General features: G+C 39.7%; 1 long non-coding RNA gene across 1 annotated transcript; it reads right to left on the bottom strand.

Annotated features, from left to right (window-relative positions):
- Positions 1–54,607: 54,607 nt before the first annotated feature.
- On the bottom strand, positions 54,608–56,079 carry LOC133881708 (uncharacterized). Its single transcript, XR_009902580.1, has 3 exons — positions 56,043–56,079; positions 55,381–55,422; positions 54,608–54,722 (listed from the first exon to the last, which is right to left on the bottom strand). It is a non-coding gene; the product is annotated as an uncharacterized LOC133881708 (long non-coding RNA).
- Between the last annotated feature and the right edge of the window lie 16,010 nt (positions 56,080–72,089).

Genomic DNA, 72,089 nt, shown 5'->3' with positions numbered 1-72,089 from the left:
GTGTGCACTCGAGCGTATGACTTGCAGAATGCTGGATTTTGACTTTTGATGGATTTTTGAGTTATTTTCTTCTAAAACATGCGAAATGCAAGCAAACACAAAATCAATACAAAATATTAAACTATAACAAAACTAAGAGATTAACATATGTGAATTAAGGGGCTTGAATGTGTAACATTTAGCACTTATCACCAATCCTACAGTTGTGATGCTGACAGGACTCTAACCGTCTATCTTACGTTCAAAGTTCATGATTTCGTTACATGCTCATGCTTTCATGCCATATATCCATCATGCCCATGCTTTCTTACACTTATGCTAATCATTCTCTTTTCAAACATATCACGAAAACATTGACCCATCATAAAATTCATACATCAAATGTAACATACTTGAAACTCATGAAAAATCATCAAATCATATGTAAACATAATTCAAGATATTGAAATTGAGCCACCCCCTATGAAACAATTGAAAACTCAAGTATTAAATTTAAAAAAGATGAAAACTCAGGTACCAATAAGGTATTTAATCTTAAATACTGTTACAAAATATTATCGCTGTGACAACCCTTCTTTTTTTTAAAAAAAAAAAAAAAAAGCATGCGTCACAAACGGATCATCACAGTGACACGACTATATGTTGCTCAGCCAACATATGGCACATGCCCCATAACATGTACCAAATAATCAGAGTTATATCTATGCAGTGTGAAAATTAAAGGACTTCTAATTTTAACAAGTGTGTGCAAAAAAGTGTGCAACAAAATATCACAATGCAGAAAAATAAAGAGACAGATATTTTGTTGACGAAGTGGAAACTCAATTAAGAGAAAAACCACTCCGAGTCAGCCAAACCCAAGATGTCCACTATTCAGAAGACAAAGCTAGTTACAAAGCAGTAGCACTCACACACCCTTATGCAGTGGTCGTGCCTTGAACTTTGACGTGTAACCCAACACGAACGCCTCCCAGCCAAGTCACCTACTTGAAGGGATTTTCAATGGAATCCTTTACCTTAGGGCCAATCGCTAAGATAGACTTCAGTTCAGCACAGCAACAACACTTGGCAACGGCTTCAGAGAGGACGCTTCAGTATAACAACCCTTACAATAAACTCTGTAAGCTTCTACGGAATTCACTACTGAATTCTTACAATTTTCAAGCCTAGGGGCCTCTATTTATAGGCTACAAGAGTTCAAATACACATCTGACTCGAAATACCTAGGCGGCGTCCAGACGGTAGACATAAGGCGTTCGGACGGACAACTGTACGATTGGCTTTCCAAATTCGCTGAAATTCTTTCCTGAATTGAGCCGCGTCCGGACGGTTGCACTTTAGCTGCACACAATTTCCATATCAAGGCTTGGCGCATCCGGACCATAACAACTGTCGTCCGGACGGTTGATTTGATGCACGCAATTCCCATATATGAAACTTAATCGCCCAGACCATGAATACGAGTCCGGACGGTTGAACTTTGAATGCATGACATGCCTTATGAATGAGCACGTCCGAACAGGAATACACATCGTCCAGAAAATTGTAGCTATCTTCCCATATCTGTGTTTTTGGAAAGAAATCCCATAGCTGATTTTACACTGAACGGCGTCCAAACGTGCTGTTGAGACGTCTGGACTGATGCAACTTGGAACAGTTCGAAGCTTCTCGACACAGAGGAAGGCCCGGACGGAAAGTTCTTGTCGTCCAGACAGATAATGCTTGGACAGTTGATCGTTTAGACAGAATATCACGTCGTCCGGACGGATGCAAGGGATCCAATTTCTCTTACTTGGAATATGAGCAAAATCTTTTAGAACCATAACTTTGAATAAGAAGACTTCTAATTAACTCTGTGTGTGAATAGTGTGCAACAATATATTAAAGGCGGAATTGAAGGAGACAAATATTTTGTTGACGAAGTGGAAACTCAATTAAGAGAAAAACCATTCCGGGGCAGCCAAACCCAGGATATCCACTATTCAGAAGACAAAGCTAGTTACAAAGTAGTAGCATTCACATACCCCTGATGCAGTGGTCGTACCTTGCACTCTAACGTGTAGCCTAACACGAAAGCCTCCCAACCAGGTCTCCTACCGGAGGGGGTCTTTAATGGAATCCTTTACCTTAGGGCCAACCCCTAAGATAGACTTCAGATCAGCGCAACAACAGCACACACAGCAACGGCTTCAGAGAGACTAACTCAGCTCAATAATCTCACAATATAACTCTCTAAGCACTAATGGAATTCAATACCAAATTCTTACTGTTCTCAAGCCTAGGGACCTCTATTTATAGGCTGAGGGTTCAAATGAACGCCTAGCTTGATAAAACCTAGGCGTCGTCCGGACGGTAGTCATAGGGCGTCCAGACAGACAATTGTGCCATCGGCTTTTCAAAAATTTCGCTAAATTTTTTTCCTGATTTGAGCCGCGTCCGAACGGTGCCGGATGGTCGCACTTCCGCTACAAGAAATTTCCATATAAAGGCTTCGCGCTTTCGGACCAGGGGAATGGTCGCCTGGACGATTGATCTAATGCACGCAATTTCCATATTTGATGCACACGCGTCAGGACCAAGAGGATTGACTTTCGGACGTCTGGATTTGAAGACGATACTTGCCTTATGGATGAGCACGTCCGGATGGGATTCCATATCGTCTGGACGGTTGCATCGAACTTCCCATATCTAGGTTTTTGAAAGAAATCTAGTAGCTGGTCGAACACCGAGTGGTATCCGGAAATGCTGCTGAAACATCCGGATGGATGCAAGCTGGAGTAGTTCGAAGCTTCTTGACACAGAGGAAGGTCCGAACGGAAGATGCTTTGGACAGTTGGGCGTTCGGATGGTATATCATGTCGTCCGGACGGATGTTGCTAACTAATGAGTGTCCGGACAGAATACCACGTCGTCCGGACGGATGCAAGGGAACTGAACTGACTGATTTGAATTCTGCATAGAGTCTTCTTGAAGCTCATAACTGAAGTGTAGACTCTAAATAAAACAGCATCCCTGTGAAAGCAGCAATATTACATAAAAGTGATTTTGTCAACAGAATGCAGCTAACACAAAAACTAACAAACTCCCCCTTTGGCCATTCTGGGACAAAAATCACTTGACCGGTTAAAAATACAATCCCAGTCCAAATCAAAAATTACTCTCTTTTTTGTCACAAAAGGACAAAGGGTAAAACAGAGTAAGAAGAAAAACCATAAAAAAATTACTCCCCCTAAGTGTCTCAAAAGGACAAGAGTAAACAGAGTAATAATATCCACTGACAAAAACGTTCTAAATCCAAAACAATAGGAAAATAGAGAAGAGTCTGCAAGTGGCCCAAAAGAGGAACAAAAATCCTCCAAGTACCAAATCCTGCTGATCCACTGAAATCAAGTAACGGAGAGAAATCCGTATAAAAACTGGATTTGTACTATTTCGGCTTCTAGCTCAGGAAGCTGGGAACCATGGACTGAAAACCTTCAATCTCTTGATTTTTCAAAGCCTGAACATGGTTATCCGCAGATTGACATCCTCTAAGCAACTGGTCTGCAAGATAAATGAGGAGATTCACCACCAAACCTCAAACTGATGCAGATCAGAGGGAATGCACGGAAGGCTCTGCATGAGCTAGGGAAAAAGCTCATCCTAATCCTGAGACCTTTGGAATTTAAACATCCGACTTCAACAACAGTCAATTTTCCAAAGGATCCATCTGTCAGATATTGTGCTGGGAGTTGCTGGACGACATATTCTTGAAAAGATTTAAACAGAAATATTTCCAAAAATAACACCACAAAGAAGTATTAGATCCTTTTAGTCCTAAAAAGAAAGTGGTATTATGACAGCTGTCAATTGGATGCCTAAGTATTACAAAAGCAAAGATCGCAATCCAAATGACCCAGATATATCAATATCAACCCAACACATAGACATAATAGGATTTTCATGCACACTATCTCAAGAAAATATCCCAACAAATATTCCAATATTCTAAAAGCACAAAAACTTAAAAGAATAACGGAAGACACAATGAAGATCATGGGATGAGAAGAGATGTGCAAAGAATACTAAAATTTTAGGAGAAATCCACGAGAAAAACACACAACATGACATAAAAAAAGCAAAGATGTGTGTACGGCAGAGAAAGAGACGTAAGTCTTAAACCTGTAGAGATCCTGTCCGGACATGTCACTAAACTGTCCGAACGGCTACTGCTAGGACAGCGTACGGCAAGGCTGCGCTCATCCAGACGTAAGAGTAGGTCCGTCTGAATGCTTCACACTGAAAATCTAAAACTAGATAAACATTTGCAGAAAAATATTTTTCCCTAAAGTTAGCTTCAGAACACGCATGTATAATCAACTGATAAAACAGTCAAATAGCATTGCAAAAATATGCAAAGATATAAATGAGAGTTAAGTATTCAATAAGAACAAATTTCCCTGCAGATAGAAATTTTAAATAGATTACTCAACTCATGCAATGCGTGTGTGTGTGAAGACTTTTCCCAAAAGGTATGAATTTAACTGATATGACACAAAGCAACAAGATTTTCTAGACAAGAGAGAAAATCAATGAAAGAACAGTCAAAAGTCAAACCTTATTAATTACTAGGGCCTAGCCACCCTCATCTGACACACTCCTCCTAAGATACAACACCTAATTGTTTTACTTGTACCATGAAGGACAAGGTAAAATTTTACTTGCACCATGAAGGACAAGGCTTATTTCAGCACAGAAGCAGTGAATTTATTGCATATAGCACAGAAAACTGAAGAGTTAATACTTGATTCTAGTTGCTGCTGCAACCTAGAGAGAATGCTAGAATTTTTAGGATCTAGGTTTAACTAGCATGTTGGTCAATTTGACCATCTAATCGAAAACATCTCTCTTATTTAGAATATCCAGAAGCAAAAAGTCGGAGAGGAAAGGATGTACCTTAGGGGAGTCTTGGATAGTGCACATTTTCATCGCATGAGGAAAGTAACTATCTATCATTAAGATGCAACATGAAAACTTAGCATATATCATGCATAAACTCTCGATCATATATAAGCATATTTAATCAATGCACAATGAACTGAGATATCAAGCAAAAACACATGCAATATCTGAAAAGATCTCAAAAGAAAAAAGAAAATAAAAATGCCGCACCTTCTCCCCCAATTTTTTTTTTTTTTTTTGGTTGAAAAATGAGACAGAAAAAAACAAAGACATGCTTATGGAAAAGGAAATGACATCTATTCCTAGCATGTATGGTAAAGCGAAACCTGTCCTCATGGAGAGAGGTTTAGAAATACCAAGATAGAAAAGCAGCCGCCCGACGTGCTTTAACTGTCATCTAAAAAAAAAAAAAATCTGCAGATGTTTCTCAAGACAAAAAGAGAAAATATGGGGGATAAAATAACTGGTTCCTCAAGCAGAATGCAAGGCATGAATAAGATATGACATGATAAACAATGCAAAATCCTAGGAATTAGGAACCAAAATCCTAGGCATGGTGAGACTTCACCTTTACTAGGTAAGTCCACTCCCCCTCAAAGGGTGAATGGTCTCATCATTCTTGACGCATTCCTGCTTGACCCGTGGAGATGGTTTGCGGGTCATGTCCATGTTGGCCATACTCCTTAGCATACCTTGTATTAGGCTCATTAATCCTTCATAGCCATGGTTGCCATTGGGCTTCTGCGGCTTTCTCTTGTAGCGCCTTGATTTGTTCTTCTTTGGTTTGCACTCTAATTGGCAGGAACAAACTTCTGCTGATGTTGTGGAGCCTGAAGAGCCGTAGGAGGTAGAGTGTCTGATGTAGCTCTTGTTGGCAGCTTCTTCTGAACCTTCGACTTCTGAGCTTGGAGCTGTGGACATTTGGGTCAGATGTGACCGGTGATGCCACAGTGATGATAGGTGGGCAAGCTTCTTTTGTTTGAATGCTTATTGACATTCTTTGCAAAATTATGATTAGCATTCTTACAAATAAAATCGCCCTTACCTTTTATATGTCTCCTATGAGGAGGGACATATTTAGATGAGGAAGAATCTTCAATTTCACTTTTCCTCAGAGCATCCTGCTTAATCCAAGGCCTGTGGGATTTCAACAAATAACAATTTGGCCTAATATGACCAATCTTTCCACAATTATGACAGGTAGGAACAAACTTACCATGAGCTTGTGTACCTGTATCTTTGGATTTTGGCTTCACACAATTATTCAAGCAAGAATTTTCAGAATTATCCAAACAAGCAGTGTCTACTATCACAGGCTTAACAACAATAGAATCTAATTCAGGATCAGAAGCATGTGAAGTAGAAGCACTCAAATTATCAACAATTAAATCAGGCTTGTTAGAAACATCTGAGTGAATACAAAGCATGCTTTTCAAATTTGTTAGTATTTTGGCCTCATTCTGTGTTTTGGACAAAATCACTTGTATGTGAAAAGATGCTATAAACAGGGATTTCACTATTCAGAGCTCTCTCAGAAGACTTTGCACTGCAAAGATTTTGGTTCCCTGTCAGCCGTCCGGACGATTAAGCCATCCCGTCCGAACGCCCATCTGACCACTGTTCCATCCGCCTGGACGACATGCCATACTGTCTGAATGCCAGTCAGACCAAGCATCATCTGTCCAGATGACGTGCACTTCCGTCCGGACCCTCCACTGTGTCGAGAAGGTTCTATCCAGCTTGAATCCGTCCAGACGTCTCAGCAGCACGTCCCGACGCCTCTCTATACTCGATCAATCTCAGATTCTTTCCAAGTTTCGATAAAGGAAAGTTCGATCAACCGTCCGGATGATGTGGTATCCCGTCCGAACGCGCGTCTCCTTAAGGCAAGAATCACAATTCAAATATCACCGTCAGGACGTCTGTTAGCCTTGGTCCGGATGCGCGTGCAACTAATATGGAAATTGCCGATTCGACTTCAACTGTCCAAACGACTATCTCACATGGTCCAGACACGCGCATAGCAGATATGGAAATTGCGTGTTGAAGTTCAGCCGTCCGGACGCTCATCCCCCATGGTCCGGATGCACGAAACCATATAAGGAAATTACTTGCAGTGGACGTACGACCGTCTGGACGATGTGACATCCCGTCCGGACGCGGCTCTTAAATAGGAAAGATTTCTCGGACGCGGCTCTTAAACAGGAAAGATTTCTCAGCGAAATTTTCAGAAAATCCTGTTGCACAGTTTTTCTGTCCGGACGGCCCATGTCCATCGTCCGGACGGCACCCAGCTATCTTTTGCCTGACGCTCATTTGAGCCCCCAGCCTATAAATAGAGGCCCCTGGGCATTGAGAACTGCAAGAATTCAGTATTGAATTCCACAACTGCTCAGAGACGTGATATTTCCTCTGAAGCCAGTGCAAGTGTACTGTTGCTGTGCTACATCTGAAGTCTATCTTAGGGGTTGGCCCTAAGGTAAAGGATTCCATTGAAGACTCCTTCAGGTAGAAGACCTGGTTGGGAAGCGTTCGTGTTGGGTTACACGTTAGAGAGCAAGGTACGACCACTACATCAGGTATATGTGAGTGTTACTATCTTGTATCTAGCTTTGTCTTCTGAATAAAGGAAATCCTGGGTTTGGCTGCCCCGGAGTGGTTTTTCTCTTAATTGAGTTTCCACTTTGTCAACAAAAATCTCTATGTCTTTTACTTTCCGCTATGCTTAATTTTTGTTGACACTTTGCGCACACGCTTGTCTTTTAATTTAGAAGTCAATTTCAATTTTCAAAATTATCACTTGAGAATTTTTTCAAGAGATCTTCAGATTCTTTTAATTTATTTTCAAGTGTACCAATGATGTCAAATAGCATGGTATTTTCAGATCTTAAAGAGTCAATCAAAACATGTGATTCAGATAACTGAACAATCAAAAACTCATTTTCTTACTTCACCTTTTTGAGCTCTTTTGGAGAAACAATTTTATCCAATTTAGTAAAAACTTTAGAGAGCTCAATATCATAATTTTCTTCAGATAACTGAGAGAAATCCATGATAAAAGGTGTAATAAAAAAATAGAAGTCACAAGAGATAAGGATCACACTCAGGAAATAAATCCTTAACAGAGTGTACCTGCTCTGATACCAATTGAAAATTATTGGACTTTTAATTAACTGTGTGTGTGAACAGTGTGCAACAAAATATTAAATGCGGAATTAAAAGAGACAAATATTTTGTTGACGAAGTGGAAACTCAATTAAGAGAAAAACCACTCCGGGGCAACCAAACCCAAGATATCCACTATTCAGAAGACAAAGCTAGTTACAAAGTAGTAGCACTCACATACCCCTGATGCAGTGGTCGTACCTTACACTTTAACGTGTAGCCTAACACGAACGCCTCCCAACCAGGTCTCTTACCTAAAGGGGTCTTCAATGGAATTCTTTACCTTAGGGCCAACCCCTAAGATAGACTTCAGATCAGCGCAGCAACAGCACACATAGCAACGGCTTCAGAGAGACTAACTCAGCTCAATAATCTCACAATATAACTCTCTAAGTACTAATGGAATTCAATACCGAATTCTTGCTATTCTCAAGCCTAGGGATCTCTATTTATAGGCTGAGGGTTCAAATGAATATCTGGCTTGATAAAACCTAGGCCCCGTCCGGACGGTAGTCATAGGGCGTCTGGACGGACAACTATGCGATCGGCTTTCCAAAAATTTTGCTGAAATTCTTTCCTGATTTGAGCCGCGTCCGGATGGTGGTGCCCTGTCATCCTGACGGTCGCACTTCCGCTGCAAGCAATTTCCATATAAAGGCTTTGCACGTTCGGACTAGGGGAATGGTCGTGCGGACTGTTGATCTAATGCACGCAATTTCCATATCTGATGCACGCGCGTCCAGACCAAGAGGATTGACGTCCGGACGTCTGGATTTGAATGCGATACTTGCCTTATGGATGAGTGCGTCCAGACGGGATTCCACATCGTCCGGACGGTTGCAGTGAACTTCCCATATTTGTGTTTTGGAAAGAAATCCCGTAGCTGGTAGAAGACCGAGTGGCGTTCAGATGTGCTGCTGAAACGTCCGGACGGATGCAAGCTGAGCAGTTCGAAGCTTCTCGTCATCCAGATGGAAGATGCTTTGGACAGTTGGGCATCCGGACGGTATATCACGTCGTCCGGATGGATGTTGCTGACTGATGAGCATCCGGACAGAATAACACGCCGTCTGGACGGATGCACAGGAACTGAACAGACTGATTTGAATTCTGCACAGAGTCTTCTTGAAGCTCATAACTGAAGTGTAGACTCTGAATAAAACAACATTACATAGAAGTGATTTTGTCCAACAGAATGAAGCCAACACAAAAACTAACACTTCTGAAAATGACTGAACCCCTGTATAAAAGCATCATTACATAGAAGTAATTTTGTCCAATAGAATGCAGCCAATTACAAACGAACAAACTCCCCCTTTAGCCATTCTGGGACAAAAACACTTGATCGATTAAAAAATACATTCTCGGTCCAACTAAAAATTAGTCCCCCTTTTTATCACAAAATGACAAAGGGAAAAACAGAGTGATAAGAAAAACTACAAAACAATTACTCCCCCTAAATGTCTCAGCAGGACAAGGGTAAACAGAGTAATAATTATCCAAGAGTTAAAATGTTTAACAAATTATCCAAAGACAGAATGATAAAATGGCTCAAAATAAATAAAAACCAGTACACAAAAAAAATCAAGCCGCCTCAGCCATAGGCACATCATCCTCGTTATCACTGCTAGACGGATGGTGGTGCTTGAGACACTCCTGGATGTCTAACTGACTCTACTCCACATGGAGGTTAATAGAGTGAACCTCTTGCTGCATGGTAGAAATGGACTGCTGCATAGACGACATAGCCAGCTGCATGGAACTCATGCCCCCTGGAGTGCAGCTAAGGCCTTTAGGATCTGAGCATATCATGTATCCTACTAAGGAGGCGGCGGAGTAGTCTGAGAGAAGAATTGCATATCAGGTACTACTATATGAAAAGGAGGGGGCTGTGGATCATCATCTTGATCGTCTTGCCTCAGCTGGGCATTAGACTTCATCAGCATCTGCTTGCTAATGGGATTCTAGACCTTCATCTTAGGCTCTCCAGCTACACTGATGTCTGGCTGCAAAATGATCTGAGTTAGTAAGCAGCCAAAGGGGAGACTGGAATTATTCTCATCACGAGCCTCCAGCATCACTCCCAAAATATGCTTGCATAAGTAGAAGGGCAAGCGTAGGCAAATGGCATAGACAAATTGTGCCTTCTTCAAAATGACTGATGATCTGAGGATCAACAGTGATAACATGCCCTTCCACAGAGGACTAAAGAACCATCTCGCGGTCATCATCCTGAACAACCTCAAGATTAGCATAAAATAGTCTGACTAGTCTAGTGAGCACAACACAAGCACAGTTGTGAAGATATCCCCAGTGGTAGGTCTGGATAATCTCGTGGATACTGTCCATAGGAGCCACCATGATGTCCGCACGAACAACATTCCACTCGGCAATGACGGGCCTATCCATAATTTTGGCTCTGAGGGTTGCCAAATCTTCTTCTATCCTCTATCGAGCTCTACACGGAGGACTGCCATCAGACATAATTCTGTAAAAATAACCAACAAGGTATACAAAAAAATATTCTCCAAAATTTTAGACTCTTGTTAGTTAAAAAAAATTTGGCATTATAACAGCAGTAAAATGGACTTTTCCAAAAAAAATACAACCAGTGAATATCACAACATAGTCCAAAATAATACTGAAACATATGATCCCAACACAACAAATATCACAAATATGAAATATATAATCTCAAAACATATTCCCAAAAGATTCAATATTCTAATAGTTTGCTACACATTGAAAAGAATAAAGAGAACTGAAAACGTACCTGGAATGGAGAGAAATATGCACAAAAGGACAAAATAAGCCGAGATAATGAAAAAACCCAGAGAAAAACGCACTAGAAGACAAAAAGTATGAAAAAAAAAATCCAGTGAAAGAAAATGGGATGTGGCGGCTAGGGTTTGAGCATTGAAATAAAAGCTGTGGGGTCCCCGTCCGGATGTATCACTAACTTGTCCAGGCGCGTGTTATTTTTTAAAGCATACGACAGGCCGCGCGCGTTCGGACGTGTATCCTTACTGTCCGGACACCTGATACGCATCCGTTCGGACGCAAGGAGAGATCGTCCGGACACTTCACACTGAAAAACAGAAACTGAAGGAAAATTTGCAGAATTTTTTTTCCCTAATGTTAGCTTCAGAACATGCATGTATAATCAACTAATAAAGCAGTCAAAAGCATCTCAAAATATGCAGAGATATAAAGGAAAGTTTTAGAGTTCAATCAGCACAAAAACTTCCTGTAGACAGAAATTTCAAATAGATAAATGTGTGTGTGTGTGAAGACTTTCTCAATAAGGTATGAAGTTCACTGATATGACAAAAAGCAACCGGATTTTCTAAAACGTGAGAGAAAATCAAAGAAAGAACAGTCAAAAGTCAAACCTTTTTATTTACTAAGGCCCAACAACTCTCATCTGATACACTCTCCCCAAGATGCAACACCTAATTGTTTTTACTTGTACTATGAAAGACAAGGTAAAATTTTACTTGCACCATGAATGAAAAGATATAAAGCTAATTCAACACATAAGCAATGAATATAAGAATAGAATTCAGAAGAATAACTGCTTGGTTCTTGTTGGTGCTGCAACCTAGAGAGAATGCTAGAATTTTTAGGCTTTAGGTTCAACTAGCATGTTGGTCAATTTGACCATCTTATCAAAAACATCTCTCTTATTTAGAATTTTCAAAAGCAAGAAGTCAGAGAGGAAAAGATGTACCTTAGGGGAGCCTTGGATAGTGCACATTTTCATAGCATGAGGAAAGTAACTATTCAGCTTTTACATACACAGGAAAAACTTGGTAGATATATAGTCATAAACTCTAGGTTCAACTAGCAGGTTGGTCAATTTGACCATCTTATCAAAAAGATCTCTTTTATTTAGAATTTCTAGAAGCAAGAAGTCAGAGAGGAAAAGATGTACCTTAGGGAAGCCTTGGATAGTACACGTTTTTATCGCATGAGGAAAGTAACTATCCAGCTTTTACATACACAGGAAAAACTTGGCAGATATATAGTCATAAACTCTCAATCATATCTAAGCAAAGTCAATTAATGCACAATGAACTGAGATATCAGGCAAAAATACAAGCAATATCTGACATGCCAAGAAAAGAAAATAAAAATAAAATTCCCTGCATTTTCTCCCCCAATTTTTTATTTTATTTTATTTTATTTTTAAAAAATAACAACATGCTATATGGAAACAACATTATAGAATGAGCATGCAAGGCAAGATCAAACCTGTAAATGATCAAAATTGCCAATACAGAAAAATAGTTGCCTGACATTTTTTTTTTTTTTTTTCTGTCTTCCCCAAATAGTACCTGCTAAATTCTCTCAAGAAAAATAGGGGGCAAATAATAGTGGTTCATAATTGCAAAGCAAACACAAGATATAACAGTAGAAGAACATGCAATGCAATCAAACCTAATGCTCTAGGATTAGGAACTAAATCCTAGGCATGAATACCTTCACCAACTAGGTCCATTCCCCTTTAAGGGGTGAATGTCTTCCTTCTTCTTGACCCATGCCTGCCTTCCTTTAGGTGGTTGTTGGCAGGATTTCATCTGATGATCTATCCACTACATCCAAATAGGTAGCTCCTTGCAGCATTGATCATCTTCCTTCTTCTGTGGGTTTTTAAAGAGCCTGGATTTGTTAGTCTTGGGTTTACCACTTTGATTGGCAGGAACAAATCTCTGCTGAGGCCGCTGATGCTGGGGAGTCTGGTGCCGTGGGGCATGATGCCATGGGGCTTGATTCCATGGAGCCTGATGGGTAAACTGATGTCTCAGAGCTTGATTCCATGGAGTCTGATACTGGGCCAGAGGTCTTGTGCCAAAATTTGCTTGTCTGGACACTTCTTTCTTGACCTTTGCTCTTTGAGCCTTGAGAAGGGAGCACTGAGGTTGGACATGCCCGCTTAGTCTGAAGTGATGGCATATGGGAGATCTTCTGATGGTAAGGAGCTTCTGAGTGACTAGAACATCTCCATTGATTTTGTCCTTCCCTTTATCCACGACAGTGGGTAGAGGCTCGGGGATTGTGGGCTTAACAAAGACAGTCCTGGAAGTAGAGGGAGAGTAATGATAGGCAGGGGCCATCTTGCCGGCCCCTGCCCGGCCCTTTCCTATGTGGAAAGGGCCATTTCAGTTTTAGAGTATTTTTTTTTTTTCAAAAAAAAAAAAAAAAAAAATTAAAAATTTCAAAATTTGAAAACAACTCAGATATCTATACCCATTTTCCCATTTTCTTCATTTCAGATCTTCCCCCCAAATTTTTCCCTCCCTCTCTCCATCTACCCATTTCCTTCCCACCGTCAATCACCACACACGACCCGCCACCGCCGTTCTCCATCTTTGGCCACCGTCGTTCTCCATCTTCGGCCAACTCTGTCGTTCTTCCAGTTCCGGCTGTCTTCCATCTCCGGCTGTCTTCCAGTTCCGGTCGTCTTCCATCTCCGGCCGTCTTCCAGTTTCGACGACCATTCGAAACCAGTGCAGTACGTCTTCTTTTCTGTAACCAATTTTTTGGTCCCCAAAACCACTACAAACGGCCACCGTCGTTCTCCATCTCCAGCCAAAACCCAACCACTGTGCGATCTCCATCTCCGACAGAACGACCGCCGACGAGGTCCCCCAGTTCCGGCGAGCCATTTTCGGCCCAGATTTCCCCCATTTCCAGCTCTGGTACCGATCTCCCCCATTTTTGCGTTTTTTCAGTTGTTTTCAGATTTGCTTTTTTTAGTTCCTTGCTGTGATTTGTGGTTTTTTGCTATTGGTTTTCTGGTTATAAAATGCCTTCTTACATGTTTGTGTTATGTGGATTGTGAAACCTTGATTGTAAACCGAAAAACCCCTATGGAACATGTTGCTTCAGAATGGGATGTTGATGCTGGGTTTGGGTCAATCTCTGAATGGGTATGTAAGCATTGATATTTCCATTTATTTTCTTGCTCTTTTCTCTGTGATCTTTTACATCCCATTTTTCTCGAAATCTCTGGTGATCCATACATGTTTTAAAAAAATGCAATATTCTGTCAATAAGCAAACTGTTGCGGAGCAGTTTGGGGTTGAAAGATGATTCATTCATACATCAATTTTCCTGATGGCTTGACAAATGAACACAGTTTTGTAATGCATCAAATAATGAAAACCTTTTTGGGAAGAAGTAAAGAGAGAAATTCCCATAAAAGGTTTCCATGTGTCTACCTATTTGTTCTGAAGACATTTAAAACTTCTTCTAGCCAAGTGGATTTAGTATGATTCCTTGGCCACAAGATCAAGCACTAGAGAACTCCATTTTATGTTATTTCCCAGCACAATAAAGAGCAAGTAGTGCACAAGCATGAACATACCACACCAAGACACAATTAAAAACTCCCTAGAGTTTTGATTGACCTGAAGTTGAAAATAGAATCTAGGCCGTGATCACTTGCTTTGTATGGCTAATGAAATTGAAATCCTTCATAATAATATAGCTTATAAACATTTATCCGGAGTCTTTGCTATCATATATCTTAGATCGCAGTACTTTGCATAAATTGAATCTTTCATACTTACTCATCTTAAAATTAAGTAAACTTTCTTGTATGAAATTTAATATATGCATATTTTATTACTCTATAATTTCTCTTACACAACCGCCTTGAAGAATTTACTAATTATTTCAATTGTTAATATGCATATACTTGAACTTCTTGCAATTTCTCTATCACTTTATGCTTTTACTGGTTTACAACGTGGTACTCAATTTGCTTTTCAACTATCATTTCCATCTAACAAAGTAATCAGTGACTGAGAGAGCCCATGATACTACAAATAATCGATGAAGAAGGTATAAACGTTCTGCGTCATTCGATTCAAGGAAGATCTCCTTCGATTCAAGAAAGATCGTTCTCTTATTTTCAATCTTGTAAGCTCCAAATCCACAAGTAATTGAATATCTTTGCAGGTTAATTAATAATTATTGGAAATGTGATTATTGGGAAACAGGGGTTGTTGGTAAAAATGTGACCGGAGATGTTACGGTGGACCAGTATCACCGCTACAAAGTAAGTCCTTTTCGTGTCGACGTCGCACTTTTTCATTTTTAACGACGAGGTTGTCCGGGTCAAAGCTACTAGCACTAATCTTTTTTTTCTTTTTCTTTTTTTGAATAGACTAGCACCAATCTTTACGTGTATATCTCCACGTCAGATTGGATATATTTAGGTTAGGGTAAGAAAGAGATTAGCGCTAATAAAGAGATGTCTGCATACGAGAAGAGATTAGCGCAACATTTGAAAGAGATGGAGGAGAGAAGACAGGCTGACAATGACAAAGTTGAGGAATTAATTGAAAAAAAAATGCAAGGAACAATTAGCACAACATTTGAAAGAAATGGAGGAGAAAGTTGAGGAATTGATTGAAAAAAAATGTAAGGAGCAATTAGCGCAACATAATGAGAAGATGTTTCGTGTTTTGTTGTTAGTTGTCATTTTGCTTTTAGCCTTTTATTTTTGTAGTTATAGTGAACCTAGACATACTAACTTGATGTTAACCTTTTTCTGTTTGTACGAATTTCCTAAATGTATGTTAACTGAATTGTTGTCTTTTGGTCTTAAACTGAATTGTTCCTGCAGTTTCTTTGGTCTTTTGGTTAGTTGTTGGGTGATTTTGGTTGTTCTCTTTAGCTGAGTTTTGTAAGTTTTAGAGACCTAAAACTAGGAAATTACTGTTAAGAATTGAGTGGATGTGGTAGGGAACTAGGAAGAGAGATTGTGGCTTCCATTTCAAAGATGTCTGAAATGATGAAACACCTCACATACCCCATCGAACTACTTGCTTGGGATGGACCCTCTGAGCACCAAACCAACTCGATTGACAAGGGAAGAAACAGAACTTCCCCACAATAATGGACTCTCTCTATCTTCCATATATGGATGAACCGCAACTTGCATGGCCAACAAATGGCCATCGATCGATCCAGCAAATCTAGGTCTAATAAATTTTGTCACTTTGCCACCCCACAATTTATCCAGCTATTTATACCACAAGAGTCAAAATCAATTTTTTCCATAATAAAATTTGGGCAAAATTATTTGCCCCGACACTGGAAAGACCATATTAGTAGGAAAATAAATAAATAGACGCTTGAACTCTTTTTAAGGTCTGGTGGAGCATTGGAAAGTACAAATGGAGACCTGAAATCGGCACACAACTAAATAATCGCTACAACAGAGCCAACATACGAAAATTATACTAGACAACGGAAATGGCTGCATAGGAAAAAGAAAAAAAAAAGACATAAAGGAAATGGGCTGCAAAACCTAAAGGCAATAGCAATGTAGCAGTCAAACCACAGATGAGAGAATAAAAGCAGTTCTCTCATCAGTAAAAGTGTCGAACATACCTTATTTAGCAAGTATTTCATGTTGAGAAATCTAGATTACATATCGACCCCTTAACATATTACATTGAAAGACAGAACATTACAAAGCAGTCTTCAGTGTTTCTCAAGTAACATAACATATATATCCCAACAATTCAAGCACATTTCAGATTCCAATGCATCTTTTGACATGAATGCTGACCCTGTGAATGGAAAAAACACGCAACATTAGAGTTTGGCCCTCAGAAACTAAGATAACAATGTAGTTTATCTTATTGCAATGAGTTGCAAATATCACATAACTACTAAGCACACAACTTATTTTCATTAACACTCAGGCTAATGATTGCAAATGAGTTGGGACACCAATATAATAGACTCAGATCGATCTTACAAATTTAAATTGGCAGTTCTGTAATAATATCACACTTTCATATCAACCAAAGCAAGTAAAAAGGCTCAATCCCCATGAGAACGCAAAAACTCTGAAGAATAACAACATGAGAGGTTTCTAATTTTCAAAGAAAGAAAATATACCTTATCTATAGTTACAATAATCTTAACTTGGGAAAAATAAGAGCCTGGAAACACGCTCTAGTTAGACTTTAGACATAATCAGTCAAGCTAGCTATAGCTTTTGCTCTGCCTCTTCCACCAAACAAAACTCAAAAGACAAAAGTTAGGTTCAGACATTCCAAACACAAACTTCACCACATGCAAGCAGGTCACAACCAGCAGTATTATGTCATCATTTCGCATTATAAGGAAAGAAAAATACATCCAGTGCATCTTGTGGAGGCAAAGAGTTTAGAATACAGCAAGTGGCAAGTTAAGCAATCAATGGAAATATCCATCCTTGAGAGAAATTGAAAACAAATGAACATAGATCCAGATTTTTCATAACTGAGAAATGATGCATTGAGTAATTTCTCAAAACATGCAGTCAAGTCAGTATATAGCCCCTAAGAGGATGGCCAAGCAAACAAATCGCACGTTCTCTGGTCTTCACACCTCTTCACTTGATAAGAAATAAACCAGGTCTCAAAATGGTAGTGGATCAAGCATGTCAGCATGGTTTATGGAACTCAAACTCAAATAAGGAAAGAACATTTTCACCTGATTCAAATTCAATTACACTCATCACCCACCTCTTTTCCTCCCCCTCCTTTTTTTTTTTTTTTTAAAATTCTTTCTGGAAAATTAAAATTATTTCTTTATGCAACTTTCTTATGGATTTCTAGCATACTAGATGGAAAGACCATCAAACAAGAAGAGGGAAAGACCACTAATTCAACAGTAAATAGCAACACTAGCTCCAGTCACTAGAAAACAGCCATGGAATTCAAATCTAGCATCAGATTTGACACAAACCAATACAAAAAAATATGGACTCAAATAAGGATAAATGCCAATGGGTGTAAAACAAATGAGATGTAGAACATAACCACTTGGAGCCTTGAAATAAAAATTAGCACACAAGCTAACTTTAGTAAGAACAATTGACCTCCCAAAAAAAAAAAAAAATTACTTTAATCAAAGAGACCTTACCACTTACGACAAGTATACAGAATCTCCTTCGAAACTATCCAAACCACAAACAATATCCAATCAGGTGTTTTGATATATCCCCCATTTCAAATGCGTTTAAGCAACACAAGATCAACAACGTTCAAAATTTAATGAAAAAGGAATTGTCTAAATGACCTCCATTAATATCCAAGGAGTAGTGCTTCAATTGAAAATTCAAAAACAAGACAATATGAGCAAACTTCTATGACATATCATAGGAAAAAAAGAAAAAAAAAGCTTTAGCTTAGCAGAGGAATGAATTCAATTGTAAGACCCATAAATATAGAAAGATACAAAAGAAGCAGCATATCAGCAAAAGTGCAAACACAAAATATCTGCCAAGTAACAAACAGAGCAGCTAGACTAGCAACTGCACTACTAACACAAACTGATTACCTACAACATAATTGCTGAGGAAGATGAAAAAGATTACCTGTAATATAATTCAGTGGGTAAAAGTTACAAAAGGGAATGCTCAGCTTCGCAAAATAGGTTCCAAGTTTAGTCTGAATCAAACCCAAAATCCTCACACAAAGCCATGTTGTCCTTCTCAAAGCATGTATTGTCACACAAAGCCTCACTCTTGGCAAAGGATATATTTTTTGTAAACCTGATCAAGTCGCTCACTTCCCCATGTGTGTTAATATCCTGCTGATCAAAGCTTCCTTCTTTCCAGCAACAGGAAGGTTGTGTGTTGTCAAGAAGTATTTCAATTCCACCATCGTCAAATCCTTCAGCTGCAAAACATAAACCCTTTAGCTGCAACACATGGATCTTCTTAACAAAAACATCCATACCACAAATAAATATTTCACTGGAATTTGAAGTTACCAAATTTTCATCCAATTTTTGATAGAGATTTTTTTTTTTCGGAGTTGCAACTCTACTGCCAGCCTGTTCTAGGCATGGGGGAGATCGGTACCAGAGCTGGAAATGGGGGAAATCTGGGCCGAAAATGGGTCGCCGGAACTGGGGGTCCTCGTCTGCGGTCGTTCTGTCGGAGATGGAGATCGCACGGTGGTTGGTTTTTGGCCGGAGATGGAGAACGACGGTGGCCGTTTGTAGTGGTTTTGGGGACCAAAACATTGGTTACAGAGAAGAAGACGTACTGCACTGGTTTCGAATGGTCGTCGGAACTGGAAGACGGCCGGAGATGGAAGACAGCCGGAACTGGAAGAACGACGGAGTTGGCCGAAGATGGAGAACGACGGTAGCGGGTCGTGCGTGGAGAATAGCGATGGCGGGTCGTGCTTGGTGGTCGATGGTGGGAAGAAAATGGGTAGATGGAGAGAGGGAGGGAAAATTTGGGGGGAAGCTCGGGGAACAAAAATGAGAAAATGGGGTGCTGCAGTGATTTTGTTTTCAAATTTTGAAATTTTTAATTTTTTTTTTATTTGAAAAAAAAATACTCTAAAACGTGAAATGGCCATTTCCACGTAGGAAAGGGCCGGGCAGGGGCCGGTAAGATGGCCCCTGCCTATCATTACTAGTAGAGGGAATATGAGAAGAAGGAACTACATATCCGAGTCCAGTCTTGTCTGTTGGGGACTTCTGAATTGATAGCATGTGAGTCAGCTTCTCATCGGTGACCCTCTCCAATTGTAGCTGTGTCTTTAGTAGCTTTTCCTCTAGCGCCTATATCTTGAGTAGCAGTGACCTTTTCTTTGTTTGTAAGCTATTCAGGTCGTGAATGTGCTGCTTGCGAGCCTCTCTCAGTTTCTCAAACTCTACATAGAGGATTTTATAAGCCTCCTTGAGTTCTTCTCCATCTTCATCACTATGCTCTTAGTAGTAAGCATTTTCCTCTTCTACATGCGGAGCCACAAAGGCTAGAAATTTCTCTTGCTCAGGAGCTTTTTCTTCTTCGGACTCATCACTGAGAGTCGCATTGTATGCCTTCCCCTTTCCCTGCTTGAGGTTCCCACAGTCAGCCCATATATGCCCAAACCTCGAGCATTCAAAACATCTTGGGCCTCTGGGATCTTTCTTCTTAGCTTCCTCGGGTTCAGATTCTTTAGGAGCCTTCTTCATTTTTTTGGAAAACTTCTTCTTGAACCACTCATTTCTCATTAATCTTCTAAAATTTTTGGCCAGCATAGCCACAACTTTTTCTTCATCCTCTAGATGAGAGTTCAACCTTCTTCTTGGAAGCTTTCCGGGCAATGGCCTTCACCTTTTTCACCGGGGGTAGGGACAGCTCACAATTTTGAAGAGATCCCACCAACTCTTCAATCTTCATTTCTTCCAAGTCTTCAATTGTAGTTACCTTGATTCTGAAACGCTCAGGAAAAGATCTTAGAATTTTATGGATGAGTTTTACATCTGAGAATGTTTTCCCAAGACTCACCATTGAGTTTCTTAGGTCGCTCATTTTGGAGTAAAACTCTCCGAATGTCTCATCTTCCAACATCTTAATTTCTTCAAATCTAGAAATCAACATTTGAAGTTTGGTAGATTTAACAAGTTTAGTGCATTCACATGTTGTTTCTAAGATTTGCCACGCTTCTTGAGCGGTTTCACTGTTTGAGATTCTTTCGAATTCAAATGGTGAAAGAGCTTGACATAGAGCATGGAGGGCTTTATCATTAGAAAGTCGTGTGTTTTTCTCATTAACTAGTTCAGGAGTTGCATACACTGGCTTAGGCCAACCAGTTTCAACAATATTCCAGCAGTCAATGGATTTTAAAAAGAACCGCATACGAGCTTTCCAATATCCATAGTTCGTATCATCAAAGGCAGGAACAATATTAAGATTTTGAGACATTGAAATAAAACTAGAAGTAAAAAGGAAAGATAACACTCAAGAATTGAATCTAAACAGAGTGTACCAAGCTCTAATACCAATTAAAAATTAAAGGACTTATAATTTTAATAAGTGTGTGCAAAAGTGTGCAACAAAATTGTTAGTTTGTAATTGGCTACATTTTGTTGGACAAAATCACTTCTATGTAGTGATGCATTTAAATAGGGATTTAGCTATTCAAAGTTTGTTAGTATTTTGGCCTCATTCTGTGTTTGGACAAAATCACTTATATGTAAGGATGCTGTAAACAGGGATTCCACTGTTCAGAGTGAAGTCAGAAGAATTTCAAAGTTCCCTGTCAGCCGTTCGGACGATGTGTCATCCCGTCTGGACGCCCATCTGTCTACTGCTCCATCCTTCCAGACGATGTGTCATCCCGTCCGGACGCTAGACAGTCCAGCATCATCCGTCTGGACGACGTGCTTCTTCCGTCCGGACACTTCACTGTATCGAGAAGCTTCTGTGCCAGCTTGCTCCGTCCGGACGCTTCAGCAGCACGTTCGGACGCCTATCAGTTCTTGAACGGTTCACTGATTCTTTCCAAGTTCCAAGAAAGGGAAGATCAATCAACCGTCCGGACGATGTGGTATACCGTCCGGACGCGTATCTCCGTAAGGCAAGAATCGCAGTTCAAAATGAATCGTCTGGACATCTGACAGCTGTTTGGACGTCTCCCCCTTATGGTCCGGATGCACACGCATCAGATATGGAAATTGCGTACTGAAGTTTAGCCGTCCGGACGCTCCTACCCTTGGTCCGGACGCGCGAAGCCTGTTATGGAAAATACTTGCAGCGGACGTACGTCCGTCCGGACGATGTTCTAATACAGGAAAGATTTCTCTGCGAAAATTTTAGAAAATCCTTTCGCACAGTTGTCCGTCCGGACGGTCATGGTCCACCGTCCGGACGGCTCACAGGCTTATTTTGCCTAACGCTCATTCTGACCCCCAGACTATAAATAGGGGTCCTTGGGCACTTAGAGCTGCAAGAATTCGGTGTGAATTCCATTAGAGCTCAGAGACGTGTTATTTCCTCTAGAGCCGTTTTTCAAGTGTGCTGCGCTATAAATCGAAGTCTATCTTAGAGGTCGGCTCTAAGGTAAGGAGTTCCATTGAAGACCCCTTCAGGTAGGTGAACCTGGTTGGGAAGCGTTCGTGTTGGGTTACACTTCAGAGATCAAGGTACTACCACTGCATCGGTACATGTGAGTGTTACTATCTTGTATCTAGCTTTGTCTTCTGAATAGTGGAATTCCTGGGTTTGGCTGCCCCAGAGTGGTTTTTCTCTTAACCGAATTTCCACTTTGTCAACAAAAATCTTTGTGCCGCTGTGCCTTAATTTTTGTTGACACTTATGCACACTTTATATTTGAAGTCAAATTTCAATTTTCAATTGGTATCAGAGCTTGGTACACTCTGAGAAGATTAATTTCTTGAGTGTTTTTATATTTGACTTCTATCTTTATTATGTCTCAAACTCTTAATTCTGTTCCTGCCTTTGATGGCTCGAACTATGGCTATTGGAAGGCACGTATGCATTTCTTTTTGAAATCTATTGACTGTTGGGGTATTGTTGAGACTGGTTGGACTAAACCAGAGGATACAACACTTGAACTAGTCCCTCAAAAGAACGCCCGTCTTTCAAATGACAAAGCCCTCCATGCTCTATGCCAAGCACTTTCTCCATTTGAATTCGCCAAAATTTCAAATTGCGAATCAGCTAAAGCAGCATGGCAAATTTTGGAAACAACATATGAAGGCACAAAACTTGTAAAATCTGCCAAGCTTCAGATGTTGATTTCAAAATTTGAAGAAATTAAGATGTTAGAGGAAGAGACATTTGGAGAGTTTTACTCCAAAATAAGTGACCTAAGGAACTCCATGGTGAGTCTTGGGAAACCTATCTCGGATGTAAAACTCATCCGAAAAATTCTCAGATCTTTGCCCGAGCGTTTCAGGATTAAGGTAACGACTATTGAGGAAAGCAAGGATCTTGAAGAAATAAAGATTGAAGAGCTGGTTGGATCTCTTCAAACATACGAGCTGTCTCTGCCCTCGGTCAAGAAATTAAAGACCATTTCTCTTAAGGCTTCCAAGAAGAGGGTAGAAGCCTCCTCAGAAGAAGAATCTGAGGATGAAGAAAAAGCTGTGGCAATGCTTGCCAAAAATTTCAGAAGACTAATGAAAGATGATCGGTTCAAGAAGAAGTTTTTTGAAAAAGCCAAGAAACCTCTCAGAGAAGCTGAACCAGAGGATGAGAAATATCCCAGAGGACCCCGATGTTTTGAATGCTCAGGCTATGGGCATATCCGGGCCGATTGCGGGAATCTCAAGAAGGGCAAAGGGAAGGCTTAGAATGTGACTCTCAGTGATGAGTCCGAAGAAGATGCTCCAGAGTCTGACAAATTTCTGGCTTTTGTGGCCCCTTATGTTGAAGAAGAAGACTCATATTATTCGGAGCATAGTGAGAATGAGGTAGAGCTCAAGGAAGCATACAAAACTCTCTACAAAGAGTTTGAGAAGCTGAGGGAAGGCCGAAAGCAGCAAGTTAATGATCTGAACAGTCTGCATACTGAGAAGAGCTCACTGTTGCTCAAGATACAGGAGCTTAAGGAAATGCTACTTGAGACACAGCTCCAGCTAGAGAGAGTCACTGATGAGAAGTTGACTCGTATGCTGTCCATCCAGAAGAGCCCACATGACAAGACTGGTCTCGGGTATGTAGCTTCCTCTTCTGATATTCCTTCTTCCTCGAAGACTGTGTTTGTGCCTCCTACAGTCCCAGAGCTTCCTCCAGTTATTGAAGATAAACAGAAGGAAAAGGTCAATGATGATGTTCCAGGCACTCAGCAGCCTCATTCCATCATAAAACCTCTTATTTACCATCACTGCAGTCTCAGTGGGCATGTACGGCCTCAATGCTCCCTCTTGAAAGTACAAAAGGCCAAAGCCAAGAAAGAAGTGCCTAGACAAGCTCAGTATGGCACTGTACCTGCAGTTCAGCATCAGACTCCTTGGCATCAGGCACCATGGGGACAAGCACCAAGACATCAGTTCCAAGCCTCTTGGTCTCATGCTCCTCGGCATCAGCGGCCTCAACAGCGGTTTGTACCAGCCAATCAGAGGGGCACTTACAAGAGCAAACCCAGGCATTTGAGAAGGCCTCAAGAGCAATACATCGGTGAGCCTCCTGTTTGGATGCAAAACATTATGGAGTGGATGATGCAGTCTTGTCAGCCACCACCCACTAGAAGGCAGACTTGGGCTGAGAAGGATAGTTACCTCAGGAGGGGGAATAGGCGCACCTAGTGGATTTAGGTGTTCATGCCTAGGATTTGGTTCCTAATCCTAAGGCATCAGGTTTGATTGCTAGCATATTTTCCTTGTCATATTTATGTGCTAGTTATCTAGGAACCAGTTGGTTGTGCCCCCTTGTGTTTTTCTTGAGAAAACTTTGCAAGTATTTTTGGGGAAGACAGAAAAAGCAAGTCGAGCGACTGTTTTTCTATAGTGGCATCTTTGAGCACACATAGGTTTGATTGTACCTTAGCATATGATGTCTTTTTCCATATTGCTTGTTATGTTGGTTTATTTCTTTTATTAAAAAAAAAAAAAAAAAAAAAAAAAAAAAAAAAAAAATTGGGAGAATTTGTAGGATATTATTTCTCTTGGCTTATTAGATATTGCATGCATTCTTGCCTAATATCTCAATTCGGTATGCATTGTTTAAATATGCTTAGATATAATTGAGAGTTTTGACTATGCTAACCAAGTGTTTTTCCTGTTTATGCAAAAAGTAGGATAGCTCCTTTCCTCATGCGATGAAAAGTGCACTATCCCGAGCTCCCCTAAAGGTACATCTTTCCTTCTCTAACTCTTTGCTTTTGGAAATTTTGGATAAGAGAAGAAGTCCTTGATTAGATGGCCAAATTGACCACAGGCTAGTTAAACCTAGCATCTATAAATTCTGGCACTCCCTTCAGTGTGCAGTACCATAAGATTCGAGCAGTAATTCATAAAAAGTTATGTGCTTTAAATTTGTTTAATCACTGCTTATGTGCTTAAATTTACCTTGCCCTCTATGAGCAAGGAAAAATTATATGTGCTGTATCTTAGGGGGAGTGTATCAGATAAGGGTGTCTAGGCCCTAGCAAGCTATAAGGTTTGACTTTTGGCTAATCTGTCTTGGATTTTCTCTCATGTCTAGAAAATCTAGTTGCATTTTGTCATGTCTTGGATAGTCTTACCTTGTGGGAAAAGAGTCTCCACACACACACACACGCATTGCTTGAGTTGAGTTGCCTATTTGATTTTTATATGATCAGGAAAAATTATGTGTGCTAATTGAAATCTCAACTTCCTTTTATATCTCTGTGTATTTCTGAGATGCTCTCTGATTGTGTTATCAGTTGATTATGCATGCGTATTCTGACACTGACTTGAGAAAATTTGATCTCTGTAAATTCTTCTCAGCTTTTCTGGTGTTTCTGTGTGGAGCGTCCGGACGGTATACATTGACGTCTGGACGGACCGGTGGTCCGGACGGTTCTCCCTTGGAGTCTGGAGGGAGATGGAGCCCACATGTCCGGACTGGACCTGACGGAGTCCGGACGTGCGCTGTCATCATCGTCCGAACGGTCTCTTTATATCGTCCGGACGCGCGCGACCTTTCTGCTCCTTTCCGAGGTAGCGAGCGTCTGGACGTCATCAATCCACCGTCCGGACAGGGACCCCACAGCGGCTATAAAATGCCCAGATCGCCGATTTCTCTTCATACCCCACAAAATTAGAATTTTTGGTTGTTTGTGAGTAAGGTTGGCTTTAAGTTTTTGGCTTTTTTTCATATATCTCTCATATTTTAGGTATTTTTTCTAGTCTTTGTCTCTTCAGTTTTCTTTAAAGCTGTTAGAATGTTATTTATTTTTGGAATATGGGATGCATATATCTGCCATGCTGAAATTTCTTGGACTTAGTTGATATTATTTTTGAAGTCCTTTTTACTACTGTTATTCTGCCAAATTTGTGTTATCCTAACAAGAATATTTTTTTGGAATATTTTTCTTTGGAAATTCTTGTTGGATCTTGTGCAGAATCATGTCTGCCGGCAGTCCACCCCGCAGGGTCCGTCAGAGGCTTGTGGAAGATAGGGCTACAATCCAGGCCAAAATTATGGACCGCTCTGTCATTGCTGAGCGGAACGTGCTTCGAGCTAATATCATGGTGCCACCACTGGACAACATACTTGACATCATTCAGACGTACAACTGGGGATATCTCCACAGTTGTGCTTGTGTGGTGTACACCAGATTCGTCAAGCTGTTCTACGCCAACCTAGAGGTGGTGCAGGATGATGATCATGGAGTAGTACTTCAGTCCTCCGTTGCAGGCCATCTCATCACTGTTGATCCTCAGGTCATCAGTCACATCATCCGAGTCCCAGTGCTTGAGATTTCAGCCAGCCCCTACAATGAGGTAGTGCTTCCTCCATCCCTGGATGATCTTAGGGAATTCTTTCGTGCCGTTCCCCAAGGTGAGAAGCGCTCTACTGCCATTAGGATTGGTGCCCTGTCATCCTCCCACCACATGTTGGCCAAGATCGTTCAGCAGAATATTTGGCCGGTTGCCCGGCGCAGTGATCTGATCCTGAAACGGGCCCAGTTTGTCTACGCTATCCACCTCCGCTTGCCTTTCTGCCTATGCAAGCACATTTTGGCGGTTATATTAGAAGCCCGTGATGAGAGCATTGTTGGTCTCCCTTTTGGCTGCCTCCTTACTCAGATTATTCTTCAGTCGGGCATCAATGTCAATGGCGAACCGAAGATGAAAATCCAGCAGCCCATCAGCAAGCAGACTTTGGTGAAGTCTAATGCGTAGCTGCGGAGAGATGACTCCGATGATGAGGCGCCTCCACCTGCTGCTGTGCTAGTCAGCTTTCTAGATATGGCTTCATCCTCACATACTGTACCGCCATCTGAGCCAGAGGTCAATTATGCTCAGATTATGGAGGCTCTTGCTGTACTTCAGGGAGGGATGAGCAGCTTGCAGGTGTCTATGTCCTCCATGCAGCAGTATATTAGTTCCATGCAGCTTGCTGTGCACTCCATCGACAGGCGCGTGGAGTAGAACCAGCTGGACCTTCAGGAGTGCCTGAAGTATCATCACCCTAGCAGCAGTGATGATGAGGATGGTGCAGATGGGATTTTACCCATGACTGAGGGTGTTTGATTCCCTCTTATGTTTTTTTGTAGTTTTGTTATTTTTGAGACAATTTCTGTTTGTGGTTAAAACTTTTTGGATATATATTACTCTGTTTCCCGGGTCCTTCTGAGACCGTTAAGGGGAGTAATTTTTATGACAGTTAGTTTTTATGACTCTGTTTACCCTTTGTCCCTTTGTGACAAAAAGGGGGAGTAATTTTATTTTTGGACCGGGAATGTATTTCCAAACCGGTCAAGTGATTTTTGTCCCAGAATGGCCAAAGGGGGAGTTTGTTAGTATTTTGGCCTCATTCTGTGTTTGGACAAAATCACTTATATGTAAGGATGCTGCAAACAAGGATTCCACTGTTCAGAGTGAAGTCAGAAGAATTTCAAAGTTCCCTGTCAGCCGTCCGGACGATGTGTCATCCCATCCGGACGCTAGACAGTCCAGCATCATCCGTCCGGACGACGTACTTCTTCCGTCCGGACACTTCACTGTATCGAGAAGCTTTTGTGCCAGCTTGCTCCATCCAGACATTTCAGCAGCACGTCCGGACGCCTATCAGTTCTCGAACGGTTCAATGATTCTTTCCAAGTTAAAAGAAAGGGAAGATCAATCAACCGTCCAGACGATGTGGTATATCGTCCGGACGCGTATCTCTGTAAGGCAAGAATCGCAGTTCAAAATGAACCGTCCGGACATCTGACAGCTGTGGTCTGGACGCTGGTGCATCGTATATGGTAACTGACGATTCGACTTCAACCGTCCGGACGTCTCCCCCTTATGGTCCAGACGCACACGCATCAGATATGGAAATTACGTGCTGAAGTTTAGCCGTCCGGACGCTCCTGCCCCTTGGTCCGGACGCGCGAAGCCTGTTATGAAAATTACTTGCAGCGGAAGTACGTCAGTCCGGACGATCGAGCCATCCCGTCCGGACAATGTTCTAATACAGGAAAGATTTCTCCGCGAAAATTTCAGAAAATCCTGTCGCACAGTTGTTCGTCCGGACGGCTCACAAGCTTATTTTGCCTGATGCTCATTCTGACCCCCAGACTATAAATAGGGGTCCTTGTGCACTTAGAGCTGCAAGAATTCGGTGTGAATTCCATTAGAGCTCAGAGACGTGTTATTTCCTCTAGAGCCGTTTTTCAAGTGTGCTGCGCTATAAATCGAAGTCTATCTTAGAGGTCGGCTCTAAGGTAAGGAGTTCCATTGAAGACCCCTTCAGGTAGGTGAACCTGGTTGGGAAGCGTTCGTGTTGGGTTACACGTCAGAGATCAAGGTACGACCATTGCAACGGTACATGTGAGTGTTACTATCTTGTATCTAGCTTTGTCTTCTAAATAGTGGAATTCCTGGGTTTGGCTGCCCTGGAGTGGTTTTTCTCTTAACCGAGTTTCCACTTCGTCAACAAAAATCTTTGTGTCATTTACTTTCCGCTGTGCCTTAATTTTTGTTGACACTTATGCACACACTTTATATTTGAAGTCAAATTTCAATTTTCAAAGTTCTTCTAGAAGTTTCTATATAGTCTACAAGTCAGTGAAAATTGAAATTGCATGCATGCAGCTAGATCAATCGTTCGGACATGCCAAGCCTCGATATGGAAATTGCATGCAGCTAAAGTGCGACCGTCCGAACGATAGGGCAACACCGTCTGGACGCGGCTCAATTCAAGAAAGAATTTCTATGAAATTTGGAAAGCTGATCGCACAGTTGTCCATCTCGATGCCTTATGTATACCATTCGGACAGCGCCTAGGTATTTCAAGCCAGACGCTCATTTGAACCTGCAGCCTATAAATAGAGGTCCCTAGGCTTGAGAACTGCAAGAATTCGGTATTGAATTCCATAGTGCTTAGAGAGTTATATTTTAGAGTTATTGTGCTGAGTTTGTCTCTCTCAAGTCGTTGCTGTTGTGTGCTGTTGTTGAGCTGATTTGAATTCTATCTTAGGGGTTGTCCCTAAGGTAAAGGATTCCATTGAAGACCCCTTCAGGTAGGAGACCTAGTTGGGAGGCGTTCGTGTTGGGTTACACGTCAGAGTTCATGGTACGACCACTGCATAAGGTTATGTGAGTGCTACTGCTTTGTAACTAGTCTTGTCTTTTGAATAGTGGATATCCTAGGTTTGGCTGCCTCGGAGTGGTTTTTCTCTTAACTGAGTTTTCACTTCGTCAACAAAACATCTGTCTTCTTTAATTCCGCATTTTGATATTTTGTTGCACACATTTTTGCACACACTTGTTTATATTAGAAGTCATTTATTTTCAATTGGTATCAGAGCTTGGTACACTCTGGTTAGGTGAAATAGAAATTGACTTCTAAATAAAAGGCAAGTGTGTGCACAAGTGACCGTCCGGACGCTCATCCCCAATGGTCCGGACGCGCGAAGCCTTATAAGGAAATTACTTGCAGTAGACGTGTGACCTTTCGGACGATGTGCCATCCCGTCCGGACGCAGCTCTTGAACAGGAAAGATTTCTTAGCGAAATTTTTGAAAAATCTTGTCGCACAGTTGTCCGTCCGAACGGCCATGACCACCGTCGGGACGGAGCCCAGCTATATTTTTCCTGACGCTCATTTAAGCCCCCAGCCTATAAATAGAGGCCCCTAGGCATTGAGAACTGCAAGAATTCGGTATTGAATTCCTCAACTGCTCAGAGACGTGTGCTGTTGTTGCGCTACATCTGAAGCCTATCTTAGGGGTTGGCCCTAAGGTAAATGATTCCGTTGAAGACCCCTTCAGGTAAGAGACCTGGTTGGGAAGCGTTCGTATTGGGTTACACGTCAGAGAGCAAGGTACGACCACTACATTGGGTATATGTGAATAGTGGAATTCCTGGGTTTGGCTGCTCCGGAGTGGTTTTTCTTTTGATTGAGTTTCCACTTCGTCAACAAAAATCTCTGTGTTATTTTCTTTCCGCTGTGCTTAATTTTTGTTGACACTTTGTGCACACACTTGCCTTTTATTTAGAAGTCAATTCCAATTTTCACTGACTAACGTCCGAACGATGATATTTGAATTGCGATTCTTGCCTTAAGGAGACGCGCGTCCGGACGGGATACCACATTGTCCGGACGGTTGATCAATCTTTCCTTTATCGGAACTTGGAAAGAATCTGAGACTGGTCGAGCACCGAGAGGCGTCCGGACGGGCTGCTGAGAAGTCCGGACGGATGCAAGCTGGATAGAAACTTCTCGACACAGTGGAGGGTTCGAACGGAAGTGTACGTCGTCCGGACGGATGATGCTTGGTCTGACAGGCGTCCGGACGGTATGGCACGTCGTCCGGACGTGTTAGTTTTTGTGTTTGCTACATTCTGTTGGACAAAATCACTTCTATGTAATGTTGATGCTTTCACAGGGATGCTGTTTTATCCAGAGTCTACTCTTTAGCTATGTTCTTCAAGAAGATTCTGTGAAGTTTTGAAGCAAGTTTATTTCGGTTCCCTGTCAGCCGTCCGAACGACGTGGTCTCCCGTTCGGACGCTCATCAGTTAGAAACATCCGTCCGGACGACGTGGTATTCCGTCTGGACGCTCTTCTGTCAAAGCATAATCCGTCCGGACGACTAGATCTTTCCGTCCGGACGCCCATCAGTGTCTAGAAGCTTCAAACAGTTCAAGATTGCATCCATCCAGAAGTAATAGCAAATCGTCCGGACGCTCTTCAGAGTTTGAGAAGATCCCAGTGTTCCAGTGCATCCGTTCGAACGACGTGGCTATGCCGTCCGGTCGCCATTCAGTGTTTGACAAGCATTAGGGTTTCTGACTCAAGACACAGTTATGGGAAGACGACTGCTACCGTCCGGACGATGTGTGATCCCGTCCAGACGAGGTTCTCTATAAGGTAAGACGTGCATACAAAGTTCAACCGTCCGGACGTCAGACTTAATGGTCCGGATGATCAAGCTTTATATATGGAAATTGCGTGCACATCTGACATCTGTTCCATCCGTCCTGACGCCAGTCAGACCAAGCATCATCCGTCCGGACGACGTGCACTTCCGTCCGGACCCTTCACTATGTCGAGAAGTTTCTATCCAGCTTGCATCCGTCCGGACGTCTCAGCAGCTCGTCTGGAAGCCTCTCGGTACTCGACCAGTCTCAGATTCTTTCCAAGTTCCGATAAAGGAAAGATCGACCAACCGTCCGGACGATGTAGTATCCCGTACGAACGCTCGTCTCCTTAAGGCAAGAATCGCAATTCAAATATCACCGTCCGGACGTAAGTCAGCCTTGGTCCAGACACGCGTGCAACTAATACTGAAATTGTCGATTCGACTTCAACCTTCCGGACGACTGCCTCTCATGGTCCAGACCCGTGCATAGTAGATATGGAAATTGCGTGTTGAAGTTCAGCCGTCCGGATGCTCATCCCCCATGGTCCAGACGCGCGAAGCCGTATAAGGAAATTACTTGCAGGGGACGTGCACCGTCCAGACGATGTGCCATCCCGTCCGGACGCGATTCTTAAACAGGAAAGATTTGGCGGCAAAATTTTTGGAAAATCCTATCGCACAGTTGTCCGTCCGGACGACCATGACCACCGTCCGGACGGTGCCCAGCTATATTTTGCCTGATGCTCATTTGAGCCCCCAGCCTATAAATAGAGGCCCTGGGCATTGAGAACTGTAAGAATTCGGTATTGAATTCCACAATTGCTCAGAGACGTGATTTTTCTTCTGAAGCCATTGCAAGTGTTTTGTTGCTGCGCTACATCTGAAGTCTATCTTAGGGGTTGGCCCTAGGGTAAAATATTCTATTGAAGACCCCTTCAGGTAGGAGACCTAGTTGGGAAGCGTTCGTGTTGGGTTACACGTCAGAGAGCAAGGTACGACCACTACATCGGGTATATGTGAGTGTTACTATCTTGTATCTAGCTTTGTCTTCTGAATAGTAGAATTCTTGGGTTTGGCTACCCTGGAGTGGTTTTTCTCTTGATTGAGCTTCCACTTCGTCAAAAAAAATCTCTGCGTCATTTATTTTCTGCTGTGCTTATTTTTGTTGACACTTTGCGCACACACTTGCCTTTTATTTAGAAGTTAATTTCAATTTTCAATTGGTATCAGAGCAAGCACACTCCGTTGAAAGGATTTATTTCCTGAGTGTGATCCTCATCTCTTTGTGACTTCTATTTTTTTTATTACACCTTTTATCATGGATTTCTCTCAGTTATCTGAAGAAAATCATGATATTGAGCTCTCTAAAGTTTTTACTAAAATAGAGCTCAAAAAGGTGAAGCAAGAAAAAGAGTCTTTGATTGTTTAGTTATCTGAATCACATGTTTTGATTGATTCTTTGAGATCTGAGAATACCATGTTGCTTAATATTATTGATGAACTTGAGAATAAATTGGCAAAATTCTCTAGTGATAATTTGAAAAGCATGCTGTGTATTCATTCAGATATTTCGAACAAGCCTGGTTTAATTATAGATGATTTGAGTGCTTCTACTTCACATGCTTCTGATTCTAAATTAGATTCCTATATTATTAAGCCTGTGATAGTAAACACTACTTGTTTGGATAATTCTTGCTTAAATAATTGTGTGATGCCCAAATCCAAATCCAAAGATACAGGTACACAAGCTCATGGTAAGTTTGTCCCTACTTGTCATAATTGTGGGAAGATTGGTCATATTAGGCCAAATTGTTATTTGTTGAAATCCCACAGGCCTTGGATTAAGCAGGATGCTTCGAGGAAAAGTGAAGTTGAAGATTCTTTCTCAGCAAAATATGTCCCTCCGCATAGGAGACATATAAAAGGTAAGGGCAATATTGTTTGTAAGAATGCTAACCTTAATTCTGCAGAGAATGTCAAGAAGCATTCAAACAAAAGAAGCTTTCCCACTTGCCATCACTGCGGCATCATCGGTCACATCCGATCCAAATGTCCACAACTCCAGAAGTTGAAGGTTTAAAGGAAGTTGCCAACAAGAGCTACATCAGGCACTCTACCTCCTACGGCACTTCAGGCTTCACGGCATCAGCAGCAGTTTGTTCCTGCCTATCAGAGTGGCAAATCAAAGAAGAACAAACCAAGGCGCTATAAGAGGTAGCCGCAGAAGCCCACTAGCAACCATGGCTATGAAGGGTTGCTGAGCTTGATGCAAGATATGCTAAGGAGTATGGCCAATATGGACATGACCCGCAAACCATCTCCACGGGTTAAGCATGTATGGGTCAAGAAGGATGAGACCATTCACCCCATGAGGGGGAATGAACGCACCTAGCAGGAAAAGGTGTTCATGCCTAGGATTCGGTTCCTAATCCTAAGGCATCAGGTTTGTTTGATTGCTTGCACTTTTACTTGTTATATTTGTGTGCTTACTATGCAATCGAGGAACCAGTTTATTGTGCCCCCTATTCTCTTGAGAGAGCATTGCAGGTACTTGTTAGGGAAGACAGAAAAAGCAGGTCGAGCGACTATTTTTCTGTATTGGCATCATCAGGTTTGATCTTGCCTTGCATATGATGTCTTTTCCATATTGCATTTTTTTTAAGTTAAAAAAAAAAATTGGGGAGAATTTACAGGATATTTTTTCTCTTGGCATATCAGATAATTGCATGTATTTTCTCCTGATATCTCAATTCTTTGGGTATTAATTTACTTTACTTAGATATAATTGAGAGTTTCTGACTATAATTTGCCAAGTGTTTTCCTGTATATGCAAAAATTGGATAGCTTCTTTTCTCATGCGATAAAAAATGTGCACTATCCATGACTCCCCTAAAGGTACATCTTTCCTTCTCTGACTTTTTGCTTCTAGAAATTCTGGATAGGAGAAGAGGTTTTTGATAAGATGGCCAAATTGACCATATGCTAGTTGAACCTAGAACTTAAAAACTCTGGCATTCCCTTTAGATTGCAGTACCATAAGAATCAAGCAGTAAATCATATGAATTATGCACTTTAAATTGTATATTCACTGCTTATGTGCTGAATTTGCTATATGCCTTGCCCTCTATGTGCAAGTAAAAAATTTTACTTTGTCCTTCATGGTACAAGTAAAACAATTAGGTGCTGTATTTCAGGGGGAGTGTATCAGATGAGGGTGGCTAGGCCCTAGTAAGTTATAAGGATTGACTTTTCGCTGATCTGTCACAAATTTTCTCTCTTGTCTAGAAAATCTGGTTGCTCTTTGTCATTTCTGTGATAGTCATACCTTGTGTGTTATTTTGTTCTTTTGACTTTGTTAGTTTTTGTGTTGGCTGCATTCTGTAGGACAAAATCACTTTTATGTAATGTTGTTGCTTTCACAGGGATGCTGCTTTATCCAGAGTCTACTCTTCAGCTACATTCTTCGAGAAGATTCTGTGAAGTTTTCAAGGATTTATTTCGGTTCCTTGTCAGCTGTCCGGACGACGTGGTATTCCGTCCGGACACTCATCAGTCAGCAACATCCGTCCGGACGATGAGATCTTTCCGTCCGGACGCCCATCAGTGTCTAGAAGCTTCGAACAGTTCATATACCGTTCGGACGCCATTCAGTGTTTGACAAGAATTACGGTTTCTGCCTCAAGACACAGTTATGGGAAGACGGCTGCTACAGTCCGGACGATGTGTGATCCAGTCTGGACGATGTCCTCTATAAGGCAAGAATGTGCATACCAAGTTCAACCGTCCGAACGTCAGCCTTCATGGTCCGGACGATCAAGATTTATATATGGAAATTGAGTGCACCAGTTCAACCGTCCTGACGTTAGCCTTCAAGGTTCGGACGCTCCAAGCCTTATTATGGTAATTTCGTGCAACTGAAGTGCATCCGTTCGAACGCTAAGGCAACACCGTCCGGACGCGGCCTTGTTATGGAAGCTTTCAGTGCTATTTTGGAAAGGCGGTTGCAGTTGACCGTTCGGACGCTCGGTCAAGCCGTCCGGACACCTTCCGGTATTTTGGTGATAACGTTTTACTCAAATATCGGATTGGGATGAAATCGGCGTCGTTGGAAAGCTTAGAAAAAATGCTGTCAACTGGCTATCCGAACGGCCACTAGAAGCATCCGGACGGAACCCATCCGGACGGTCCTGCAGAAAATTCCAGAATTACATTCCGGACAAGAAAAACTTGGCCCGTCCGGATGGCCCTGGCTCTCATCTGGACGCGCGTGTCTCAGAATCCATTTTTCAGTCGATTTTGGGTTTCCTAAGCCTATAAATAAGAGGTTCTAGGCATGCTTTCAACACAGAATTCGGTGGTGAATTCTCTACAGCTTAGAGAAGTGATATTTCCTCTAAAGCCTTGCCAAGTGTGTGATTTGATCAGCTGTGAAGTCTATCTTAGGGGTTGACCCTAAGGTAAAGGATTCCATTGAAGACCCCTTCAGGTAGGAGACCTGGTTGGGAAGCATTTGTGTTGGGTTACACGTTAGAGAGCAAGGTACGACCACTACATCAGGAGTATGTGAGTGTAACTGCTTTGTATCTAGCTTTGTCTTCTGAATAGTGGATATCCTGGGTTTGGCTGCCCCGGAGTGGTTTTTCTCTTAACTGAGTTTCCACTTCGTCAACAAAATATTTGTCTCCTTTAAATTCCGCATTTAATATTTTGTTGCACACTGTTCATACACACTGTTAAATTTAGAAGTCCATTTATTTTTCAAACTTCTAGTTTGTTTTATAATGTCTCTGAATCTTAATAATGTTCATGCCTTTGATGGTATAAATTATGGCTATTGGAAAGCTCGTATGCGATTCTTTTTAAAATCCATTGATTGCTGGAAAATTGTTGAAACTGGTTGGACTAAGCCAGCGGATGCAGCTCCCGAAGCAGTCATTGAGAAAAACACACGACTTACCAAAGGTAAAGCCCTCTATGCTCTATGTCAAGCACTCTCACCGTCTTAATTCGCAAGAATCTCAAACTGTGACTCTGCTAAAGATGCATGGCAAATTTTGGAAACAACATATGAAGGCACCAAACTTGTTAAATTTGCCAAACTTCAAATGTTTATTTCCAAATTTGAAGAAATTAAGATGTTAGAAGAAGAGACATTCAGAGAGTTTTACTCCAAAATGAGCGACCTGAGAAACTCAATGGTGAGTCTTGGGAAACCCGTCTCAGATGTAAAAATCATTCGTAAAATTCTAAGATCTTTGTCTGAGCATTTCAGAATCAAGGTGACAACTATTGAAGAAACTAAAGACCTGGAAGAAATGAAGATTGAAGAGTTTGTGGGATTTCTTCAAACTTATGAGCTGTCCCTGCCCCCGGTCAAGAAAATGAAGACCATTGCCCTAAAAGCTTCCAAAAAAAAGGTCGAAATCTCATCTGAAGACGACTTTGAGGATGAAGAAAAAGCTGTGGTAATGCTGGCCAAAAATTTTGGAAGATTAATGAGGAATGACAGATTCAAGAAGAAGTTTTTCGAAAAAATAAAGAAGACCCCCAGAGAATCTGAACCTGAGGAAGCTGAAAAGAAAGATCCCAGAGGCCCAAGATGTTTTCAATGCTCAGGATTTGGGCATATATGAATTGACTGTGGGAACCTTAAGAAGGGCAAAGGGAAGGCGTACAACGTGACTCTCAGTGATGAGTCCGAAAAAGAAGAAGAAGCTCCTGAACAAGAGAAATTTCTAGCCTTTGTGGCTCCACTTGTAGAAGAGGAGGATTCTTATTACTCAGAGCACAATGATGAAGATGGAGAAGAACTCAAGGAGGCTTACAAAACCCTTTATGTAGAGTTCGAAAAGATGAGGGAAGCTCGCAGGCAGCACATTCATGAGCTGAATAGTTTACAGACAGAGAAAAGCTCACTGTTGCATAAGATATAAGGGCTAAAGGAAAAGCTGCTAGAGACACAGCTACAATTGGAGAGAGTCACTAATGAGAAGCTGACTCACATGCTATCAATCCAAAAGAGCCCAACTGACAAAACTGGTCTCGGGTATGTAGCTCCTCCTTTTTATATTCCCTCCACTTCCAGGACTGTCTTTGTTAAGCCTACAGTCCCCGAGCCTCCACCCACTGTTGAGGATAAAGGGAAGGACAAAATCAATGGAGATGTTTTAGCTACTCAGAAGTTATCGACCATCAGAAGATCTCCCATATGCCATCACTGCGAACTAAGTGGGCATGTCCGACCCCAGTGCTCCCTCCTCAAAGCTCAGAGAGCAAAGGTCAAGAAAGAAGTGCCCAGACAAGCAAATTACGGCACAAGACCTCTGGCCCAGTATCAGCCTCCATGGCATCAGGCTCCATGGAATCAAGCTCCAAAGCCTCAGGCCCCTCAATATCAAGTCCCATGGCATCAAGTCCCAAGGCATCATGCCCCACAGCGCCAGGCTCCTCAGCATCAGCAGCCTCAGCAGAGATTTGTTCCTGCCAATCATAGTGGCAAATCCAAGACCAACAAATCCAGGCACTTCAAAAAGCCGCAAAAGGTAGAGGATGATCAATACTACAGGGAGCCACCTATTTGGATGCAAAACATGATGCAATGGATGGATTAGCAGATGCAATCTTGCCAACAACCACCCATAGGAAGGCAGGCTTGGGTCAGGAAGAAGGAAAACATTCATCCCATGAGCGGGAATAGACTCACCTAGTCGGTGAAGGTATCCATGCCTTGGATTTGGTTCCTAATCCTAAGGCATCAGGTTTGATTGCTTGATCTTTTACTTGCTATATCTTGTGCTTATTGTGCAATCTTGGAACCACTATTATTTGCCCTCTATTTCTCTTGAGAAAATAGTGCAGGTACTATTTGGGGAAGACAGAAAAACATGTCGGACGACTGTTTTTCTGCACTGGCAATTGAGCCTTCACAGGTTTGATCTTGCCTTGCATGCTTATGATGTTATTTCCATATAACATGTTTTTGTTTTTATTTTTTTAAAAAAAAAAAAAATTAGGGGGAGAAAATGCAGGGAATTTTATTTTTCTTTTTTTGGCATGTCAGATATTGTTTCTATTTTTGCCTGATATCTCAATTAAGTGTGCATTAATTGACTTTGCTTAGATATGACTGAGAGTTTATGACTATATATCTACCAAGTTTTTCTTGTGTATATAAAAGCTGGATAGTTACTTTCCTCATGCAATGCAAATGTGGACTATCCAAGACTCTCCTAAGGTACATCTTTTCCTCTCTGACTTTTTGATCCTGGAAATTATAAATAAGAGAGATGTTTTTGACAAGATGGTCAAATTGACCAACATGCTAGTTGAACCTAGAGCCTAAAAATTCTAGCATTCTCTCTAGGTTGCAGCACAAACAAGAAACAAGCAGTAATTCTTCTGTTCTCTATGCCATATGCCTATATTCACTACTTCTGTACTGAATTAGCTTTATGCCTTGTCCTTCATGGTGCAAGTAAAATTTTACCTTGTCCTTCATGGTACAAGTAAAACAATTAGGTGCTGCATCTTAGGGGGAGTGTATCAGATGAGGGTGGCTAGGCCCTAGTACTTTATAAGGTTTGACTTTTGACTAATTTTTCATTGATTTTCTCTCTTGTCTAGAAAATCTAGTTGCTTTTTGTCATATCAGTGAAATTCATACCTTTTGAGAAAGTCTTCACGCACACACGCATTGCATGAGTTAAGTAATCTATTTAAATTTTCAGTCTACAAGAAAATTTTGTGCTGATTGAACTCTTAACTCTCTTTTATATCTCTGCATAGTTTTGCGATGCTATTTGATTGTTTTATCAGTTGATTATACATGTGTGTTTTGAAGCTGACATTAGGAAAAATATTTTCTACAAATTTTCCTTCAGTTTCTGTTTTTTAGTGTGAAGCGTCCGGACGGTCTCTCCTTGCGTCCGGACAGGTGCGGCTCAGACGGCTGGACGATATGGTTACATGTCCAACGAGCGTCGCCTGTCGCAACGTGCTTCCGGACGGGGATAGGTTTTAAAAACCCTAGCCGCCGCATCTCAAGCATACCCCATTCATTTTTCTCTTGAAATTTTGTCTTTTTGTGCACTTTAATCGTTGGTTAGTGCAAAATCTCAGCTTATTTTGTCCTCTTGTGCTTATTTCTCTCCATTCCAGGTATTTTTTTTTTTTTTATCCTCTTTATTCTTTTCAATGTTTTGCTAGCTGTTAGAATATTGACTCTTTTGGGAATATGTTTTGAGAATATGAATTGCATATTTGTGATATCTGCTGTGTTGGGACTATGTGTTTCGGTATTATTTGGATTGTATTGTGATATTTACTGATTGTAACTTTTGGAAAAGTCCTTTTTACTACCGTTATAATGCCATTTTTTTTTAGAAAAAAAAATCTAACAAGAATCTAATCTTTTTGAGAATATTTTTGGAAAATCTTGTTGGTTATTTTTGCAGAAACATGTCTGCTGGTAGTCCACAACGCAGAGTCCGATAGAGGACAAACAGAGAGTTGGCAGCCCTAAGGGCCAAAATTATGAATAGATCTGTCATTGCCGAATGGAACGTAGTTCGTGCAGATATTATGATGGCCCCTCTAGACAACATTCATGATATCATCCAGACCTACCACTGGGGATATCTTCACAACTACGCCTGTGTTGTGCTCACCAGGCGGGTCAGATTGTTTTATTCCAATCTCGAGGTTGTTCAAGATGATGACCGCAGGATGGTTCTTTAGTCCACTGTGGATGGGCATATTATCACTGTTGATCCTCAGATCATCAGTCAGTTCATTGGGGTCCCTGTGCTCCAGATCTCTGGTAGCCCGTACAATGAGGTGGTATTACCTCCCTCTCTGGATGATCTCAGAGAATTTTTCCATGCTATTCCTCAGGGAGAGGAGGGTGCCACTACCTTCAGGATCGGTGCTCTATCTGCCCCACACCGCATGCTTGCCAAGATTGTCCAGCACAACCTCTGGCCCATTGTTAGGCGCAGTGATCTGATATTGAAGAGGGCTCAGTTCGTCTATGCCATATGTCTTCGCTTGCCTTTCTGCCTGTGCAAGCATATTTTAGGAGTTATTTTGGAGGCTCGTGATGAGAGCAATACTGGTCTCCCATTTGGCTGCCTTCTCACTCAGATTATTTTACAGTCAGGCATCGGTGTCACTAGAGAGCCGAAAATGAAGATTCAGGATCCCATCAGCAAGCAGACGCTGATGAAGTCTAACGCCCATGGCCAGTTGAGGCGTGATGATCTGGATGATGTTCCACAGTCCCCTCCTATCCATGTAACAGTACCTGATATGGCATCCTCTTTCCAGACTGCTCCTCCACCTCCACCTCCACCGCGGGATACCGGCTATGCTCAGATATTGGAGGCCTTGGCTGCACTTTAGGCCGGCATGAGCTCTATGCAGTTGACACTTTCATCTCTACAACAAGAGGTTCACTCGATCAACCTCAGTGTGGAGCAGAGCCAGCTAGACATCCAGGAGTGTCTCAGGCATCATCATCCGTCCAGCAGTGATGATGAGGACAATGCACCGATGGTTGATGCATCTTGATTTTGTTTGTGTAATACCCCGTATTTTAAGATATTGAATAAAATATCTTAAAATATGATTTATGACCTAATAATAAGGCAAAAAAATAAATAGGAATATTTATGAAGATAAATATTCATTCATTAAGAAGCGTTTATAGTTTGAGTTTAATAAAAGTTCAGACGGACTTTAAACTTTAGAACGACGGAAACAGGTCTGATCTTAGCCAAATGGATTGAGGTCCCATGATATCATTTTAGATAATCTAATATCATGAATTAACAAGTGTTAATTGAGGTTTGCTAATGATTTTATATTGGCTGAATTTAAGGTTCTTAAATGATTAAATATTGATTTTATAATGTCAGCCAAAGATTGGAATTCTGATGATAGGTTTATATCTTCTAAGTAGCTAATTCTGACATTGGATTAGAAAGATATGATGTAAGGGTATTGATAACCTTTTGAATATTCATTGTTGGAAAACAATGTGTGAAATTAAAATCTATCTTCGAGGTCACTTGGAGAAAAATCAAGTTTACGGATTAATTATGTTAAGTTCATTTGGTGACATGATGAACGGTTATGGAGAACAGGTCATTATACACCACGTATATAGATGCCTAGATGATTTGTAAGAAAGTGAAAAATGCTACGTGGTGGACAAAATAAAGTTGTTCCTAAATCAAGTTGCTGGGACTAGCTGATTGTGATATTCAATGTTGATACCACATTGATTTTGGAGATGACTGATTTAATAAATTAGATATTAAGTGAATATTTGATTACTAGCTAAACCATATTTGAGGTCAAACCTTGCAATGGAATGCAAGGGTAATGTCTAAATTATAAATTGAGGTCTATGGACTAATTTGAAGATAAGATTATGAGACATTATTTTCTTACACCCTTTTTGTGGATAAGATAAACAAGATCTTTTCAAGTAAGGATCATTTGTAAGATTTGATTTAAGCTTTACACCCTAATTGATGATGTCATGATTTTAGAGGGGTAATTATGATTGTGCTTTTGAACATGTTACGATTAAACAAATTTTTGAGCTATAAGTGATCAATCTAATTGATTAAAGGAGATAGCTACCTATTTAAATATTGGAGATTCCATAGACTAAGAATTTACTTGAGAAATTTATTCCATAAGCTGCATTTGAGAATAATTGAGGCAAACCATATCTTGATTTATATTTTGATGCTTAGTGTGAATTTCCCATGATGTGATTTATGTGTTTGAGGTCTAAGGAATTAATGACTACCTTCTACTTGAGGATAGGAATGGTTAGACCCAGATTAATGTTAAAGGATTTCCTAATGGAAGGAAACTCTGACCCCTATTGAGGACTAAGGACGTACTTTAATTGAAGATGTTGGACCTTGAATAAGTTTCTTCCCTAGAATTGGGAGGTGGAATTCAATAACATAAGATGGAATTTTAACAATGATCTGATCAGGTACTGCTAACACGGACGAACAAAAGAGACGAAGTCTATGATAAGAGCAGACCTTTACGTTGAAGCAGAGAAATGGAAACAATGTGAATGGTGAAAGTTGAATCTTGACCATATAGGTTAAGGTTGTATGACATCATGATGTACAAAAAAGGGATGTGCATTATTGGCTTACGTTCTATTTCCTTCTATAGAATATTTCTAAGATTAGAAGTAATGTAAAACCTAAGTTTAACAATGAGTGTTGCTTTAAAATCTGAATCGCTCGATTTAGAGATCTAAATCTTCCTTTAGTGTAACCTTTATGTTTGATGGGTCAATGGTTGATGGTGTTTAAACCTTTCGATTCCCTACTTTTGGCCGTGTGATGTTCAAGTGTACATGTTGATTTATGGGTGTTCTGATTTAGTATTTACTGTTGATCAGCTGAGTTGGGATTGATGGATTTTTGAGGTAGAACTCATGGATTTTTCTGGTTGGACTGATTATAGTTATTGATTATTGAATTGTTTAGGAGGATTTTACAAATTGAATATAGTTATGTGTGTGTGTGTGTGTGTGTGTGTTGATTCACGGCAGAATGGGTGTTGCTTTGTTGTTCTTCCCTATTTTAAGTATGTCGGCAGTGAGTGCGTTGAGCCATGCTTTGTATTGTGTTAGCTAAGTTGGGTAAACTTTGGACGGTATTGGTTATGGGGGTAGGCAGTATGGGTTTTGATAGTTGTCTTGATGACATCTTTTTATTATAAGAGATAATGGTTGGAATGATTTTTAATTTTTAAAGAAAAATGGTTTTTGGGTGAGTAAATGATATGTGAAATGATGAGTTCGATTGTCTTATTTTGGATATATATTTCATGTGGTCTATAGGGATTGGCCAAATAAGTATATTTGAGATTATTGGGTATTTAAATAATATGTATAGACTCTTAAAATTGGTTAAGTATTGATGTTATAGTATTAATCAAAGATGGAAACGTGATGGTAAATTATTATTTTTAAAGAAACTTAATTTTGGTGTTTTATAGAAAAAGGATTGAATATTATTTGGGTGAGTTTTATAATTTAAGAAAATACATAGATGTTGTTGTTGAATTGTTATATAGTGAAATGTATATACATATATACATATATCTCTGTGTGTGTGTGTGTGTGTGTGTGTGTGTGTGTGTGTGTGTGTGTGTGTGTGTGTTGTATTGGTTGAGTTTTCAAAAGAAAATAATTAAACATGATTTTTGGGGGTTTACCCAGTTGCTAGAAATATGCATAGGCTTCTTGTTGACTGATTTATCTATGCTTTAGAAAATGATATTAGGAATTTTAGATTCTACTCAAGTGCTAATTGAAACCTAGGTTGAATATTATCTTGATGGATTATGAGATTTGTGGAAAATGCATTTATGTGTGATTAAGATTCATGTTTAGGCATGAGTTTCTAAAAGTAGTGATATTAACCTTCTATGCACATATATATGTATTTGTTGCAAATGATGAATTGAGAATGCACAAAAGGGCTGTAAGTATAAATTACTTACTGAGGGTAGTACTGGATTTCAATAGTATTGTGCTTATGTTTTATTTTAATTGGATGCGTGTAAATGATTATTGCATACTGTGAATAATCAACCTATTAATATTGGGCCACGTTTCCCAAAGGTTTAGGATGAGAATAGTGCCTGACCCGAAAACCCTAATAATTCATATTGATTGGAACATCTCTCAAAGTGCTAGGAGAGTGACGTGGAACGTACTCTGCTAGTGCAAAAATAAGCTAATAAAACGTAATGTAGGGGGGTAGGCCCTGAGATAGGTGTTAATCGAGTGATGGCTCTAAACTAGTGGAGTGCAATGACTATATTGAACTGTTTAAAACTTTGCATAGAAAACTGTCATCTAATCATTATGTTATCTCTGTGTCCTTAAATAACGCATAATCCATTGATATTGTTGAATGACAGTTAGCTCACTTATGGAACTATGGGGTTGTGGTAATAACCACCGTCTCATAGATGTTTGCGCAAGTTCTGAAAATTATGGATTGGATTAACTGCTAGCTTAAGAGATTTAAAGCTATTGTAGTTAGGTTTTAGTGCTTTGTACCTATTAATGTTTGTACTCTTTTCTAAATAACATGTTTAGGAATTTACTTGTATTTAGTAAGTTTCCATGTATGTTTTTTTGTGTCATTTCTGACACGTATTTCATTGTAATTAGTGTAAAGAACATTAAAGGACTTTTAATGTATTTCTAGAGGAATTTCAGTCAAAGCTCTGAATGTATTGTAAGGGAATTGTGCTTGATGTTTGAAAAGAAAAAAAAAGAAAAAGATATTGTCTTTTTCTGCTGCGAGATTTATCGTCTCTAAAGTAGTAATGACACGTAATTATCCAGATATAATTACTTACACCTTTTTGTAAAAAGCGGGTCGTTACACCCTTCTTCCTTCCTCCAATTCGACTTCCATGAATTTTAAAATGACCGAGTTCGTTTCCTTTTAAGTTGTCGTTCCACCTTTATTGCCATGTGCAAAATGTCCTCCAATTCCACGTAGTGCTGCAACTCCACCACGTAGGTAAAGTCCCGGTTTAGCCCATTCAAAAACCTTGCCATGGTAGCTTCTCTATCTTCCTCTATATTAGCCTGAATCATGGCGATCTCCATCTCCTTGTAGTAGTCATCCACGCTCCTTATATTAGTGACTAGGGACAAACCGTCTCCTCATGATGGCCTTCATTTCCTCCCACGTCTCAACATGCCTCTCATGGTTTCTTCTCCCGTTCATGACAAGTTGATCCCACCATTTAATAGCATAGTCAGTAAACTTAATGATAGCGAGTTTTACCTTTTTCTCCTCGAAGAAGTTGTGGCACTCAAAAATCAACTCCATCTTCTTCTCCCATTCCAAGTACGCTTCAGGATTGTTTTTCCCTTGGAACGATGGTATCTTCATTTTGATGTTTCCTTGGTTTTTGTCAGTCCCATCTTGCCATATTGGATCTCTTCGAAAACCTCTACCACGCCTTTCTCCCCTTGGCACGAACCTGCCATCACTGTTGAATGAAGCTTGATCCTCTTCATCTTCAAACTCATCCTCGTGGTAGTCATTAGAATCATCTTGCCTTCTAACATTAGGGACTCTTTGGGGATGCTCCTCATGCAAAGCAACAATAACAACGTCTTGCCTATCCATCCGATCCCAAATATCATTTGAAAAATAGATGAATTCTATTTTAACCGTGTGTGTGTGCACAATGTATTAACAAAATAATATAAGTGCAGAATTTAAATGACACAAGAATTTTGTTAATGAAGTGGAAACTCAATCAAGAGAAAAACTACTCCGGGGCAGCCAAACCCAAGATATCCACTATTCAAAAGACAAAGCTAGTTACAAAGCAATAGCACTCACATACACTTATGCAGTGGTCGTACCGTGAACTCTGACGTGTAACCCAACACGAACGCCTCCCAATCAAGTCACCTACTTGAAGGGGTCTTCAATAGAATCTTTTACCTTAGGGCCAACCCCTAAGATAGACTTCAGTTCAGCACAGCAATAGCGCACAACGACAACAACTTGAGAGAGACCGATTCAGCACAACAAATCTAAAATATAACTCTCTAAGCTCTAAGGAATTCAATACCAAATTCTTACAATTCTCAAGCTTAAGGGCCTTTATTTATAGGCTACAGAAGTTCAAATACGCGTCTGAATTGAAATACCTAGGCGTTGTCCGGCCGGTAAACATAAGGCGTCTGGATGGACAACTGTGCCATCGGCTTTCCAAATTCCCTGAAATTCTTTCCTGAATTAAGCCGCGTCCGAACGGTTGCACTTTAGCTGCATGCAATTTCCATATCAAGGCTTGGCGTGTTCGGACCATAACAACTGTCGTCCGGACGGTTGATCTGATGCATGCAATTTCCATATATGAAGCTTGAGTGTCAGGACCATGAAGACTGTTGTCTAGACGGTTAAACTTTGAATGCAAGACTTGCCTTATGAATGATCGCGTTCGGACCTGAACACACATCGTCTGGATGGTTGCAGTTGTCTTCCCATATCTATGTTTTTGAAAAAAAATCCCATAGCTGAACGAACACTGAACGGCGTCCGGACGTGTTGCTGAGACATCCAAACGGATGCAACTTGGAACAGTTCAAAGCTTCTCGACACAGAGGAAGGTCCAGACAAAAAGTTCTTGTCGTCCAAATGGATGATGCTTGGACAGTTGATCGTCCGAACAGAATATCACGTCGTCTGGACGAATGCAAGGAATCCGATTTCTCTGACTTGGAATTTGAGCAGAATCTTCTAGAACAATAACTCTGAATAAGAAGACTTCTGAAAATGACTGAACCCTTGTATAAAAGCATTATTACATAGAAGTGATTTTGTCCAACAGAATGCAGCCAATTACAAACCAACATCATTAAACACCACGTCCATGCGTGCAAATTGTTGTTGCATAGCCTATGATATGAGTTTTAAAGTACTCGCAGGCGCACAAATCGTTTGCAATATAGTGCATGTGCAAGTGTTGCGAAATTAATCTCTATTTAAACTAATCCTATTTTAATCTAGTTCTGAATTTTTGGATTTTTTTAGAATCAAAACACAAAAGAAAAGATGATTAACTAAACAGAAAGAAAATGATGTGAACCCACAGGATGAAATCCCCTTTGAACCCACAATCAAATTGAAACCTACCCAAGAAAGCCAAAAATCAAGTTAAGAAGATCTAGACCCGTTGAAATCTTGTTTCAAGAACCTAAATTTGGTTAGAACGCCACAAAGGGTTTGCCTTTGATAAGTTCTTAGTTCAATCAAGAACAAGTAGAGAAAACTGAAAAGTTTTCTATGAAGAACAAAACTTCATTCATAATCAACTTGTCTAGCATATGCGGCTACATGTCTTTTTAAAATCTCTCCATAAAACCCTAACCCTACTAAGGCCTACATCAATTAAAAGACATGGGCTGAACATCTTCAAGCCCAAAATATCCTAAACTACACTTCTATAGCTAATAAAAGAAGTCCACTTAATAAAACAAATAGGCCTAAAGAGTCTGCAAGAAACCACTAGGCTATGCCGCCCCCATCTGTTGCTTGTATCACATGAATTAAAGTTGGTTCTTCTTCTTTCAAGCCCATCTTGAATGTTGGAGTCTTGCTCGATAAATTTGCAAACTCGGCCCAAGTGGATTGCACCAATCCTTGCATTGTCTCCTTGATCTTCTTCGCCCTTGACTTTGTGATTGGCCCATCTGGAACTTGTAATGGATCTTTAAGATTCGGCCTACCATGGGGCCCATGAGAAAAGCATTAAGGTTTTGGAATCCACCAAACCAAATCAAACACCACATTCTTACATGCTAATTATAAATCCGATTGAAATGAGTTGGCTATTCAAGTTCTTTAATAAATCGTAAATCATTTGATGAAGATAAATCACAATGATTATCCCTTTGAGATCAAATCATCCATTGTATCCGTTTGTCAAACAAATCACAATGGATATCCATTCTCAACGAAATCAATCGATGTATCCATCGGTTGAAACACATCAAATATCCACTAGAAAATAAAATATTCAATTTAAAGACATGAGTCAATAAACTGATTTAGAACTTGAATTTTATAAAATATCGAATTTATAAATTTCATGACAAGAATGTTGGTGTTATCATTGATGAGGTTTCATCCTCAACCTTAGTTGAGGATTTTAGCCTCTCATGACTAAAAACACCGAACAAACTTGTAATGAAAACATGAAATAAAACTAAGACAGAAAATAAAAGAAGTGAAGAAGGTAGAATGATAGAAATTAAACTAAATTAAACATAAAATAAAAGAAACTAAAGAGATGGAAAAGATAAAAAGACAAAAATTAAATTAAAGTGCAAAAAAAGAAGAAGAACTTGTAATGCAAACATAAAAATAAAAGAAAGGTAGAATAAAGAAGACAGAAATAAAGAATTAATCTAAATTAAAAAAGAGAAAAGAGCTAAAAACAATGCTCTGAAAAGAAAATATGTATATACAATGATCGATATAAAAGTGGTGCATATCGTGTGGTTTTTATAGCAAAACATTAGGTTAGACCCCATATTTTCAAAAATGGCACCTCTACCCCTCAAAATCCTAATAGGAGAAAAAGAATGCTAGGGTTTAGGGTGTCAGCAGTTGTTAGGAGAAGAAATTCGCATCTGTCTACGCCTACGCGATTGCGCTCGAGCGGCTTTTAAGTGTGCTTGAGCGACTTGCACTCAAGCGACTTGTAAGTGCGCTCAAGAGACATCACTGTGACTCGCACACTGCACGCATCTCTACTGAAAATGTGTTTGCCATGCACTCAATTTCGATCTTGACATCCAGCCGTGCTAGCATATTTGGGCTCTACAAATTTCTTTTCCTGCTTCTTTGCAATTTCACAGAAAATACTGCTATTTTCTCTCAATAACCTGCAAAATACTAAAACACAAATGCTAACCAAAAACGTCAGAGAATAACAAAGCTAAAGGTTTAGCAAATGCAAATTAAGGGGTCTAAATATATAATATTTGGTACTCATCAAATACCGCCAAACTTACATTTTGCTAGTGCCTTAGCAAAACAAAATGAAAAACAAAATCAAAGTATGAAACATAAGTCCGCTGTCGTGGGAGAGACGATTGCATTTAGCGTATGCAACAAGCCTTTTAAATCTCTAGGACTCCCTAGAGGACGAGTGAAGTCTTGTGAGGGTTTGCCAGAAATGATACCCACAAACATTGAAGCACTATGTTGTTGACAAACAAGAATCATACATCATGAGTAGGTTTAACAAAATAAACATCACATTATCATCAAGATATCCAAAATTAATCAACTCATAGGTGGAAAAGTGAGACAACATATGCTCAAATAAGTGTAAAGTGATATTAACATAGACTCGTGAGGATTAATTTTTTTCTCAAAGCTTGTGTACCCCAAAATTCATAGGAATTTTATCAGATGAAAACAACCAAGGCTTAAATTAAAATGTGATTTTTTTTTTTTTTTGTGTTGCCTGTCTAATGCCTGACTCCCTTAAGCTTTCTAATTGACCTATGTAACGAGTGTTGGGCCAGTGACTTCCCAACCAGATGGTTTTAGGGCACTAGATGTAGAAACATCCCAAACGGCTTTGAAAATAAATAATGACTTCTAATTTAACCAAGTGTGTGTGTTTGTGTGCAACAAAATATCTTAAATGCAGAATTTAAATAAGACAAGATATTTGTTATGAAGTGGAAACTCTGTGAAGAGAAAAACCACTCCGGGGCAGCCAAACCCAGGAACTCCACTATCCAAAAACAAAGCTAGTTACAAGGCACTCGTACTCAGATATCCTTATGCAGTAGTCATACCTTTAACTCTGACACGAAGCCTATCGTGAACGCTTCCCAACCAGATCTCCTACCTGAGAGGTTTTTGATGGATTCCTTTACCTTAGGGTCGACCCCTAAGATAGACTTCACACGAACTGTTGAGCACACACCGGCAACGGCTTGAGAGCTAGCGGATATTCGATTCTCCCTAAACACCCTCTCAAAGCTAAGAGAATTCAATACCAAATTTTGTACAATTGACAAGCCTAGGGCCCTCTATTTATAGGCTTACAGAAAACCTAAAATTGCTGAGATTCGGACTCTGGCTGTCGAGAGTCCGGACGGAAGTTAGCAACCTCCGGACAGTTTTCTGTGATATCCTTTTAGAAACAGTGCAATTCTATCCTTATCAGGTCCACGTCCGGACTGCTTGGCCGAGTGTCTGGACGGTCTTCGCTATAACTCCTTCCTGCATTGGAACGAAACAATGGAATATTTTGAAATGCTGGACAGCGTTCGAACGTGTTGCCACGTCGACCAGACGACTTGCAGAGACTTCCCTAACAGTGTTGACTTCTGAAATCCAACTCTGTGTTGAATACTGATTGACCTAGCCGTCCGTACGATGTTGCTCTGTCGTCCAGACGTCTTCAAAGCAAATTGCTGGACACTGCGGGGCGTCAAAATGCCTTCAAAGGCTCGTCCCGACGGTTGCACAGGAACCGGTTGACTTCGCTTGGAATTTGCAAAGACTCTTCATGGACATCTTCTAGAAGCTTGTGATCAATCACATGCTTTGATTTGAACACTGTCTTAATACATTAAGATTCTGAATTGAGAACCGACTATCCTGTTCATTCGCAACCATTACATCAAGTGTTTTTTGTTATCCAGAATGTAGCCAATATAAAATACTAACAAACTTCCCCTTTGGCCATTCTGGGATAAAAACAGTTGACCGGTTTGGAAATACATTCCCTGTGGAGGCTATGATGATGATGCAGCTGCTGGTGGGGGAACTGGTGGAGGCTAAGGAACACCGCCTTGAGCCTCTTGCCGCAACTGCGCATTCAACTTCATAAGGGTCTGAATGCCAAGAGGATTTGGAATCCGTGATCTTGACTCAGAGTCTGAAATATCTGTCACGACCTGAAGACAGATTTGAGTGATTAAACAACCAAAAGACAGACTCGTGTTCTTCTCGTCTCGAACCTCGAGCATAGTGTGCAAGATGTGCTTGCACAAGCAAAAGGGAGTCCGCATCTCTATGGCATAGAGAAGGGTGGCCTTCTTGAGAGTAAGCTCACTTTGACGAGCTTGAGGCCAAAGGTTTGTCACAACAACCTTTGCTAAAAATTGGTGCATAGGAGCAAAAGCACCGATGTTGATCTGGGAGTAAGACTTGTCCTCTCTCTGTGGTCTCATCCCAAAAAAATCATGAAAAAAGTCAATGCTGGGTGCCTCATCACCAGCAGGGAAAGGAACGCCTGAGACTGGTGAAATAGGTACTCCAATCACAGCACTGATAAGCTGTGGATCAATCTGAATCGGCTGTCCTCTGACCATGGTCTGCATAATCAGTCCTCTGTCATCATCCTGGATGATGATCATGTTGCCATAAAATACCCGCACCAGTCTGGGAAAGGTTGGGCAGGCACAATTGTACAGGTACTTCCATTGGTTCTCTAGAAGCATCTGAGCAATGGGGAGTAGAACGGGATCCCTCAGATCTACGCGGAGAAGATTCCGCTCCTATAGGACCTGCCGCGATTGCATGCGGTGTAGCCTGTCAGCAATTAACTCTTCAGTTCTTTTCCTGACTCGGGGAGGAGAGTCATCTGAAGACATATTCCCTGGGCGAAAATAAAATCACAGTGAAATCCATGAAAACATTAATTCCTGTTAGTCCAAAAAAAATTTGGGCATTATGACTATTGTAAAATGGACTATCCCAAAAATTACAACTACATATAAAACTCAACCCAAACAATATCAAGATACCAAATATGCAAAATCTCATCCAAAACAATAAGAATTTTGAGCAATAAGTCATATTAAACTCAAAATAAGAGAAACCCAAAAACAAACTATTTTTAAGCATAAAAACTTAAAATAAATCAGTAAAAGGGTATAAAAACATACCTGGGGTGGAGATAAATTGCAAAGAGGACCCGAGCATGTGAGAAATACGCATAAAAAACACAGAAAAACCGCACGAGACGACAAAAGAAGCAAAAAATAAATGACATAAGGCGGGTGCAGCACCGGGGGGAAAGCGATATAACCCTACAGGGTTCACCGTCCGGACGAAACTTAAGTGACATTCGGACGTAGTGCCAAGTAAGAGATCGCAAAAACACGCCCGTCCGGACTAATCAACCTTACCATTCGGACACCCAGAACCACCATCCGGACACTTCACTAAAAAATCTGAAAAAGAGAGAAAAAATAGCAGAAAAATATTTCCCAAATAATTTCAAGAACAGGCATGTATATAAAGCTGATGTCCCAGTTCAATTAGCATTTCAAAAATATACCAAGATATAAATGAGAGTTAAGAGTCAATAAGCACAAAAATTTCCCTGCAGAAAGACATTTTTTAATAGTAAACTTAATTCAAGCAATGCGTGTGTGTGAAGGCTTTCTCAAAAAGATATGAATTTCATTGATATGACTTAAATCACCTGGATTTTCTAGAGAATAGAGAAAATCAATGTTAGATTAGTCAAAAGTCAAACCTTATTTTTCTAGGGCCTAGCGACCCTCATCTGATACACTCCCCTTAAGCTGCAACACTTTTTCTTTTACATCGTCCTTTAGTGACCATCTATTTCCGCAATGATTTGGTCACTAACTGTTTCTATAGGGACAAGATCAAGAACAGATTTATAGCACATAAGCAGTGGATCTTTTTATTTATCCATATTTATTTAGTTTTGAATGCTTTTTATCACTTGGTGCTGCAACCTAGAAAGAATGCTAGAATTTATGGGTTCTAGGTTCAACTAGCGAGTTGGTCAATTTGACCATCTTAGCAAAAAAAATCTCTCTGAGTTAGAATTTCCAGAAGCTAAAAGTCAGAGGAGAGAAAAAAAAATACCTTAGGGAAGCCTTGGATAGTGCACATTTTTTATCGCATGAGAAAAGCAACTATCTAGTACGAATGCAACTGGGAAACTTTGCAGAAATCAAGAAAAACATTCAGTTATATAAAGGAAAAAGAATAAATGCATCAAAAATTGAGGCATCAATTAAACAGACATAAGATATCTGGAAGCTATATAATGGAACAACAAAACTCTGCATCCTTTTTCCTTTTTTTATTAAAAAAAAAAAAAAAAAAAACATGCTTTATAATAAAAATGATAGTATAGTACAAGTATGTAAGATAAAAGTAAACCTGACCTTCAGGGAGGGAGGTTTGACAATACCATGATAGAAAAGCAGCCGCTCGACGTGCTTTTTCTATCATCCCTATTTAATACCTGCAGAATTTCCTCAAGACAAACAAGAGGGAATATAGGGATAGAAAAGATGGTTCCATAACAACATGCAAAGATTTCGTATGATGCTATAAAAATGTTATGCAAGTGTACCTGTCATGCTCTAGGATTTAGGAACCAAAATCCTAAGCATGTGTGACCTCACCTACTGGGTAGGTCCGCTCCCCCTTGGGGGTTGGATGTCCTCTTTCTTGTCCTGTCCTTCCTTCTTTAGCTGTAGTGCCAGAAATCTGATCAAATCTTGCATGAAGGAACTGACGGAAGATGTTCCTTCATAGGAGATTTCCCTTCCTGCAGTCTTCTGTTCCTCCATATACAACTTCTTGGGGACCCAAGTCTCTCTTGCTTGAGTAGGCTTCTGCAGCTGCTGATGCCTTGGAACATGATTTATGGGTGGAGATCTATGATGCCTGGGTGGCTTTGGTGGAGGACATCTAGGTCTGATATGACTACTAACTCCACATTGGTGACACATGGGAGTTTAAAAGCCTGCCACTTTTTCTTCCTCTGAACTTGCTGATGTGGGCATTTAGGTCTGATGTGCCCTGGTTCGCCACAGTGATGGCATGTATGAGGCTTTCTTTTGATAGGAAGCTTGGTCGGAGGCTGAGGGATGACTGGTACTTCCCCACCCATAACAGTTTTTCCCTTATCTACGATTGAGGGTGGACACTCGGGAATAGCTGGCTTCACAAAAATAGTTTGGGAGGTAGAAGGAGTATCAGAAGTAGGAGGAACATACCTGATGTGCAAATTTTAATACTCGCAAGCGTACGAATCATTTGCAATATAGTGTATGTATAAGTGCAAAATCGTATCCAAAGGGAATTGTGTTGCAAAAATTAATTTCTATTTAAACTAATTCTATTTTAACCTAGTGCCGAGTTTTTGAGATTTTTTTATAAAGCAAAATAATAAACTAAATTAAAAATTGAATAAGAACAAATAAAAAAAATACTAAGGTTTTAGAATCCACCTTGCCATATCAAACAACACATTCTTGTATTTTATTCATAGACCTGATAAACAATTATGCCTTATTGATTGTTCAAAGTCCCAAAGAAAATGCATATTAAATCATTCAATGAATCCAACCATTAAATAAATCACAACGAATACCCAATTGAAATTAAATAATCCAATGTATCCGTTTTGACAAACAAATCACAATGGATATATCCTTTTTCAATCAAATCATTCGATGTATCCGTCGATTCAAACACAATGAATATCCAATTTTAATAAATGAACATTCAATCAAAAGACATAAATCAAATAATTGAATTTGGACTTAAACAATTTAGTGGTAAAAAAAAATTCGGGATTATATAAATAAAATAACAAGAACGTAAATGTAATCAATGGCGAGGTTTCATCTTCAACCTTAGTTGAAGAATTAACCTCTTATAACTAAAAACAAAATGCTAAATTTTATTAAAAACATAAAGAAAATAGAAGAATTTACAAAAGAGAAAATTGCATGAGAACAAAAGCCAAAGATGCTATGTACAAAGAGGCTCACGCCTCCACTGTAACGCCCGGCTTTTACAAAAAGCGTAAGTGAAAATTTTTCGATTTCCACGTAACGTTACTAACTCATCAGAGTTATAAATTGGCAGCGGAATATATATGAATATAGCACAAACTTAGGAATTGAGTAACACTTCAGAGCTTCCACTGAAATACCTCAAGATAGATATAATAAGTAAGTCAGCATAATTATACAAAGTAGTAGTAGTCATGCCTCACAGGGCATAAGTAGTCATACAAGCCAAACATCTGAGGTTTAATGACTACATAACTGCAGAATCATAAATATTGTCTTTAAACTAAGTTGATGAACTATAACATAGTAGTTCCCAAAAAGGGAGGCGGTCTAGCCTCAAATACTAGTGTCAGGATCCACCTAAGTGTCTGGATAGTCCTGATATTCTTCTTCTTCATAACCTGATTTGACACATAATACAGAAAGAAGACAACAACACAAAACACTAAAGTGAGTCCACTGTTTTCAATAATATGATGATTACTGATTTACTTAACAATATACGATGCAATGATATGATGTAATGACATTTTATATGCACAGTCTTATTCATTTTCTTCTTGCACTCCTCTCATACCAGGGCCATTAAATCCCTGTTCGTTTAAGCGGCTAATTATTGGAGCACAGACTCCCTTACCATGTTTTTTTAACTTTTCCGCACTAGTAGTCAAAGTAGCATACTTAGTACATTGGTCATCCCGACAACCAAGTACATTGACCATCCCGACAGTCAATTAAGTAGCCATAACTTGCCTAGCACATTGACCATCCCAACAGTCAACTTGTACTTATTATTGTTTTTCGCACTAGTAGTCAAAGTAGTATACTTAGTACATTGGTCATCCCGACAACCAAGTACATTGACCATCCCGACAGTCAATTAAGTAGCCATAACTTGCCTAGCACATTGACCATCCCAACAGTCAACTTGTTATTAACCTTGCATCAGAATTATTAACAGTATGCAATATACTATTCCTATGCATATAATTAAATAAAGCAGAAATCACAATATTAAAGAAAACAACCACATGATCCTCAGTGAGTAAGAATACTCACAGTTATTTCCCGCTTCGGAAAGTGTTTACAGATAAATATTCACTGCAATAATTTAATACAAACAATAGTGAATTAATATAATTCACTGACAATGCATTTTAAAGTTATTCCCATTTTAACCTTTAAACCTTATTGTAATCTCTAACATTATCTAGACCTAGTAACGGCGTATAAATTAGTCTAATTATAATGCTGCGTATTTCATGCAGGCATAATATCATTTTTAATAACTAAAATACCCATAGCATTATAAAAGTTTTATCATTAAAAGCATATATATATATATAATGAGCTTTATAACCTTATTTTATTCTTTATAAAGTCCGGGCAGCATAATGGCATTAATATCAATAATATCTAAAATACTTAAAAATATTTGTGCAGCGTAACGACGTTTTTGTAAAGTAATATATTTTTATTCGGGCTTCATAACGGCGTATTTTTATATTTCAATACTCCGCTTGAAATACCCTGTTTAGAAATACATCTTAAAAACATTAGATTAATAAATAACTCATATAATCAAAAACCTTAAAAACTAAATATCATTTCCTTTTCCTTTCCCTTTTCTTTCTTTTTCTTTTTCTCTTCTTTACTACAAGTAACCGAGAGAGAGAGAATAGAGAGGGAGAGAAAGAGAGAAAGGGAACTAGAGAGATTACCCACAAGAAAGAGAGCTTCCTTGATGCTTCTTCTGATCTTCTTCTACCTTTCTTCTGCTGGACAAACCGAGAGAGAGAGAGAGACAGAATTTGAGAGAGGTTGGGAGAGAGTTTGAGAGAGTTTTGGGAGAGAAATGAGATGTGTGATCAAAGGAAAGGATTGGGCTCCTTTTATAGTGAAATGAACGGCCAAGATTGCTCCAAAACGATCGCATCCAACGGCTGGGGAGAAGATTTGGGAAGATTTGGTATTAAATACCAGATTTTCGAAGATTCGGTGCATGAATCTGTTTTCTGCAGAAAGTCGATCGATCCACTTTTTACACTATAAAATATTCGATCGATCCAATTGAACAGTAGGTCGATCGATCTACTTTTTACACTATAAAATATTCGATCGATCCAATATACTTAGCCAAATTTTCATCCGTTTCAGCACCTATATAACTAAATCGCCCGATTGACTAATTAATCGATCGATCGATTTCGGCTTCTAATAAGGGTTCGATTCTCTAATCGCACGATCGATTTTAAGACATTAAACAATTGCTCGATCGATTCTATAATCGATCGATCGAATTAGACTTAGTTTAATTCTAATCTATTTTAACTCTTATATACTTATATACATATTTCTAATAAATATTTAATCTCTTAAATATTCATACCTATCTTGATGAATATTTATTCCACAAATATTCATATGTATGTTATTCCCATTATTAGGCCTTAAATCGTATTTTAAGATATTTTACTCAATCTCTTAAAATACAGGGTATTACATCCACACCCCTCACTCTTTTTACAAGAGAAAAGCGTGATATTTATAGGCAAGTCCTAGGGTTTTGAGTGCTACTAGGTCAATATATCTCTCAATCTCTATGGCGCCGCACACCTATGATTTCCCTCATTTCTCTCCTTTTTGATTTTTCAGAATTCCTGCAGGTCCTTTTTGGAAAGAGCCCATGTACAATATTTCGGTGTTGCACTAATTGCTGCCCTCCACGTTCACGTGTTCACTGGTCTCGGGCGTGATTCTCTGCTGTTGCTCAGGTAAGGAAAGAATTTGTGCTTCAGCTACTGAGTATGGAAAGAGTCCATGTGTTCGGTGCCTTGCAAATTTGGAGAGAAATCTATCTCGCTGTTATGGAAAGAAAATTGAGTGCTGCCTAGTTTGGAAAGAAGTAATGTGAAGAGCTATTGCAGAAACGTGTGTTCAAGAAAAACGAGCATCCTTCTTTGTGCTGCCAAATCAAGGGAATCAAGTGTGTATCGGGTTGCCAAATCTGGACAGAAGATATTCTCTCAATCTTCCAGAAAACCGTGTGATGCCTTAATATCCTTCTCTTGTGCCGCACGGACAGATTATATCACTCGGTGTTGCCTTTCCTTTGAGAGATGTGTGCTGCTTTAAGGAGACCGTGTGTTGCTCTCTTGTGGAAAGAATTCAAGCGTGCATCACTCTTGCCCTTACATGATTTCTTTGCTGCCAGGTGTCATGTTTGGAAAGAATTGAATCTTTCGTTGCTTTACAGGAGACCAAAAACATGTCTTGGCAATGAATTGCATGGCTGCAGGTTCAACATTAATGCACTTAATGCACTCCACGTCCATGTACAAAAAAGTATATATATATATAGATGGTCCATGAGTTTCGGCCTCTTCCCATAAAACTTGTGTCTTTGGTTCCTAACATATATGCTTTCCAAACTTCTGCCGCACATGGTCTTTTATTGGACAAAATATTATTTTCTCTAAATTTGCAATTCCACATAAAAATTGTCATTTTTTTCTCAATGGACTGCAAAACACTCAAACACAAAAACTAAACAAAAACATTAAAAAATAACAAAGCTAAAGGCTTAGTGAATGCAAATTAAGGAGTCTAAATACACAATATTTGGCACTCATCAAATACCCCTAAACTTACATTTTGCTAGTCCCTTAGCAAAACAAAATAAAAAATAAAATCAAAGCAATAAACATAAATTCGCTTTCGTGGGAGGGACGATTGAATTTAGCATATGTAACAAGCCTTTTAAACCCCTAGGACTCCCTAGAGGACGAGTGAAGTCTAGTGAGGGTTTGTTAGAAATGATACCCACAAACATTGAAACAATATGTTGTCAACAAGAAAGAATTTTTACACAAACCATGGTTCATACGTCATTAGCATGCTTAAAAAGACAAATACCATCATCAATATCAACAAGGGATGCAACATCAAATTACTCATAAATGGACAATTAAGACATCACCTGTTCTCAAAAGTGTAGAGTGGAATTAACGTACAACCATGAGGTTTCATTTTAATCTCAAAGATAAGTACCTCAAAAATCATTGGAATCCCTATCAAATGAAATAACCAAGGCAAGATATTATTTTATTTTATTTATAGTTTTTTTTTTTGTAGGTTGTGCAATGTCTGACTCCCTTAAGCTTTCTAATTGACCCATGTAACGAGTGTTGGGCCAGTGACTCCCAAACCAAATGGTCTTAGGGTACTAAATGTAACAACATCCCTAAGGGGTTAATTACTCAAGTCAAAAAGGCTACGAAGCCAAACTAGCCATACAATTAACCAAATTGAAATTCTCACATTTTGACGCGAACACTCAATGCTTTGTGAGGCAAAAGGCCCGGTTACTCAGTGAAAAACTCAAAATGATCTTATTCTCTCTTTTTTTTCTTTTTCTTTTTTTTTAATAAATGTAAATATATCTTGCAAGCCAAGGTTATTTATCAATAGGTCATCCAACAATTCTCAAAATACATAATGATTAAGCAAAAATTCATACCCCACAGATTGCATGCTAATGTGCTCATGATAATTTAACTCAAACAAGTGAAGTCTTACTAGCCCAAAAATAAGTCAAAAGACTCAGATTCCTAATGACATGATGTGTTCAAATCTTTAACCAAGCCAATGAAATGCAAACCACAGTTACGGTTTAACTCAAACTTGACAACAATTTTTTTTTTTGTTTTATTTTTTTTTTTTTTGCAAAATTTTAAGAACAAAAAGACAACTAAAAATAACCAAACAAACAGACGAAGTGTTTTTTCCATACCCCCAAACTTGAATTACACATTGTCCTCAATGTGTAATGTAGAAATACGTTACCAGAAGGGAAGGAATAGCTGCGGTGTGAAAAAGGTCAGGGATTCCCCCAAACTTAAACACCAAACACCTGTCAACAAAACTAACAACAACATTTTCTCATAAAAACAAACATCAAAAAGTTAATTGCTGTTAGAAACGAAAATAAAATAACAAGAAATAAAATGAAAAATGAAAGAAATCAACTATACAGAAAGTAAAAGGGAAAAGAAAATTTACAGTGCCTTCCCCGATCACGTGGATGTCCAACCAATCTTTTCCACCCTTTCTTCTTTAAAATTTGATACCCCTCTGGGAGCCTGTGTCGCCTTCTTAGGTGGCCAACTTGCTTGCTTCGAAGGATCTTCTTAGGACGATGATTCCTAGATTTTTGATCTTGTATGCATCGATCCTTAAGGCTTTTAGCAAAAGATGGCTTTTGGAGACATTAAAGAACTGAAGCTTGGGGCTCATGAAATGTCTCAAGAGGGATTGTGATGAAGGAATGGGCTTCAGTACTCATTTCCTTGACATTGGTCATATGTGGATTTGGCAGGGGCTCTGTGTGCTCAAGGTGCTCAATATATTCCAAGTGCTCTCATTTCTCTTCCTTCTTAGCTGCTGATGAAGATGTGTTGGGGAATGATATCTCAGTGGTTTCCCCACTCTCAGGTCGTATCTCGGGAGTGGAATCCAATAAAGCCTCATCTTGCTTAGGTACAAAGTCAAGGTCAAATTCGAATTGAGCAGAGCTCTCTTCAAAAGGATCTTCCAGACTTGGCTCATTAACAATCTTTTCAAAAACTACCTCATTCTCAAGTGTGGTGGTGGCTTTGACATGCTCATAATGAAGATTGTTGGAGTCACCCTCATCAATCATGTAGTGCCTGTCAGCCATCAACTGATCCTGAAGCTCTTCTTCCTCCATTCTGTTTAGCTCAGCAACTAGATGATTAAGTTGTCCTTCCAACCTTTGAATCGCTGAAGTATTGGCCATAGTGGCATCTTCGATCTCTCGAATGGCTGAGCTATCAACCATGGTGACATTCTTAATTTCTTGCATGGTTTGGCTAGTGTTCTCCATAAATTCCTTCAGCGTGTCCTCCAATGATGACTCTGGTTGTAGAACTTGAATTGTAGATTGGCCAGTTATCTCCATAAATTCCTTCAGTGTATCTTCCAACGATTTTTGAGGAAGGGGATCATATGATGAAGGATTGAGGACTTGGTTTTCGAACTGCAGATATTCAGAATGATGCAATTCTTGAAATTGGGGAGCACAATTTCTCATGGCTTGAGATTGCCACGAGAAATCAGAATGGTTGCTCCTGTCCGAGTTGTAAAAATTAGAATTTGAATCGAACCCCGGGCTGGAGAAATTTGTGTTCATTTGCTCATATGAAAAATTATGGAATTGTCCCCAAGATGGACAATTACTAGCACAATGATGAGGATCAGAGCAACATGAACATGGTCCATATGGGTGATAATTCATGTTTTACAATCACTTGTTAGCATGCAATTATCCTACCAAAAATATGAACCCCTTTTTTTTTCTTTCTTTTTTTAAAGATAATGCAAGTGGGGTAGATAGAATTCTCCAGGAGCCTAAGTTCGTTCCCAGGAAAGTGAGGGGGGTCACACCAGACACACTTAAATCCCAAAACTTTCCTAGCCAGAACTTGCCTAGACACTTGGATATAGCCGTAAGACCACACTAGCAATTTTTTTTTTTTTTTTAAGATTAAAAGAAAAATAGCACAAACAAAATAATAAAAATAAATATGAAGACTAACACGAATGCATACAACAAACACAGACACCAGAAAGGTAAGAATTAAAACTTACAAGTTTGGACCAAAAATAATTTTTTGGCAAAAAATTTATGCTACTGAACTTTTCTAGGTAATGCCTCCAGTGTTGGTTCGATCGATTGACTTTGATGGTCACTCGATCGACTTCGCAAAATTCCGCACAACCTGAAATAACAACAAAACAGAAATCCTTGCTCTTTTTTTTCTTTTTTTCTTTTTTTTTTTTTTTTTTCTTTTTGGTTAGACAATAAAGCAAAAACAAATAAAAATAAAAAGAAACAAAAATTGGAAGAAGAAAAATAAAACAAAAATCTACCCAAACTAGTAGAAAAATAAAATCAATTCAAACAAAAATCAATTTTCACAAACAAAACAATTCCCCGGCAACGACGCCAAAAACTTGATGTGCAAATTTTAATACTCCCAAGCGCACGAATCGTTTGCAATATAGTGTATGTGCAAGTGCGAGATCTTATCCACATGAAATTGTGTTGCAAAAATTAATTTCTATTTAAACTAATTCTATTTTAACCTAGTGCCGAGTTTTTGAGATTTTTTTATAAATCAAAATAATAAACTAAATTAAAAATTGAATAAGAACAATTAAAAAAAATACTAAGGTTTTAGAATCCACCTTGCCATAGCAAACAACACATTCTTGTATTTTATTCATAGACCCGATAAACAATTATGCCTTATTGATTGTTCAAAGTCCCAAAGAAAATGCATATTAAATCATTCAATGAATCCAACCATTAAATAAATCACAACGAATACCGAATTGAAATTAAATCATCCAATGTATCCGTTTTGACAAACAAATCATAATGGATATCATTTTTCAATCAAATCATTCGATGTATCCATCGGTTGAAACACAATGAATATCCAATTTTAATAAACGAACATTCAATGGAGAGGTTTCATCTTCAACCTTAGTTGAAGAATTAACCTCTCATAACTAAAAACAAAATGCTAAATTTTATTAAAAAACATAAAGAAAATAGAAGACTTTACAAAAGAGAAAATTGCATGAGAACAAAAGCCAAAGAAGTTATGTACAAAGAGGCTCACGCCTCCACACTCCTCACTCTTTTTACAAGAGAAAAGCAAGATATTTATAGGCAAGTCCTAGGGTTTTGAGTGCTACTAGGTCAATATGTCTCTCAATCTCTAAGGCGTTGCACACCCATGATTTCTCTTATTTCTCTCCTTTTTGATTTTCGGAATTCTGGCCGGTCCTTTTTGGTTCCTAACATATATATATATACACTTGTGTCTTTGGTTCCTAACATATATGCTTTCCAAACTTCTGCCGCACATGGTCTTTTATTGGACAAAATATTATTTTCTCTAAATTTGCAATTCCACATAAAAATCATCATTTTTTTCTCAATGGACTGCAAAACACTCAAACACAAAAACTAAACAAAAACATTAAAAAATAAAAAAGCTAAAGGCTTAGCGAATGCAAATTAAGGGGTCTAAATACACAATATTTGGCACTCATCAATACCTGAGTCCGGTCTTGTCGGTTGGGCACTTCTGAATAGAGAGCATGTGAATTAGTTTCTCGTCTGAGACTCTCTCTAGCTATAACTGTGTCTCCAGAAGCCTCTCTTCTAGATTATTGATCTTTATGAGCATGGCAGTCTTCTCAGTCCTAAGGTTGTTAAGCTCTAGTACCTGCTGCTTGTATTTCTCCCTCATTTTTAAGAACTCTACATATTGAAGTTGATAGGCTGACTGCATATCTTCTTCTTCACTATTCTCGGAGTAGTAAGATTGAGAATCCTCCTTTTCTTCATGTGGGGCCACGAAGGCCAGGAATTTTTCTTCCTCAGGAGTTTCTTCTTCCTTCTAAGACTCATCACTTAGAGTTGCATTAAAGGCTTTCCCTTTTAATTTATTCAGATTTGCACATTCTGTCCTGATGTGCCTGAAACCTGATGTAACGACTCGCTTTTTACAAAAGAGCGTAAGTAATTATATCTGGATAATCACGTGTCATTAACCTTTCAGAGGCGATAAATCTCGCAGCGGAAAATACGAATATCTTTTTTTTTCTTTCTTTTTAAACCGACAGGGACAATTCCCTTTCAACACATATAGAGCTTTGACTGAAATACCTCAACTTACATTAAGATAATAAAAGGTCTTACAAATAAATACACACAAAGCAATAACATAAGGGCCACATACGGCTCACGTCCTATGTAATAGTAGTCATATTACAAACCATAAAATAAAGCATAAGATGTCTAGAAAGTACATAAAATAAAACCTAATAACAACATGGAAGATAAACTGTTCAGCAAGTCTATCACAAAAAGGAGACTTTAGACAGTCTCATCTATGAAACCAGGATCATCACAAGGCTCCTGATAATCCTGATACTCGTCAGTGTCTGTGCCTGCACAGTCATCTATGAGAAGGTGGTTATAACCACAATCCCATAATTCCATAAGTGAGCTAACTGTCATTCAACAACATCATGATTTATGCGTTATTTAAGGAACAGAGATATGACATAATGATGTAGTGATAGTTTTCATGCAAAGTTTAACAGTTCAATATAGTCATTGCACTCCACTCTTATAAGGGCCGTCCCCCCGGTCAACGTCTTTCTCGAGGCCGTCCCCTCTACATTACATTTTAATTAACTTATTTTCGCACTATCGGAGACCTCCCTCCTCTAGTACTTTGAAAGCCGTCCCAATCAATATGATTATTATGGTTTCCGGTTTCAGGCACATTTACCATCCTGAACCTTTGGGAGACGTCGCGCCCAATATTAATAGGTTGATTATTAACAGTATGCAATAATCAGTCATGCGCATCCAATTAAAATAAAACATAAACACAACACTATTGAAATCCAGTACTACCGTCAGTAAGTAATTTATACTTACAGTCCTTCGCTTCCACAGGGTCCACAAAAATATCAACTGCAGGGTTATATTCATGAAATATGAAATTAGTAAATAGTGCTAAGAAAATTATCATTTATAATCATCTCTCTTAGTCCTTAAGTACATGGAACCATTAATTGTTTGGATATTTTAATAACCACATTTTCGTTTGTAACCTTATCATTTTTATACTAACAAAAGAGATTATATATATATATATATATACATTCCTTCTTTTTAGCACTATATTTGGAACCTATAATTTCTTGTATTTGACACTACCATATATGTATATATATATATATGCATATATATATTTTATGTTGCGTATCATACTTACATATAGATGTACACAAAACAGAAATAATATACATACATATATTTACATACACTTGTGTCAAGAATGTACATATACATATCCAACTTTATTATTATTTTTAGTGCTTAAGTAAGCATCCCATGGTCTTCCCATTTGATTAACTTTTTATATCCTACACCCTATAGTCATTGTTTACAAATTTGACTCCCTTTTGTTACAGATTTTTTTCCACTTTTCTGCACTAACCCGAACACTACCTTACCAATAAGCAATTTTTATTTCTACCCATGTGTTTCTCTTAGTCTCCTTTTATTTTCCTTCACTGTTTTTCTATTGGTTTCTGTCACTAATCTAAACCACAGATCTGCCCCTCACTTTTCACACACGTTCACTTTTTCTTTGACAGCAAAATCACAATCCACACACTTTTATTAGACAGCACCAGCATGAGCACTTAATCCCATACATTTTTTACACATGCACACACACGGTTTTTCATGTCTAAGTGCATATATATATATATATATATATTTTATACCTCCACTATATTGGTACACTTTTATCATGAAAACAGCACCTGGTTACCTATCACACTCCCACATACAGCACCTTGCACTTGAAACATCCACCTGGACACACACACACAGCACACACGAATTTCACTGCATGCATGACAGCACACCTCCTTTTTTTTGTTTCTTCTGTTTCATCACAGCACGCACAGCACACACACCTTTTTATGTTTCTGTTTCAGCACTATATATATATCCACAACACACATCTATAACCATTCACACTTTACACGGTCAGTTCTTAGCAAACAGGTTCGGTTTGTCTCACAGCATAAACACATCATTTTTCTGATTCTGTTTTATATATTTACACATATATCACTACCGGTTCTGTTATGTACATATACATATATATACATAACAACAAATCATGCTCATCATTCCTCCATCTAAACTTTTATCTACCTATATACATATCATGTTATTCTTCTACCTTTAGGAAGCTTACCCGGTTCTGCTTGGATGAAATAAGTGCTGCACTTATTTCTTTTTGCTGCTGTCAACCGAATCCAAAGGTCACTAGCAACCATATAAAAAGAAGGACAAGTAAGGACATGATTATAAGGTGAAAAAGAGGAGATTTCCTTTGTTCAACTAGGTAAATAGAGGACCTACTGCTGGAGGTGAAAACCAAGAGCTGCTGTCCGAAAATCCCAGGTTGGGTTGAGACTCAAGTTGAACTCTTCTTTGTCTCTTCAAAGGTTACTGTCCGAAGGTGTGAGGAATGAACTGAAACTGAGCTCCTTGGTTCATTTTTCTGTTGGATATGGAATACACCACGGAGGGACAAGCACAAGGTGTTACACTTGCTCTCAAGAACTCGAAACAACAAGAGTGACCGGAAGTGTAAGAAAAACAGAGAGCTGAAGTTGCATTTTTTTGGTTGACTTGCTACTGGTTGGTTAATGTTACAAGGAGAAAAAGATGTGTATGACTTTCTAAGCTCTTCTCCACGTTTTGATAACAGAAACGGCAATGAGGGGATGATTTCAATTCTGGTTTTTCTGTTCTATCCGAAAGTAGGAATGTTGCAGGATGTCTAATGCAGAAATGGAGTTCGGTGATGTTTTTCTTGAACAATGGCTGAAGCTTAATCTCATATCTATAGAGAACATGAGGGGTCCAGATTTCTTCAAGAAAAACGATCTATGGTTAGGGAGCAACCAGGTGTTCGGTGAAGGCTGGGTTTAGGATAAAATCATCATTAGATTTCTTAAATATCTCTTATCTCCTTTAACCATAATCTGAATCCTAACTAATTAAGCTAACTAACCATCTCCTGATTTCATCCGAACTAGGACTCCTCTCTCACTCACTTTCCAGCTCATTTTCACTCCAAAATATCCCATTAGTGTTGATGATTACTAAACAAAAATATCATTTCCAGCTAAGCATCCAGTTACTGTTCACTCAGTAACTTTCAGCTTCTAAAACCCTTGTATCCCTCAATTATGCATTCTGATTTATTCCAAACTACCGAACCTATTACATGGCCTGATTTGTTTTCATTTGATCTGGAGTTTATAGGATCTGTGATGCTGGTTCACACTTTAAAATACCCACACAATTCATATTTCCCACCTAGTTCACTAAGCTAGAAAACCGGTGCTCTAGTGTCATCATCTTAGTATATGTTTCTTAATCTGGTTGGTCACATAAATATATATATAGCTCATCATATAATTAGAACCTCATGCATGGATTAATTAAACACATCTACATATATACACATTTCTACATTGGCCAATTAAGTCTAATATTCTCACATGTGCATATTCACATACCAAAAACATATTCTTACATTCATGCATTAACTAAACTTTTATTTATCTAATATTTCAATACATTCTTATTTTAAGTAATTTATTTATTTCTTGGGCGTTACACCTGAACACTCGAAGCATTGGGGACCCCTCGGATCTTTCTTCTTTGCTTCTTCTGGCTCAGCTGTGTGGGGAGCCTTTCTTAGTCTGTCAGAGCACTTCTTCTTGAATTTATTATTTTTCATGAACCGCTCGAAGTTCTTGGCTAACATTGTCACTGTGTCTTCATCAACATCAGAGTCTTCATCATATGAGACTCTGGATTTCTTCTTAGGTGCCTTAGATGCTTTGAGGGCAATTGTCTTTGCCTTTCTAATTGGAGGTAAGGAGTATTCATATGTCTGAAGAGATCCTACCAGCTCTTCAATCTTCATCTCCTCAAGATCTTTGCTTTCTTCGATAGTTGTCACCTTAATCCTGAAACGCTCAGGCAAAGATCTTAGTATTTTTCGAATGAGTTTTACATCTGAGATTCGTTTCCCAAGACTCACCATTGAGTTTCTTAGGTAGCTAATCTTAGTGTAGAACTCTCCGAAGGTCTCTTCTGCTAGCATCTTAATTTCTTCAAATTTAGAAATCAACATTTGAAGCTTGGCAAATTTTACCAATTTTGTGCCTTCATATGTTGTTTCTAGAATTTGCCATGCATCTTTAGCAACTTCACAATTTTGAAAAACTGAAACTGACTTCTAAAATAAACAACAAGTGTGTGCGCACAATGTGTTAACAAAATAATGCGGAAAGTAAATAACACAAGATTTTTGTTAACGAAGTGGAAACTCAGGATGAGAAAAACCACTCCGGGGCAGCCAAACCCATGATATCCACTATTCAAAAGACAAGACTAGATACAAGATAGTAATATTCACATACCCCTGATGCAGTGGTCGTACCTTACTCTCTAACGTGTAACCCAACACGAACGCCTCCCAACCAAGTCTCTTATCTGAAGGGGTCTTCAATGGAATCCTTTACCTTAAGGCCAAACCCTAAGATAGACTTCAGTTTAAGCACAGCAACAGCACACACTGCAACGACTTCAGAGAGAACAAATCAGCTCAATACCTCATAAATAACTCTCTACGCTCTAGTTGACAATATCGAATTCTTGCAGTTCTCAATGCCCAGGGGCCTCTATTTATAGGCTGAGGGTTCAAATGGGCGACTGCTTTGATAAATACGGGCGCCGTCCAGACGGACAACTATGCGACCAGAATTTTGAAATTTTCGCTGAAAACTTTCCAGTTTGAGAGCCGCGTCCGGACGGTGAGGCATTGTCGTCCGGACGGTCGCGCGTCCGCTGCAAGTAATTTCCATATAAGGGTTCCCGCGTCCAGACCATGGGGATTAACGTCTGGACGGTTGATCTTCTACACTCAATTTCCATATCTGTTGAGCGCGCGTCTGGACGATGGCAAACTGGCGTCCGAACGGTTGAGTTTGAATTGCAATTCTTGCCTTATGGATGAGCACGTCCTGACGGGAATCCACGTCTTTCGGACGGTCACAGCAATCTTCCCTTATTTGAACTTGGAAAGAAATCTGAAGCTAGTCGATCACTGAGAGTCGTCCGGATGGACTGCTGAGACGTCCGGACGGATGTAAGTTGGAATAGAAGCTTCTCGATGCAGAGCAAGGTCCGGGCAGGAATCCACGTCTTCCGGACGAATGATGCTTTGTCTGTCGGGCATCCGAACGGTATGGTACATCATCCAGACGGCTGGAACTATGGACAGATGAGCGTCCGAACAGGATGACACGTCGTCCGGACGGCAGGCAGGGAACCGTTTTTCCTTGACTTGCAAACAGTGCAAAGTATCTTTACATACAAGTGATTTTGTCCAATCAGAATGAGGCCAATCACAAACTAACAAACTCCCCCTTTGGCCATTTTGGGACAAAAATAACTTGACCAGTTTGAAAATACATTCCTGGTCCAAAAATAAAAATTACTCCCCCTTTTTGTCACAAAGGGACAAAGGGTAAAATAGAGTAATGAAAACCAACCATAACAAAAATTACTCCCCCAAATGGTCTCAGAAGGACCAGGGTAAACAGACTAATATTAGTCCAAGAGTTTAATAAATATAGCAGAAAATAAACCAATTGTCTCAAACACAACAAAAAAGACAACTTAAACAAAAAGGAAACTCAAGCATCCTCTGCCATAGGTGTAGTATTAGGCGCATCATCCTCATCGTCACTGCTGGCGGGATGATGGAACTTGAGACACTCTCGGAGATCCAGCTGGTTCTGCTCTACACGCAGATTGATGGAGTGCACCTCCTGCTGCATGGTGGAGATGGACTGCTGGATGGATGACATGGAGAGCTGCATGGTACTCATACCTCCCTGAATGGCAGCTAGGGCCTCCATTATCTGAGAATAATTGAAGTCCGGCTCAGAAGGTGGGACGGTCTGAGAGGAGGAGGCCATGTCCCGAAAATCCTACAAGCATGGCAGTAGGGACATCATCATCAGAATCATCTCTCCACAACTAGGCATTGGACTTCATCAAAGTCTGCTTGCCGATAGGATTCTGAATCTTCATCTTCAGCTCTCCAGCAATACTAATGCAGGACTGAAGAATAATTTGTGTAAGCAGACAACCGAAAGGTAGGCCGGTATTGCTCTCATCGCGGGCCTCCAGAATAACGCCTAAAATATGCTTGCACAGGCAGAAGGGCAAGCGGAGATGAATGGCATATATGAACTGGGCCCTCTTCAAAATCAGGTCACTACGCTTGACGGTCGGCCAGAGATTGTGCTGAACAATCTTCGCCAACATGCGATGAGGAGCAGATAGGGCGCCGATCCTGATGGTGGTGGCGCGCTCCTCTCCCTAGGGAGTAGCGTGGAAGAACTCTCTGAGATCGTCCATAGAGCGAGGAATGACCACCTCATTATAAGGACTACCAGGCAGCTCGAGAACAGGCACTCTGATGAAGTGACTGATGATCTGGGGATCAACAGTGATGATATGGCTACCAATGATGGACTGAAGTACCAACCCGTGGTCATCGTCCTGAACCACCTCTATGTTGGCATAGAAAAGTTTGACAAGCCTAGTGTAGACAACACAGGCACAGGAGTGAAGATACCCCCAATGATAAGTCTAGATAGTGTCATGAATACTATCCAGAGGTGCCACCATATTGTCAGAGCGAACCACATTCCGCTCAGCAATGATTGGGCAATCCATGATCTTGACTCTAATGGCTGCCCTGTCTCCCTCAGTCCTTTGGCGAACTCTACGTTGTGGACTGCCTACAGACATGATTCTGCAAAAAGACACCAACAAGATAGCCAAAAATAATCCAAACATATTCTTGTTAGGTCATACCAAAAATTGGGCATTATAACGACAGTAAAAGGGACTTTTCAAAAATATAGACAGAAATTATCATAATGTAGTCCCTAAAAATATCACCACAGCAGATATAAGTATCTCACAATCTCAACAACATTCCAAAAAAAATTAATGTTCTAACAGTTAAAAAATAAACTGAAGAGAAAAAGACAAGAAAAATACCTGGAATGTGAGAATAATGCACAAAAAGACAAAAGGGAGCAAGATGAATCCAAAAGCTCACAAGATGCCAAAAAGAGAGATTTTGGTGGGGTAGGGTAGAAAAACGGCAACCAGGGGCTTTTATAAAGCCTATGGGGTCCCAGTCCAGATGGTGTATTAATGCCGTTTGGACGTGCGCTGCATTGGAAACAATCGGACAGGTCACGCGTGTCCGGACGAGTATCCTTACCGTCCGGCCGTTTGGTGCCACGCGCGTCCGGACAAAAGCTGAACTGTTCGGACGACTAAGCTCCACCCGTTCGGACAGCAAGAGAGACAGTCCGGACGCTTCACACTGAAAAATAGAAAACTGAAGAAAAATTTGCAGAATTTAATTTTTCTCAAGTCAGTTTCAGAACACGCATGTATAATCCACTGATAACATAATCAGAGAGCATCTCAAAACTAAGCAGAGATATAAAAAAGAGTTGAGATTTCAATCAGCACAATTATTTTCCTGGAAATAGAAAATTCAAATAGACAACTCAACTCATGCAATGCGTGTGTGTGTGAAGACTTAACCCACAAGGTATGACTTTCAATGACATGACAGATAGCAACCAGATTTTCTAGACAAGAGAGAAAATCAGTGACAGATTAGTCAAAAGTCAAACCTTATAACTTACTAGGGCCTAGCCACCCTCATCTGATACACTCCACTTGAGATGCAGCACCTAATTGTTTTACTTGAACCATGAAGGACAAAGTAAATGTTTTACTTGCACGTAGAGGGCAAGGCATATAGAAAATTCAGCACATAAGCAGTGAATATACAATTAAAGCGCATAATTCATATGATTTGCTGCTTGATTCTTATAATGCTGCAATCTAGAGGGAATGCCAGAGTTTTTAGGTTCTAAGTTCAACTAGCATGTGGTCAATTTGGCCATCTTATCAAAGACCTCTTCTCTTATCCAAAATTTCTAGAAACAAAATGTCAGAGAAGGAAATATGTACCTTTAGGAGAGTCGTGGATAGTGCACATTTTTCATCGCATGAGGAAAGAAGCTATGCTACTTTTGCATATACAAGAAAACAATTGGCAAATTATAGTCATAAACTCTCAAGTATATCTAAGCAAAGTAAATTAATACTTAAAGAATTGAGATATTAGGTGAAAATACATACAATTATCTGATATGCCAAGAGAAAAGAAAAATCCTGCAAATTCTCCCCAAAACACATTTTTTTTTATTATTAAAAAATGCAATAAGGAAAAACATCATATGCAAGGCAAGATCAAACTTGATGATGCCAATACAGAAAAGCAGTCGCTCGACCTGCTTTTTCTGTCTTCCCCAACAAGTATCTGCACAGTTCTCTCAAGAGAAATAGGGGGCAAAAACACAACTGGTTCCTAGATTGCATACAAAATATAGCAAGAAGATAAGCAATCAAACCTGATGTCGTAGGATTAGGAACCAAATCCTAGGCATAAAGACCGAACCTGCTAGGTGCGTCTGTTCCCCCTCATGGGGTGACTGTCCTTCTTGACCTAAGCTTGCCTTCCTGTGGGTGGTTGCTGGCAGGACTTCATTATCCACTCCATCATTCTCTGCATCCAGATAGGTGGCTCACTGTGGTACTGATCTTCTTCCACCTTCTCAGGCCTTCTAAACTGCTTGGATTTGTTCTTGGAGTTGCCACTATGATTGGCTGGTACAAATCGCTGTTGAGGCCGTTGATGCTGAAATGCCTGGTATCGCGGTGCTTGAGACCAAGGAGCTTGATATCTTGGTGCTTGATGATAAGGAGCCTGATACCATGGAGTCTGAAACTGGGCCATAGGTCTAGTGCCATGATTAGCCTGTCTGGGCATTTCTTTCTTGGTCTTGGCTTTCTGTGCTTTCAAGAGGGAGTACTAAGGACGGACATGCCCTTTTAGACTATAGTGATGGCATATAGGAGATCTTCTGATGGAATGTGGCTTTTGAGT

Source organism: Alnus glutinosa, chromosome 11 (assembly GCF_958979055.1).
Source record: "Alnus glutinosa chromosome 11, dhAlnGlut1.1, whole genome shotgun sequence".
NCBI lineage: Eukaryota > Viridiplantae > Streptophyta > Magnoliopsida > Fagales > Betulaceae > Alnus > Alnus glutinosa.
The sequence above is the reverse complement of the archived record's forward strand: the minus strand, read 5'-3'. Positions and strand labels throughout refer to the sequence as shown.